Source organism: Hibiscus syriacus, unplaced genomic scaffold, assembly GCF_006381635.1.
Source record: "Hibiscus syriacus cultivar Baekdansim isolate YM2019G1 unplaced genomic scaffold, ASM638163v2 tig00116965_pilon, whole genome shotgun sequence".
Classification (NCBI taxonomy): Eukaryota; Viridiplantae; Streptophyta; class Magnoliopsida; order Malvales; family Malvaceae; genus Hibiscus; species Hibiscus syriacus.
Window position 1 is genome coordinate 3704512 of NW_024063490.1, and position 72089 is coordinate 3776600.

Sequence of the window (72089 nt, forward strand, 5' to 3'; positions counted from 1 at the left end):
GACTCATGCTTCGGCAATATAGAAATATGCTAAAGCTATGTGAAGATACTAACTTAATGCTTCATTAGGAAAAGTGTCACTTTATTATGAGTGAAGGGACTATTTTAGGCCACAAGATCTCACAAAAAGGAATAAAGGTGGATAAAGCAAATGTTGAAGTGATTGAGAAGCTACCTCGACCCACCAAACTAAAGGGCATTTTAAGCTTTTTGGGACATGCATGCTTCTATAGGAGATTCATAAAAGACTTCTCCAAAATCTCCAAGCCTCTATGCACTTTGTTACAAAAAAATCAACCCTTCGTGTTTGAAAAAGATTGCTATAGCACATTCAAGGAGCTAAAGAAGAGACTTATCTCAGCCCTAATTGTTGTTCCCCATATTGGACTACTCTATTTGAGTTAATGTGTGACGTGAGTGACAAAACAGTGGGATCAGTTCTTGGGCAGCGTTGTGGTAAGATCTTTCATGTTGTTTATTATGCTAGTCGAACTTTAAATGAATCATAAATCAAATTACACAACCATTGAGAAATATTTGCTTGTTGTGGTATTTTCTTTTGATAAGTTGAGAGCATACTTGATAGACACTAAGGTTATTTTTCTTATTGATCATTCAACCATTAAATACTTAGTGACTAAAAAAGGCGTCAAACCTAAACTTATTAGGTGTATACTTCTTTTACAAGAATTTTACTTGGAGGTTAACGATAGAAAAGACACCGAAGACCAAGTTGTTGATAATCTTTCAAGGCTAAAGAACAAGGATGAGTGTGAATAAACACTAGTTATCAAGGAGGAATTCCCTAATGAGAAAATTTTATTTTCACGACAATTCTGTGGTATGCTGATATTTTTAACTTTCTTGTTGGTGGTATTTTGCCTTTGATTTTAATAGCTAGGGCAGGAGAAAATTCAACTATGACGTGTGATTTTACTATTGGGATGAGCCTTATTTGTTTAAGCAATTCACCAATCAAATGATTAGAAGGTGTGTCCCCGAAGAGGAGCAAAATGAGATCTTATTCTATTTCCATACAACTCATTACGGAGGCCATTTGGAAGGGTAAGAAATGATGCACAGGTCCTACAGTCTAGATTCTATTGGCCCACACTCTTTAATGATGTGAATGAATTCTGTATGGCTTATGATAGATGCCAAAGAACATGAAATATCTAAGAGACATGAAATGACATTGTCAAATATCATAGAGATGGAACTTTTTGACGTATGGGGAATTGATTTCATATGACCATTTTCTTGTTCATAAAGGTATCTTTACATCCTATTAGCAGTGGAATACATGTCTGAATGGGTCGAGGTAGTATCTACAATGAAGAATGACTCCAAGCTTTCCCTCAAGTTTCTTCAAAAGAATATTTTTAGGATATTTGGAGCCCCACGAGCCATCATCAGTGATGAAGGAACCCACTTTGACAAAAAGCTCATTGCTAATGCATTTTAAAAATATGGGGTAAGGCACAAGTTGCTATGGCATACCTCCTATAGATCAATGGCCAAGCTGAGATCTCTAACTGAGAGATAAAACAAGTATTTGGAAAGGTGGCCAACCACAAAAGAAAAGATTAATCTCCAAAGTTTGATGAAGCTTTATGGGTGTATCAAACATCATTCAAGACACCTCTTAGAATGTCCCCATTCAAGCTTGTGTATGGCAAGACATGTCACATTCCAGTGGATCTAGAGAAAAAGGTTTATTAGGCAATCAAAAAGCTCAATATGGATGCCAAATTGGCTGGAGGAAGAAGACTATTGGAGTTTAATGAAATAGAGGAATTTTGAGCTCAAGCTTACTGATAACTCTCTAAAAAAGTTATAATTCCGAAATATTTTACATAGGATAAGCTTGAACTTGAGAATATTAAGGACATTTTAGTATCATTTTTTACTTATTTTGCATCATTTGCATAAGGGGACTAAGTTAATAAATATTTGCAAAAATTTTATGTTTTATATTGGGATTTGGTACAATGATGTTGGAGGCATTACTTGATGTTTTAGGTAATGTTGTGCTATTATACTATGTTAGACTGCTAAACTATTTTACATCATCCAGTGACTTAATAGGAAGATTGAAGAACCTTTTAGATGGGACAACTAGAAGATGACAGCTGTCAAAGGCTCTAGAATCACCTAAATTGTACCGAAATACCATTGTTTGAGGCTCTATTTCCTCCACCAATAAATAGGAGCGTTCTTCTCATTATTTCATCATATATATAAAATTCATCTCCTATATCAATCTCCATATATTTGAGCCACGATGTCATTGTAGTCTATCTACTAGGAAATGTAACAGTAGTGACTGATTGGGGTTCAACATTATCTTGTTGTTTCGAAATTAAGAGAGTGAAAATTGATATTGTGAATATTGAATGTTTACTACTTTTATTTTGTGTATCGAACATAAAGTGTATTTTATTGAATGCTTATATGATGTTCTTTGGTGATTTTAAATTATGTTTATGATGTTGTGGTTTTAATATGATGTTGATTAGAGATAATAACATCTTATGCATGTGTTTGGTGATTACTTTTAGAGATGAGATTAATTAATGATGCATGCTAGTTTTGCTACAACATAAGTGCTTACGATAGTAGCATATCAATGTAGAGATATAGGATGCCAATGATTATGATTGATTATGAACTTATGAGATTTTTAATGAGAATTAGAAATTTAATATTGTGGATTAATCTTAGCATAACTCATGAACATAGTGTTTCGACATTACTATTGTCTTAGCAGCCAAAAAATAAAAACATCTTAGGTACATTGGGTTTTAATGCTCCCTTGATTGATGTAGCATTCACCTACTCTTTAACATTGATATTTCTACCTTTTAATTTTTTTTGTTAATCATCAACTTCAACTCTTCTTTGCTACACTTGAAATCTACTTTAATCAAATTTCTCCATGTGAATTCGACATCTGTAGCATTATTTTACTACCACTTTATTATTTGTTTGATAGTGTATGCTTGCACTATGCTGTAGCATTTACATAGTACCAAGTTTTTATCGTTTTTATCGGGGAGCATCAGTTTTACTTTAGAGTTTATTTTATTGTTTATTTATTTTTTAATTTATTTCCTTGTAGGTACTTAATTTTTTAGATTCATTGGTGTATGTCCCGGAGTGACAACGAACTAGAGTTCGATCCAGAGATAGAAAGAAACCATTAAAAGACACCGAAGAGAAGCTTCCCGAAATCAAGAACACATGAATCATCAAGGCAACAATATTTTGCCCCTGCTATCATGAAATTGACGATTAATTGTCGGCTTGCAATGGAGTTGGGCTGTATTAATTCTATAATATGGATGATCGCAACCAACCCATCCGAGAGTAGGTAGTGCCAACACTCAATGATCTACACCTTGGCATTATGCAATCAGTAATACATGCTGCAAACTTTGAGTTAAACCCAATTATGTTTCAGATGCTGCAGTCCATGGGGGCAATATGACAGGTCATTTACTAAAGATCCTCGCACACATCTTCGAACATTTATAGAAGTTTGTGATTCTTTTGTATAACAAGGTGTTCTTAAAGAAGCATTAAAGTTGAAACTCTTCCCTTATTCATTAGGAGATAAAGCTAGAGTATGGTTAACGTCGCTACCTTCTGGTGCCATAGCATCCTCGAATAGGCTAGCACAAAAGTTCTTGCTCCAATTCAACCTACCTAACATGAATTAAAATCTCCAAAATGACCTCACTTCATTCAATAGTAGGAAGATGAAAGTTTGTACGAGGCGTGAGAGAGATTTAAAGACTTGCTACGAAAGTCTCCAACACATGATTCCCGTATTAGACGCAAATGGCGATGTTTTACATTGGGATAAATATACACACTTGTATGGTAGTAGATGCTTCAGTAAACGAATCTTTGTTGGACAAAACATACAATGAAGCCTATGAAATTTTAAAGAGAATATTTAACAATGATTGCCAGTATCCAAATACAAGAAACATGTTTGAAAGATACAATATTGAAACAATAGATATAAACACAATCAACTCTATGGTCGCTCAAATTTCAGCATTGACGGATATAGTGAAGAAGTTGCAAAAACGAAGGGGAATTTATGAAGTAAAAGCTACCACTAGCATTTCTTGTGTTTACAGTGGAGTTAGTCACAATTTTGAAGAATGCTCTTAAAACCTTGAGTCAATTTTCTACGTGAGAAATTATAATAAAAATGACAACGCTTATGGAAATACGTACAATGCCAACTTTCAAAACCATCCTAATTTGTCTTAGAGGAGCCAGAATGTTGTAAATCCACAAAAACAACATTACCAACAATCGCAATGGTACAATCAACAAGTGATGCCATAGCCTCAAGGATAACATCTGGGTACACAATTGCTGCAAAGGAAAAATTATCAAGGACAATCCTCAACACAACCTTCTAATATATCATCACTTGAGGATTTAATGAGAGAATACATAACAAGCCAATCAGCCTCATTAAGGGCTTTGGCAATTCAAGTGGGTCAAATAGTGAATTCTCTGAGCAATTTATTGCAAGAAATGCTGCTCATCGGCACCGAAAATACCAAGAAACAAAGAAAATATCAGTTTAAGGCTATTCCCACTTAAAGTGGTATCCATAATGGAAAGCCTGTTGAGGAAACCAAGAAGAATAATAAAAGGGATACTAAGCATGATAAGGTCAAAAACAAAGAAGTTAATCTTGAGACATCCACTATGAGTGCCACAACAAAAGAAGCAGGATAGTGCAGTAATCCTGAACCATTGTCGATAACATTGGCTACAATACCTAATGTTTCTCCATCCCCAATGCTGCAATAATCATGACTAAGGATGCCTCTACCATTTCATCAACTTTTTAAGAAGACAAAAGAGGATCAGTAATATAGAGCATTTATTTATGTTCTTCGACAATTAAAAATCAATATTCCGTTGATTGAGGCCTTGGAGTAAAAACCAAACTACATCAAGTTTATGCGAGAAATCCTTTGCAAGAAAGAAGACTTAGAGAGTTTGAGACTTTTGCTTTTACCGAAGGATGTAGTATTACGGCTACAAGTCAATTGCAACCTAAACTTAAAGATCCAGGGAGTTTCACTATTCCTTGTAACATTGGTGATCAATTTGTAGGTAAATCACTATGTTATTTGGGTGATAGCATTAATCTAACGTCATTGTCAATTTTTAGGAAATATGGGAGTTGCAAAGCAAGGCCTACGACCATTATGCTATAACTTGCTTGTAGATCCATTGTACATCCAAGCGACATTGTCGAGAACATGCTTGTGAGAGTGGATAAATTCATTTTCCCAGCCGATTCATAATTTTGGATTACGAAGCCAACAAAGATGTTCCCATGACACTTGACTGCCCATTCCCTGCCACTAACTATGCTTTAATTGATGTTGAAAAGGGAGAACTTACTATGAGCTTAAATGATAATCGTATTACCTTTAATGTTTTGAATAATGTTCCTTATATAAGTGATAGTATTGAATTGTACTCATTAGATATTATTATTATTATTTTTGTTCAAGAACAATGAAATAAATATCACAACATGGATATTGCTATTAGCAATGTTGTATAAATTGAGGAGTTAACCGAGGATGAGGAAGCAAAATGTTGTGGAAATTACATGCAGTACTTTGAGTCATTAGAACTCCTAGACCGACCTATTCACGTTCCTAAGTCATACATTAAGGAGACTCATATGCTCGATTTGAAGCCTTTATCAGGGCATTTGAAATATTCATTCCTTGGAGAAAATAATATTATGTTAGTCATTGTGGTAGCATAACTTATAGTATCGCTGGAAGATAAGCTGATTTATATTTTGAAGCAGCACAAGAGGGCCATATCTTGGAGCATTGTTGATATTAAGGGCATCAGTCCAACATTTTGTATGGAAAAAATTTTGCTAAAGGACTCCAATAATAGTTTGATTAAGCATGATAAAAGGTTGAATCCAATCATGAAAGAAGTGGTTAGAAAAGAGATTATAAAATGGTTGGATGATGGAATTATATACCCTATTTCGAATCGTACTTGGGTAAGCCCCGTTCAATGTGTTCCATAGAAAGGTAACATTATCGTGGTGACAAATGATAAGAATAAGTAAGTGCTTGCAACGACTACAACTGGTTGAAGGATCTGCATGGACTATAGAAAGCTCAACAAGGAAACAAGGAATGATCACTTTCCATTGCTATTTATCAAACAAATATTGGATAATCTCATCAGTAAAGTTTTCTATTATTTTTTTCGATGGGTATAGTGGATGTAACTAAATTGCCATGGCACATGAAAAATATTAGAAAACTATGTTCACCTATCCTTATAGTACTTTTGATTTCCAAAGAATGTCATTTGGTTTATGCAATGCTCCAGCAACGTTTTAGCGTTGCATGATAGCAATATTGTCCAATATGATTAAAGGTATTTATGGATGATTTTTCTGTGTTTGGGCAATATTTTGAGCAATGCCTCAATCATTTGGTTAATATGTTAACATAATGTGAAGAAAGTAATTTGGTCTTGAAATGGGAGAAATGCCACTTTATGGTGGCTGAAGGTATAGTGCTAGGATATTGCATCTCTAGCCGTGGTATTAAAGTAGACAAAGCCAAAGTAGAGGTTATTGAGAAGTTGTCACCCCCACCAATGTGAAAGCTGTTAGGAATTTCTTAGGACATGCTAGTTTTTATAGAAGATTCGTCAAGGATTTTCTAAAATTTGTATACCTTTATGCTAATTTTTAGAGAAAAATAGGAAATTTGTGGCTAATGATGAAGTGTTGAAGTCCTTTGAAACGATTAAGCTGAAATTAATCACTGCTCATATAGTTTTAGCACCTCATTGGAATTTCCCATTTAAACTTATGTGCGATGCTAGTGACCAAGCTATTTGATCAATGTAAGGGCAAAGACGAGAAAAGATCTTCCATGTCATTCACTATGATATTCTAACTCTGAATGCTACCGAAATGAACTACACAATAACCGAAATGGAATTATTGGATGTGGTATTTTCTTTAGAAAAATTATGCTCTTATTTGGTTGGAACTAAGGTGATTGTGTACACTTCAAGAATTTGAAATTGATGTGAGTAATAATAAAGGATCCGAGAATCAAGTGGCTGATCACTTGTCAAGATTGGAAGTTGGCAATAAATATGGAAAAAGGTTAGATATTTTGGATACTTCCCCGAGGAGCGATTACTTGCTGTAGAAGTTTTACCACAGTAAGTGGATTTTGTCAATTATTTGGTGAATGGATTGCTTCTACTTGATCTTAATTACCAAGGATGAAAGAAGTTCATGAGGGATGTTCGAGCATACCATTGGGAGTAGTGGTACATTTTCAAGTAATGCAAAAATCAAGTTTTGAGAAGATATGTCCCTAAAAATAAGTAACATAGCATTCTTCACCATTACAACGATGCTTTTTATGGAGGTCATTCTGACGACATGAGAACTACAACAAAAGTCCTATAATATGGCTATTTTATTCTTTTATATTAAAGGATGCTAATGAATATGTTAAGAAATGCGATCACTACCAGTGAACAGGCAGCATTTCTCGAAGCAATGGAATGCCAATGCAACCTATTTTGGAAATTGAGTTATTTGATGTCTGGGGGATGGATTTCATGAGACCATATCCTTCATCATGCAAAAACCTCTTTATTCTAGAAGGCATTGAATCAGTATGGGGTAAAACATTAGATTGCTACATCATATCATCTATAGAATAATGGCCAAGATGAGGTTTCAAACCTCAAGATCAAGTAAATTCTCAAGAAAGTTGTTAACTCTTTTTGAAATGATTAGTCTTTGCGTTTTGAGGATGCAATATGGTCTTTTAGGACAACATATAAGACACCACTAGGCAAATCTCCTTATTGTCTATGTATAGCAAATCTTTTCATTACCTGTACAGCTGGAACATAAAGCCATATTGGCGTTGAAGCAATTAAACTTCAATTTGGATGTTGTGAGTGAAAAATGACTGTTGGACATGAATGAGTTAGAGGAGTTTAGGAACAATTCTTATGAGAGCATATGAATTAACAAGGACAATAGTTAAGATGGCATGACAAATATATCATGCCAAAGCAATTCAATGCTAGATAACATGTATTGGTATTTAACTCTCACCTTAAGTTATTTACTAGGAAGCTAAAATCAAGATGGTCTGGATCTTTTAAAGTTATGAAAGTTTTTTCTCATGGTGTTGTGATAATAAAGAACTTGGTTTATAGAATTACATTCAAAGTCAACGGGCAACATTTAAAGCCATATTTCCTTCAACCAAGCTTACATATTTCTTCCACCACACTAAGCGATACTACTACTCTTTAATTTCTATAGAATTTAATTAGTTAATTTGGACATTAGTTATTTTTTATTCATTTTAATTTTTCTTTGTTGTACAGGTCTTCACTGCAGCCTAACATTAAAATTCATAGTTTTTCTTCATCAAATGTTGAACATCATTGAACTCACTTTTGGGGTATCAAATGTTGTGTCCAGTGCTATACACTTGGCTAGGGTAAAAATTTTGGGTGGTAAAATTGTGTGAGTTATACCCCATATTTTCTTCCATTAAATCATAACCGTCTAACATCCGTAATCATAACCCTCCATTCAAATCACTCTTATCCTTATCTTTTTCTCTCATTTAATTTTATTCTTTTCATTTATTACCCCTTTTTTCAGATGCAACTATTCTAAATTTTTATCCTAATACTTTCTTCCTTCCTTGGACAAATTCTTCCATGCAAAGCTCCCATTTTTTATATTCATTCCTCCATTGATTTCTCTATGAAAATTTTCAAGCCTTCTCCGACGGCGCCAAAGGAGAAAATCACTGTTAAAGGGTCTCGCCGACCACCTACACCACCACTAATAGAGTCACAGCTGCCGATGATTACTACCGAAGGACCTATGAAGATTTGAAGCAAGTGAATTACATCACCGTTACTATAACAACTCTCCACTGGGAAAAATTCTCTGAGCATCCTAATGAAACTATTGAAGATCTTGTATGAAAGTTCTATAGTAACTTAATCGATATAGAGAAACCCTTGGTATATGTTCAAGAGAAGATTGTCCACTAGTGGACCAAGCCAATTAATGTATTACTGGGAATAAAGGATACTGCATGTGAGCATTTTGCATTTGCTGAAAATTTGACCCCGAATCGGTTGGCTCAAGTATGTGTTAACGTGTGCATTCCTGGAAAATTATGGGATATATCACCTACAAACATATACACGATGGAAGAGGTTGCACCTCAACAAACTGATAAGGGTGTAGTTTACTTTTCTTTGAACTAGATTAATGCCTACCTTGCATTATTCCTCTATTACTAAAGATATAATTTTGTTGTTGCATTCGATATTGGCTGGAAGACATATTGATGTAGGAAAAATCATTCCGGCTGAGATTTTTGCTTATGCTCAGAAAACCTATGGTTATTTATTCTTCCCTTCTTTAATCACTTCATTGTGCCATCATGCACAAGTGCCCATCTTGTCTTCTGACCAAGTTTTCACTAATCAGACTCCTATTAGACTTGGTTCGATTAGGGGGCCAGAATCTGAACATCATGAGGAGGTAGAATTTAGTGATCATGTTACTGATGTTGCTCAAGGAGGAAAGTTACCAGCGGATCCTATTTTTCTAGAATTATAGTGTACCATGTATGTGATGATAGCAAATCAAGCTATCATCCAGTTGGATAGGATCCTATTTTGCAAAATAAGTCTCAAGCACATAATGAACAAGTGCAATATTGACATTATGCCAAAGTACGTGAAGCGACTTTCTAGCAAATCATAACTAAGCAATTCATGAAGCTAGATGTTTCTTTTATAGCTTTCCCAATGATGGTGTAAAATAATTTAGCTCCACCAATAATGTCAGATGTTGTAGCTAGCTCCACAAGTTTTGGGCAGAAGAATGAAGATCATGCTGATAATAAAGAGGCATCTATGGAGGATGAGGATGAAAAGAGTAATTCTAAGGATAAGAAAGAGGAAGATTAAGTGAGTGTGGCAGATTCAATGGCATCTACTGATGTTATTGATGCCGACTCTGAGGACGTCAATGAAGAAAAAGTTAACGAGGAGGAATTCAGCCACCAAGACAAGCCAAGTGAAGTAGTTGAAGTCGCTAAGGATCTGTTAGACCTAAATGATGAGGTAATGCTGAAGGATACTTTAGCACCAAAGTAACAACACAGTGATGCCACTCAAATGCTCAGCAAAGTGATTATTGAAGTTGAAGCGCTTGTTGAAGCCAGTCTGCCAAAGAACATGTTCGTTGTTTTCTTTAGTGGTGCTAAAGAAAATGAAGAGCCAAAAATTAAAACCATTGCCCCAAAAATGAAAGATGTTACAAGTGTAGCCGCTACGTTGACTCTTGATACTGCCAATGCCACAACACCGACACTGAGTCATAAGAAGAAGAGTTCTTTCAAAGTGAAGATCATTGCTAAGAGAGTCTGCACAAAACAATACTAGCATGAGGAAAAGCCCAAGAAAGCAAACTTATGGGAGTATTGTTCTCCCTGTCCCATCAAACTTTTAAAAATTTCACATGCATTGAGGGTAATGCATCCCTTAGGTTTGGGGGTGTATTTGTTTTATTTTATATTTTGTTTGTGTTATATTTAAGAGTGCATTTTAGTTTCATTTTCATATTTTGTTACATAAGTTGTTACAGCATTTATGAATTGCATTAGTAATGCTTTAGGATTAGTGTTAGGAAACCAATAAAAGATAGTTTCGTTTAAGAAAATTTTAAATATACCCAATGATGAAAACATCATGCTGTGAAATGATAAAAGAATGTTGTAGAGACTTAGTGGAAATAGGATTCATAGTATATTTGAACACTATAGGTGTATTCTCTCAATACTTGGGGAAATTAGAAAATTTTAAGTTATAAATCTCATATCCTTATTTGATGTTGCAGATAATTATGCTAAAAAAATTTAGGAAATAAGTTGGGTATTGCTGGTAATAACTCCGAAATAGTTTTTAGGAAATAAATTGGAATGCTTCAACATAGACAAAGGTATATTGTTGTAGCATTGAAAATTTTGAACCTAGTAGGTGGAATTTTTTTCTAATTTATCCAAGAATTGAGTGGATACACTTAGACATCACAGTACTGCACATTAGGAATTCTAAAACAACTTAGTTAAATTTGTATTCTTCAATTTGAGATTATACATACTGCATATCATGTTGCATCCTTATCTGAGAGTTGAAGAAAATGGAATAGGAGAAAGCTTATGAATGGTTTCCTTATATTTTTCTTATAGCATCACTTATAATTGCATGATTTTAGTTGCTTGATAACAGGCAAACACGTAGGTTTGGGGGTGTGATAACTCTCCAAAAGAGTTATCATTTAGAAATATTTTACCTAGGATAAGTTTGAACTTGATAATTTTTAGGATCATTTTTTATTTTTTGCATCATTTGCATAATGGGACTAAGTTGGTAAATATTTGTTGAAATTTTATGTTTTATACTAGGATTTGGTACACTTATATTGGGTCCATTACTTGATGTTATAGGTAATGATGTGTTGTGTTGCTATGTTAAATTGTTGAACTATTTTGCATCATCCGATGATACACTAGGAAGATTGGAGAACCTTCTAGATAGGACACCTAGAAGAGGGCAACTGTCAAAGGCTCTAGAATCACCTAAATTGTGGCTAAAGACTATTGGTTGAGAGTCCATTTCCTCCACCTATAAATAGGAGCATTATTCTCATCATTTCATCATATATATAAAATTCTTCATCTCCTACATCTTTCTCCATATATTTGAGCCATGATAGCAACCTAGTCCATTTGTCGGGGAGTGTAACAATAGTAAAGGAGCAGTAGTGACTGATTTGGGTTCAACATTGGCTTGTTGTTAGGGCTGAGCAACGAAACCGAGAAAATCGAAAAATCGACACGAACCGAGTAAAACGGTTCGGTTCGGTTCGGTTTAACTTTAAACGGTTCGGTTTTCGGTTCGGTTTAAAGGCTTCATTTTTTTGATTCGGTTCGGTTCAGGTTTTCCATATGGAATTCATTTGTTCTATATTAAACCGAATAGGCAATTTTTGTAAAAAAAAAATTATAGTTTCAAGTGATTTTTTTATTGAAAAACCGATAAACCGAACCGAACCGAACCGAACTGAAAAAACCGGTTTCGGTTTTTTCAGTTTTTTAACTATTCAGTTTCAGTTTCGGTTTCGGTTTAAATATTGAAAACCCGTTTATTTCGGTTCGGTTCAATTTTTGGTAAAAAACCGAACCGAACCGAACCGAATACACCCCTACTTGTTGTGTTGAACTTGAGAGATGGAAAAGAATATTGTGAATATTGAATGTTTATTAATCTTATTTTGGGTATTGAACATAAAGTGTTCGATTGAATGCTTTTATATGATAGTTTTTGGTGATTTAAATTATGTTTATGATGTTGAGTTTTTAATATGATGTTCATTAGAGATAATAGCTTCTTATGCATTTGTAGATATGATATTAATTAATGATGCATACTAGGTTTTTTATAGCATATGTCCTTACTAGATTATCATACCCATACAGAGATATAGGATGCCTATGATTATACTTAATTATGAACTTATGAGATTTTAATTAGAATTAGAAGTTCAATACTATATATTAATCTTAGTATAACTCATGAACATAGTGCTTCAGCTTTACTAATGCATTAGCAGGCCAAAAAATAATAACATCTTAGGTCATTGGTTTTTAATGCTCCCTTGATTGCTTTATCATTCCCCTTCTCTTTAACATTGACATTTCTATCTTTTACTTTTGTTTTTCAATCATCAACTTAAACTCTTCTTCACTACACCTGAACTCTACTATAATCAAATTGATCCCTGTAGGTTCGACATTTGTAGCATTATTTTGCTACCACTTTATTACTTGTTTGACAATGTATGCTTGAACTTTGTTGTGGTATTTACATAGTACCGCTTACAAGAATGCTTGTTTTTACAAGAAAAAAACCAAGAATTGGCATAACAAGAATTGTTTCTCAAGACATTTTTATGAAGGTCAACAAATCCTCCTCTACAACTCTAGGCTCAAAATATTCCCTGGCAAGCTCAAATCAAATTGGTCATGCCCATTCCAAGTGCACAAGGTTTACCCTCACAGAGCTTTTGATGTCAGGAATCTTAATGATGAAACTATTTTTAAGGTTAACGACCAAAGACTGAAAGCCTACACTAATGCTCTTATCTTGTGCAATAAGTCTTCATTCTTCCTTCATGACGCATACGATTTAAACCAACCGTCTTTTTTCTTATTTTTCTATAACATATAAGAGGTTGTACCCACCGTCTTTTTTCTTATTTTACTATAACATTTTCATTTTATGATGTGTTCATAAATAAAATATTTATTTTTCTCGTACCTTTTTTGTCTTTTAATTCTTTATTTTATAACACTTATTTCACATGTCTTTTTAGGGTTATTGTGTTAGTTTTTTGACAGGTGGCAGCATGGGATAAAGAGGCAAGATAATTCCAAATTTGGTTAGGATTTTCCTTACTCTAACAAGAAAAGTTGAACCAAAACCCTTTGTTTTCTTTCCTCAAGCTTTTGGACGGTAGAAATGAAGAATTTTCCTTAAATTTTATTTTTAAATCCCACCAAATCAAATCATTTTTACTTTCTCTCTCCCACCTTTTCTTTTACATTAACTTCTCATTAACCTTTTTTCTCTTCCCAAAACTACCACACGTCACACTCATTCAAATCACCCACCCCATTTTTCAGTTTCTTTTTATCTTTCTCTCCATTATTTTGTTTTTCTCATTCTTCTTCTTCTTTGTGCCCACTGCAAACAACCTAACTAAAACAAAAGAATTTGCTTACTTCATCTTAGCTCCACCATGCCTCACTTCAAACAAGTAACTGATACATCTTCTTCATCACAAATGCCACAAAATATCCAAATCAACAAATTCAAATATGAGGCAACCAAGGAGAGATTTCAACGTAATAAAGGTCATTGGGTTTATCTCAAACAAGGTCCCATCTTCTAAACTCTTGAGGAAGAAGTCTTTAGTAATAAAGTGATGGAAGTTGTGAACACACAAAAGTGGAGAAGAATTGTGCAATACCCTGATGAAGTTGTTGTGACGTTGGTGAAAGAGTTCTATGCTCATCTCACCGACCTTCCTCAATCCTATGTTTTTGTGATAGGAGAAAAGATTCGATTCACCTACTCGGCGATTAATGAATTTTTCAAGTTGAAAAATGCAGTGGATCAACGCTTTTCCTTTTTTCAACATGTGGATAAGAAAACCTATCAAGGGGGTCCTCCATGACTTGTGCTTCCAATGCAGCAAATGAAATGATTTCACTACAAGCAAGTTGGTCATGGAGCGAAGGTGCCTTAAATCAGAAGCAAATTTGGGGAACCACTTCTTAAAAACAAGGTTGAAGCCTACATCCCACCACACGACCGTCTCCCTTCAGCGAATGTTATTTCTCAACTTTATCATTGTTTGGATGTTCTATAGACATCGGAAAAATTATTGTTGATGAAGTCTATTCTTGCCTCAAAATAAAATCAAGTCCACTAATTTTTTCATGTTTGATCACTGCTCTTAGTAGACAGAAGAAAGTCTATGAGGACTTGTTCGATGAGATCATCCTCGTAAAAAGTGGCCTCACCAATGACAAGATCCCTGAGTTGTTGGGCTTCAATGAGGTTGCCCCAAAGGTAAAAAAAGTGGTGCGAAGATAATTGCTACAACAAGATTAGCTACTGTTGTTGAGTCTTTTGAACAAACCAAAGAGCAATTGGAAGGCTTGAGGAGTAATTTACATACTTTTTTCACCTATGTGAAGCAAAGAGGCAGGTCTTATCCTCTCATATTAAGGACATGCTCTCCCAACGTTAGCCAATTTTCCTCCCATCCCTAAATCTTTACTTGCTGCACTGAAGGATGATGCAACATCCTCTAAAGCTATACAAGGTAACGAAGAAGCTCATGCCGAAGAGATGATCACCATGTTAGGACCGTCGGGTCACCCCATGGCACATCAAAAACAAAAATTCAATGCTCTCACCAGCGATCCAGGTATGATAAATCGAAATCGGGAGGAAATGATGCGAATACTTACAGCAAGTTCCTTGAAAAATAACAAGGACAACAACGGCTAATGGTAGTGACGATTGGTTTGAATCGTAAGCCTCCACGAAACCACATCTCGACCTCTACTCAGTTCACCTGGTTGAGAGCAATATTTTCTTTTCCCAAAACTGTTTTGAGAAAAACGGCTGAAGATGATATGAAAACGGCTGCTATACCTTACACCTCTTTTTATATCCAAGTTACCCTAACATATTAGGGATTCTATTATTTTGACTTAAATAAATTTTTATTTAATTAATTCAAAATTAAATATTCAGGATAATTAAAACATATGTATATCAATTATACATATATTAACTCTAGATATATTTTAGTAACATACAACAAATTGTACATTTTTTCTCGTTTCAATCCTAGGGTGTGACCTTATAGATTATTGTAACGTTAGCAGTAATTATTAGAACAATTCAAATGTTACATATAATGAGTGACATCTAGCAATATATCATTGTCACCTAAGATACAAGAAAATATGATTCGACATATCATCTTTGTGATAAACACTTGTATGTATTACATTTTTTGTCCTTTGTATCTAGAATAGGCACAATTCTTGGAATAGTCACACTTGTATAGCCCATCTATTATTTCTTGATATCTAGAGTAGACTTTAATTAACGAATAATTTGTGATATCTCATATCAACTTATTCAAGCATGACCATGCATTTTTAGTCTCACTCAATCAAGTGGCCTATGATATATTTCCTAATATGTAGGAAGGACAAATCTTATCTTAATCATACACACCCACTACATATATCGAGATATATTCAATAACAGTCTTTATAGAGGAACCGGTTATGGAGCATGTTTAACTGCATCAAAACATACAACAATATATGTTGGGATAACATTGATCTCAAGTCTGAGGATCGTACATATAGTCATCACCATGATCAATGTTATGTAATTCAAGGCATATGCTCATGGTGGGTCAATCTAATACATTGTTCTCTTACAATATAATCATGTATCAACTATAACATCTCTATGTCAATGAGAACTCATTGTCATCAATCAATAACATGTTAGTCTTAAGCATATTATTATTTTTCATGTCCATATTAATAATTGACTAGGGATCTTTTAATAATAACAATTATGTTATTATATGGACTTTATTAACTTCCAGTTTATGTTAAACACATATATAACTTAAAATAATAGCGGTAATGCCTTTATTCAATAAAATCGGTAAATAAAATGTATCATTACAATCATCATATGATTGGTCTTTGGGCATACTCTAAAAATCTCCCATTAGCACTAAGACCAATCACTCACATATCTAATACTGAGTGACTTAGTGTGACGATCATGCCTCTGCTGTGTAAGAGGTTTCGTCAAGGGATCAAAAATGTTGTCATTCGTGTGTACTCTACATATTTCCATATCTCTTCGATCTATAATCTCTCGAATGAGATGAAATAGCCTACAAATAAGTTTGGACAGTTGATGAGATTTGGGTTCCTTTGCTTCTACAATGGCTCCATGATAACTCCGTAAAAATGTCACATTTTGGGATATTTTCACTTAAGTTATTGAATGTTTAAGAGCTCATTTAGGACCATATAGATGCATTTAGAAGCATTTAGTTGTATGTGGTGGAATTCAGTTTACCGCAGTATTTTAATTTGTAATCAGTGCTACCTTATGGGGAAGGTGTTTGTCTAATGATGTGCAGGAATTGAGAGCAAGGAAAAGAGAAAAGGAAATGTCGTGACATAAGGAGACTGCTGAGCAGAATGAAAATGACGAGTTTGATTGGCATTTCAAAAGCGAGCCAAGTGCAAGAAGATATTTTTAGCCAGCTGTCTCCCACTTTCCGTGATCTTTGCACGAGAAATCTGCCTCGAAGATCAACCTGGAGGGGTCGGCGCTGCTACAGCTGATCCTGCTGACCACGCCACCTGCTCTGCAGATCCTGTTTGTCCTTGGGCGTCTGCAGCAGGATTATGCTAGGTACTCAGTCGGCAACCCAGACTGGATCATTACTATGCTCTGCCCGATACCCATGTGATTTAAGTATGGTTTGGGGTTTTCTATGAATTTTAACCCAAAGTCCTAGAGTTAATTTTCCCCTATAAATAGAGGATATATCCACAATGTTAGAGACTTTGGTTCCACACTGTTTTGAGCTTAAAAAGTTAGAGAGAGAAGGTCTCACTTGTCTCAGTCAATCCTACTTACCGTGGTATTTCTCTGTGACAAGCTTTAGGGAGTGGCGTTCTAGGCATCAGAGAGGAGCTAGTTCGTTGGGGGCAGTTCGTGGTGGTCGAGGGAAGCTCCAGTAGTGCACGTCGAAGGCTTTTACTCCTTCCATTTATTCTTTGCTTTAATATATTATCACTTGAGAGGAACGTATAAAACTTGTTTTATACTTGTTTATTTCGATCCCCTGCATGAACTAATCCTATTTGGTAGGAGTTCATTTTGGATGTTTAAGTTTTATTTCAATGAATGGTTATTTTTCTATGTTATAATCTGTTTTGTTTATGAAGCTTAGTGCCTTAAGGTTGTAGGAGCTACGAGAGTAGCCATTCCTTAGGAGATTCTTAGGGTTTGAGAGAATACCTAGGTAACACATCCTTAGTGTTCGATATAAACTAGGGAGGAACCATATAAGCAAGGGGTTGTAAATAGTAACTAGGCCTAATCCACCTTAGAGATAAGGCTAGGATTTTATTCGACTAAAAGGAGTTGTGCATGAGCGATAGGTTAGATGTTAATGCTGTCGCAAAAAGGTATTACCGAGACATATCCTGTTATCTGGACTAATACGATCACTGCAGCGGTTTACGCCAATCCGTTTTGCCAGGGCATCTTCAATCTGTCGAGTCCCTTACTAGAGATAGCATAGGGCACCTTAGTATACTCTTTCGGGCATAAGAGGCATAGAGATAAGATTGTTCAGAGAAGTAAACTTAGATTTTCCTTAGTGACTCCTACCACTCATTCCCAAAGTAGCTTGTCGTGTGAGAAAGACAAAGTCCTATTAATCAAATCGTATATTTATATTTTATTTTGCTTTGAGATTTCCATTTGTTTTCATTCAACACAATCCACTTTGCCACGACATATTCATCTACTACCATACTACCACCATTCTATTTCCATATCATCCATTTCATTTTTCCACATCATTATCATTTGTACATACCATCTTTAACTTTACTTAGATGACAAAGTAAAGTGCTTTGACAAACTTGTTCAATTTCCTCCAATACTCACTTATCACTGTATTTATTGTTCGATTGCATATACTTGAACATGTATGTCGGGGATTGGCAACTGGAATTTAATTTGTTTTGTCAAAGCATTTTTATTTTACTTGTTCATTTTTTGTATAGTTTTACTTGTTATTTTCCTTGTTTTTTCAGGTTTTTATTTTACGTACTCAACGTGCTCAAGCATACATGTATCAGATCAGAAAACAAGGAATTGGTCAAGAGGAATATCAGAATATCGAGGCAATTCCAAATGCTGGGAATGCATCTAGGCCTCGTAGTATTCGAGATCATTTAAACCCTATCATGGATGACCTAAATCCTGGAATTGTGGCACCCATGATTCAGGCAGCCGACTTTGAGCTCAAACCGGTTATGTTCGACATATTGGACTTTATTGGACAATTTGGTGGTACTCCTCAAGAGGATGAAAGGCAACATGTTCGGGCATTTTTAGAGGTCTATAACTCCTTTCGAGAACAAGGTGTGCATGAAGATGTGCTAAAATTGAAGTTATTTCCATATTGTTTGAAAGATCACGCCAGGACATGGCTCAATGGATTACCTTCCGGCTCGATAAGGTATTGGGCTGACTTGTGCAAAAAGTTTTTGCTACGGGATAATCAACCCAATATGAACAACCATCTTAGAAATACTATAGCATCTTTTCACCAAGGCGATTAAGAGTCTATGTATGAGTGTTGGGATCGATAAAAAGGTTTTCTTTGCAAGTGCCCCAATCATGGATTCCATGACCGAACTCATGTTATGATATTCTACAATGGAGTCAATACACCCACGAGGATGATGCTAGATGCCTCGGCAAATGGGACATTACTTGACAAATCACCAACAGAGGTATTTGAAATTCTAGATAGGATTGCCACCAACGATTACCAATTTTCATCTACAAGGCTTGGCCTTGGGCGAAAATCATATGGAGCTTTCGAGCTAGATTCTAAGGATTCGGTGTCCACCCAACTTGATGCTATCACAAATATGTTGAAGAATTTGTAAAGGCCAAGTGAGGTGAGAGAAGTAAATGCATCCAATTCAGCATGTTTATTATGCCATGGCAATCACAATGAGAGCAAGTGTCCGACCAATCTGGAATCCATCCACTATGTAGATAACTATAATCGAGGCAACAACAAGACTTCTTCTAACAATCTTGGATGGTGTCATCGTCTAAACATCCCTTGGGGAAATCAAGGAACCAACAATGCTAGTCAGCTCGCTAGGCAGCAGAACTTTAGTGACTCCTGGGGTTTTCAAACGAATATGACATGGCATAATTCTAACGAGGGAGTACCATCTTCATCTAACACAAGTTCCTTGGAAGCCATGAGGCTAGATTTTATAGCAACCACGAAGACCATACTGCATTACTATACGACCTCTATAAAAAACCAAGAAGCTTTGCTTCAAAGCCATAGCTCATCTTTGAGGGCTTTGGAGGGTCAAGTTGGTCAAATTTCCACGACATTACATTTTTGCCCACATGGAAATCTACCTAGTGATACTAAAGTCACTTAGGCTTAAGACATGGAGCATTGTGGTACATTCACCTTAAGTAGTGGCACCAAAATCTATAAAGATGCTAAGTTTGGGGGGTAACACTCGGAGAGCCCGGTCATGAGATTATGCATGAAGATCCGAAGTTTCAAGAAGATTCACATTTGATGGAAAAAATGATGAGGGTTCGAAGAGTGCAGCCAATGAAGACAAAAAAAAAATTTCCACGGAAAAAGAAAAGCCCCCATCAGTAGGAGTTGATGACCAAAGGAAAGCTGCAGAATTTTGCCGCAACAAATTTTTATGTAGTGATAATCACTTGAAGCTTGATGAAGATGATAAAGAGGAGCTCGAGGATATTCCAAAGGAGATGAGTCAAACTATCTTACCCATAGCTAGACAAAGTATGAAACTTGAACCTTTGGATTCTATTGAATTAACTCATCCTAAACCCCAAGTAATTGATCATCTGTCTAGGCTAGAAATTATAAAAGAAATAAGGAATAAAATGGAGATTAAAGAAAAATTCCCTAATGAGAAATTATTATTTGTCGCGGAAATTTTATGGCATGCTAACATTGTCAATTTTCTTGTTAGTGTTGTTTTGCTTCCTTACATCAATAGCCTAGGAAAGAACAAGGTTATACACGATGGTGGCTACTGTCATAAGGATGACCTCGACATCTCCAACGAATTTGCTGCCCAAATGATTTCAAGTTGCCATAGCAAAAATGAGCAAAAAGAGATCTTATTCCACTACCATTCAGCTTCACGCAGAGAATACTTTGAAGAAGAAAGGCCTACAACAAATGTCCTACAATTTAGATGTGAAAGACCCAAAATACCAAGGTAAAATATTTTGAAGGAACAATTATTATATGTGTGGGGCATTTTGGTCTACACTAGTGCTCCAATTGAACGATATAAAAATGCCATAACAATTTGAGATGTTTCGGAAAGAACATACTCTCAAACATGTGGACAAGGGTAAAGGCCCTATAGTAACTTCACCCACTTAGAAAGAAGACTCAATTGGTGTTGGCACAAATGATGACATTGCTGATGATGTCGAACCATATGCATAAATGCCACGGCAAATTGTAATACTTTTGGCCAAGCAGACCCAAGATCAAGTGGTGAATCCGACCAGTAACCTGATTACCTTCTTTGCCTATATCAAGTGAAGGGATGAAGATGTGGCAATAACCTTCATGGAGCTCATTCCGTAGCCCACTGAGCCAACGGAGGAGACATAGTCCGAGATGCCACGGCAAGCTCCTTTGCATAGGAGCCGACGCCGCCTGAAGAAGGCATCTAAGCGCGAGGAGCCCCAGCTCTTAACCATCTCTGAAGGTCCTAGTACTCCTCTAGTTGCACCCGCTTCTGACTCCGAACACTCCAGCCCCACCCAACTGTGTAAGCGCACCCGTGGCACGACCGCCGTACCACCACACACATGAAGTCAAGGTACCTTGCATTGCATTGCATTTCATATCATGTAATTTAATTTTTCTTCGTTTTAGTAAGCATTGAGGAAAATGCTTCTTTCAAGTTTGGGGGAAGTAGGGTTCTCGCATCATTGCATGATAGTATCAGTAAAATAAATATGACATGACATTAGTAAATTTTTTAATAGTTTTCTGGAATTAGTTAAGGATGCCCAATGATGATGAATCTTGATGGCTAGAATAGAATGTACATGACTGGTTGAGGATGATATAACCAACTCTAGGACTTTCTTCTTTGAAATCCTTGAATACACGATTGTATGTTTTCCATGCTTGAGAAACTTAGAAATTTTTTATAAGAGAATTCTTAAAATGATGTGGCGTAGAATTTTGAATAATGAAAAACCCACTTAAAAATGATTAAAAATTGAAAAAAATTGAAATGAAGAGAAGTTATAAATAAATGCCTCAGCATATCTGTAGAGGGACAATCCGCTATGCCATGGCATATGAGTGAATGAAAGTAGTCACGAGATGACTCTACCTGACTAGCTCGGGGGTAAATGGTATGCTCCCTTTCACTTAGAGTGTGGGATGGTAAAGTGATGGGCTGACTCTCGTCGTAGCAGAAATAAAGGAAAGAAAAAAAGGTGGGAGTAAAAATTTGTAAATGTCATGGCAAATTAAGAAAGCTTGCTTAGAAAATTTTTAATTTTTTTAAGCATGGACTGGATACAAACACGCACATACCAACACAAAGAATCTTGCCATATGGGACAATACTAGATTTCTCGACCTAGTCTAGCATGTTGAAGTCATATGTACTGAGGGCTGAAATTTTATCCCATAAATTATTCTGTTTCTAAACTTGTCATGGTATTTTTGTTTTGCTTAATATTATCCATTGCTTGAGGACAAGCAATAGCTTAAGTTTGGGGGTGTGATAACTAGGTAAAAATTTCATATTTTGGGACCTTTTTGCTTAGGTTATTGAATGTTTAAGAGCTCATTTAGGACCATGTAGATGCATTTAGAAGCATTTAGTTGCATATGGTGGAATTCGGTTTACCGCGGCATTTTATTTTGTCATCAGTGCTACCTTATGAGGAAGATGTTTGTCTAATTATGTGCAGGAATTAAGAGCAAGGAAAAAAGAAAAGGAATTGTCTTGACATAAGGAGGCTGCTGAGCAGAATGAAAATATTAAGTTGGATTGGCATTTCAAAAGCGATCCAAGTGCAAGAAGATATTTTTAGCCCGCTGTCTCCTACTTTCCGTGATTTCTGCCTGAGAAATCTACCTCGAAGATCCTCCTGGAGGGGTCGGCACTGCTACAACTGATCCTGCTGACCACGTCGCCTGCTCTGAAGATCCTGTCTGTCATTAGGCATCTACAGTGGGATTATGTCGGGTACTCAGTCGGTAACCTAGACTGGATTACTGCTAGGCTCTACCCGATACCCATGTGATTTAAGCATGGTTTGGGGTTTTCTAGGAATTTCAACACCAAGTCCTAGGGTTATTTTTCCCCTATAAATAGAGGATGAAGCCACAATGTTAGAGACTTTGGTTCCACACCATTTTGAGCTTAAAAAATTAGATAGAGAAGGTCTTACTTGTCTCAGTCAATCCTACTTGCCATGGCATTTCTCTGTGACAAGCTTGAGGGAGTGGCGTTCTAGGCATCCGAGGAGAGCTAGTTCACTAGGGGTAGTTCGTGGTGGTCGAGGGAAGCTCCGGTAGTGCACGTCGAAGGGTTTTTCTCCTTCCCTTTGTTATTTGCTTTAATATGTTATCTCTTGGGTTGTAAAGAACGGATAAAACTTGCTTTGTGCTTGTTTATTTCGAACCCCACCATGAACTAATCCTATTTGGTGGGAGTTTATTTTGGATGTTTAAGTTTTATTTCAATGAATGGTTATTTTTCTATGTTATAATCTGTTTTGTTTATGAAGCTTAGTGCCTTAAGGTTGTAGGAGCTACGACAGTAGCCATTCCTTATGAGATTCTTAGGGTTCGAGAGAATACCTAGGTAACACATCCTTAGTGTTCGATAGAAACTAGGGAGGAACCACATAAGCAAGGGGTTCTAGATAGTAACTAGGCCTAATCCACCTTAGAGTTAAGGTTAGGATTTCATTCGACTAAAAGGAGTTGTGCATGAGCGATAGGTTAGATGTTAATGCTACCGCAAAAAGGTATTGCCGAGATATATCTTGTTATCTGGACCAATAGGATCACTGCAGGAGTTTACGCCAACCGGTTTTGCCAGGGCATCTTCAATCTGTCGAGTCCCTTACTAGAGATAGCATAGGGCGCCTTAGTATACTCTGTCGAGCAGAAGAGACATAGAGATAAGACTGTTTGGAGATGTAAACTTAGATTTTCCTTAGTGACTCTTACCACTCATTCCCAAAGTAGCATGTCGTGTGAGAAAGACAAAGTCCTATTAATCAAATAGTATATTTACATTTTATTTTGCTTTGACATTTCTATTTGTTTGCATTCAACAAAATCCACTTTGCCACGACATATTCATCTGCTACCATACTACCACCATTGCATTTCCACATCATCCATTTCATTTTGCCACAACTTTATCATTTGTACATACCATCACTAACTTTACTTAGGTGACAAAGTAAAGTGCTTTGACAAACATGTTCAATTTCCTCCAATCCCTATGGAGACAATACTCACTTATCACTGTATTACTTGTTCGATTGTGTATACTTGCACATATATCCGCACCCATTTATAGTACTTATACCGAGCGGACACTCCATTATTGTCATAATAGAGTTCTATAAAATCTGATATGCTAGGAACAACCCTCGTTCTGATATGAACTTCTTTATCCAAACAACCTCTTTTGCTACTTCACTGGTTGTAATGTAATCAGCTTTTGTTGTAGAATCAGCTACTATATCTTGTTTTGAACTTTTCCAGCTCACAGCACCTCTATTAAGACAAAACACAAAACCTGATTGCTATAATGAGTTATCCTTGTTAGTTTGGAAGATGGCATCAGTATAATATTTTACACTAAGCTCTTCTTCACCTCCATATACAAGAAATGTATCCTTAGTTCTGCTTAAGTACTTAAGGATATTTTTAACCGTAACCCAGTGATTTTCACCAGGTTTACCTGATACCGACTCGTCATGCTTAAAGCATACGATACATCTAGTCGAGTACATATCATGGTATACATGATAGAACCAATAGTCGAAGCATATGGAATCTTATTCATTCGTTCTCTTTCTTGTGGAGTTGAAGGACACATTTCCTTCAAAAGAGAAATGTCATGTCTCATAGGCAAAAATCATTTCTTGGATTCTTCCATACTGAACCTTTTCAACACTTTGTCTATATATGTGTTTTGACTCAGACCTAGAATTCGTCTTGATCTATCTCTATAGATCTTAAATCCTAAGATATACGCTATCTCACCCATATATTTCATAGAAAAATAACTACATAACCAAGTCTTAACGGACTGTAAAGTAGGTATATCATTTCATATGAAGAGTATGTCATCTACATACAAGATTAGGAAAGAAACAATGCTCCCACTAGCCTTCTTATAAACATAAGGCTCATCTTCATTTATATTAAAACCAAGTTATTTGATTGCATCATTGAAATAAAGATTCAGTTTCGAGAAGCTTGCTTTAGTATATAAATAGACCTCTGTAGCTTACAAACATTTCCAGCATTTCGTGGAGCGACAAAACTTTACGGTTGTGTCATATACACATCCTTTTTGAGTTTTCCATTAAGGAAAGTGGTTTTGACATCCATTTTCCAGATTTCATAATCATGGAATGCAACTATTGTGAGCAAGATCCGGATGGACTTAATTATAGCTACAGGGGAGAATGTTTCGTCATAGTCTACACCATGAACTTATCAAAAACCTTTAGCGACTAATCTCCCCTTGTATGTTTGTACTGTTAGAGTATGCCCAAAGACCAATCATATGATGATTATAATAATACATTTATTTACCGATTTTATTGAATAAAGACATTGCCACTATTATTTTCAATTATATGTTTGTGTTTAACATAAACTGAAAGATAATGAAGTCCATATATAATATTATTAAAAGATACATACTCAAGTATTATTATGGGCATGGACAATAATAATACGCTTAAGACTAACGTGTTATTGATTGATGACAAGGAGTTGTCATTGACATAGAGATATCAGAATTGATATATGATTATATTGTTAGAGAACAATGTATTGGATTGACCCATCATGAGCATATGTCTTGGATTATTATGTAACGGTCATAACATTGCTCATGGTGATGACTATATGTGTGATCTTCATACTTGATATCAATGTCATCCCAACATATATTGTCGTATGTTTTGATACAGTTAAACATGCTTTGTAACTAGTTGCATTATAAAGGTTGTTATTGAATATATCTTGATATATGTAGTGAAATATATATGGTTAAGATAGGATTTGTCCTTGCTACATAATAGGAAATATATCACAGGCCACTTGATTGAGTGAGACTAGAAATGCATGGCCATGCTCAAATAATTTGATGTGTGATATCATAAATTATTCGTGAATTATAATCTACTCTAGATATCAAGAAACAATAGATGAGCTATACAAGTGTGACTATTTTAAGACTTGTGCCTATTCTAGATATAAAGGATAAAAGGATGTAATACATAAAAGAGTTAATCACAAAGATGATATGTCGAGTCATAATTTCTTGTAACTTAGGTGACAATGATATATTGCTAGATGTCAATCATTGTATGTGATATTAGAATTGTTCTAATAATTACTACTAACGTTACAAGAACCTACAGGGTCACACCCTAGGAATGAAATGAGCAAAAATGTACAATTTTTTGTATGTTACTAAAATATATCTAGAGTTAAGATATGTATATTTGATATACATATGATTTTAATTATCCCGAATATATTAAGTAAGCATTAGAAGAATGTAATTTATATTACAACTTTTTTAATTGGTATATATATAATTCGGAATAATTAAATAAGTTTTTTTAAATAAACATTAAAGATTGTAATTCAGATTATAAGTCTTTAATGTATATTTAATTGAATTAATTAAATAATATTTTATTTATTAATTTGAAATAACTTTAAAACCCTAAGATGTTAGGGTAATGGATATAACAGGATGTGTTAGGTCTAGCAAACATTTTAAAAAAAACACACAAACATAATCTTCAACCATTTTTCTCAAAAAACAGTTTTGGAGAAAACAAATATTGCTATCAATCGGGTAAACTGAGTAGAGGTCGAGACGTGATTTCGTGGAGGCTTACAATTCGAATAGATCGACACCACCAGTAATCGCTGATTTCCTTGTTGTTTTTTAAGGAACCCGCTGTAAGTATTCGCATCTCTTCCTCTCGATTTCAGTTTTCCATACTTGGATCGCTGGTGAGACCGTCGAGTTTTGTTTCCACTGCACCGTGGGGTGCGCTGACGGTCCCAACATGTACATTACCATCCATGTCGGTTTTCTTCTTCAAAACCCATTTATATCCTATAGGTTTGACCCCTTCAGGTGGTTCAATCAGAGTCCACAGTTGGTTTACTGACATGGAATCCATCTCAGATCTCACAACTTCAAGCCATTTCTAAGAGTCTGGGCTAGACACTGCCTCTTGATAAGTTCTACGCTCATCTTGATCCATAAGAAGATCATCTACATGTCTGGTAACGAGAAATCCAATTCTCTCATGTGCATGGCGTTCTCTTATGAATCTGCGTAGTGGTTGTGTTTCTAAATCCGTTGATTATTCCTCAACAACTTGTGAAACATGCTCAACTTCAGGTTCATTGATCTATTGCTCTTGAACTTCTCCAAGTTCAATATGTCTACCCTTCCCTTTCTTTGAGAGAAATTATCTTTCGAGAAAAACTCTTGTTCGAGCAACAAATACTTTATTCTCATTGGGGTTGAAGAATAGTATCCCTTATTTCATTTAGGATATCCAAAAAATATACACTTATGAGATTTAGGTTCAAGCTTTGTAGACATCTAGTGTTTTACATAAGCTTCACAACCTTAAATCTTCATTAAAGACATACTATGACGCTTCCCAGTTCATATCTCGTATGGTGTCTTTTGAACCGATTTAGATGGAACACGATTTAGTGTGAAAGCGTCTGTTTCAAGTGCATGTCCCCAAAAAAGAAGTCAGAAGATCACTATGACTCATCATCAATCGAACCATATCTAATAGTGTTCGATTCCATCTTTCAGAAACTTCATTCCACTGTGGTGTACCAAGTGGTGTAAGTTATGAGACAATCCCACATTCTTTAAGGAGTTCATCAAACTTTATGCTTAAGTATTCTCTACCTCGATCTAATCGAAGTGCCTTAGTACTCTTGCCTAGTGGATTTTGTATTTCATTTTTAAATTCCTTAAACTTTTCAAGGGCTTTAGATTTATGGCATATGAGATAAATATACCCATACCGACTAAAGTCATCGGTGAAAATAATGAAGTAATAGAATCCACCTTTTGCTTGTGTATTCATTGGTCCACATACAACACTATGTATTAACCCCAATAAATCACTTGCTCGCTCACCTTTACTACTAAAAGGAGCTTTAGACATTTTTCCCAAAAAGTAAGATTCACATACCTCATATTGTTTGAAATCAAATGAATCTAAGAATCCATATTTATGGAGTTTTGATATGTGTTTCTCACATATATGACCTAAACGACAATGCCAATGATAAGTTTGATTCGAGTCATTTATTTTTGATCTTTTAGTATTTATGTTATAAATGGTGTTTTTTATCCAAAATATAGACAACATTAACCAATTGTGCCGAACCATTAAAAATATTACCGAGATAAAAAGAACAACAATTATTCTTAATAATAATCTTAAAAACAATCATGTCCAAATAAGAGATAGAAATAATATTCTTAGTTAAACTAGGCACAAAATAACAATCCTCTAAATTTAAATAAAGTCCAGTAGGAAAAGATAAAACATATGTCCCTATAGCTAATGCAACAACTCTTGCTCCATTTCCCACTCGTAGGTCTACGTCTCCTTTAGCCAGATTCCTTCTCTTTTGTAGTCCATGTACGTAAGTACAAATATAAGAACCACAACTGGTATCCAATATCGAGGAAGTAGACGTTAACAAATTAACACCAATAACATAAATACCTGAAACAAACGTTTTGTTTTCCTTTACCTTCTTGATCTCTTCAAGGTAAACAGGGCAGTTTCTTTTCCAGTGTCTGGTCTTATCGCAATGGAAACATTTTCCTTCCTTGTTAACTATCCCTTTGGGTTTCAATGCATATTTTCCTTTCAGGTTGGCCTTACCATTTCCCTTAGACTTTGGTTCTACCTTTTTCTTTCCCTTTCTTTTGTCCTTGTGGGCCATCAGAATGGGCTTAGCTCTAACCTTTTTCATGTTACTTTCAACAGTTCGTAACATGCCAAGTAACTATGGAAAAGTCTTGTTAATTTCATTTATGTTGAAATTAAGAAAAATTGGCTAAAGCTATCTGGAAACGATTGCAGGATAACATCGGCAGTCAATTCATCATTGAGAGGAAATCCCAACTTTTTCAACGTTTGGATGTAGCCCATCATCTTGATGACATGAACTCCTACTGTAGATCCCTCTATAATTTTGCATTGAAATATAGCTTTAGAGGTCTCATATCTCTCTTTACGTGCTTTCCCTTCATATATTTGCTTGAGATTTTGAATCATCTCATATGCAACCATGTCCTCATATTGCTTCTGCAGCTCGGGAGTCATAGTGGCAAGCATTAAACATCCAACGTCTAACATATCATCCATATGTTTCTTAAATTTGTCTTTGTTAACTCTAGAAGTATTAGTTATCAGTTCATCAAGAACAAGTTCTTCAATGACATATTTGTTCCTTTCCTGTTTGAGAACAATTCTCAAATTACGAAACAAGTCAAGGAAGTTTATGTCATTAAGCTTCTCCTTCTCAAGGAGTGATTGCAGTGATATAGTGTTGTTTTCCATTAAATCTACAACAATGGAAATATTAAAGTAATTAAATTTACTGAAAAATTTATAAACAGTTCTATATTTACAAATTACACTAACTTTTTATTCAAAATTAAAAATCCTCTCGTTTTAATTTCGAAAAAATTGAACGAAAATTTTTCTAGTGGGTGAGGATCCATAATTCATCAAATTCCTAAATCAGCTTTGGCTTTTCTTTTAGGATAATGATAATTTAGGTAAGCAACACTTTACTAATTACATCTCATGTAACTCCTCCTTTTGGTGAACAACTCTTGTTCAAGTCATCTCATGACTTATCCAAATACTTAACTTCTAGGTTTCTAATCCTATTAGAATAACCTAGTTAAGTTATTACCAATATCTCAACTGGTGAATAGTACTTACATATTCTTCGCGTTTAACAAAGATAGATTTATGTTCCATTGTTTTTGCAAAGCCCACACAATATCGATCGAAGCCTTAACGAAGGTAAATATTTGATAGTTAAGTTAACTTAGATTATAAAGAGGAATTTTTGTAATTATCTCATCATTGTTCATTTTAATATTAGGCCCTTGCTGATCTCATCAATATCTATTCTTATTTTATCATTTGATGCATTGAATACATAACATATATAGCAATACATAAGATGCAATGGTTATAGCCCAAAAACAATAACTATGGTGGCCCATCACAAGCTAATGGGAGAACCAAAAACACTAAAACCTAAGACTACTCTCTAGGTATCTTCTAGCCTTTAGTTTAGTCCGTTCTTCTACTCCTTGTGTATCTTCATAGGATTATAATTTTAAAAGAAACTCGTTTTACATACAAGGGAGTAATATGAGAAGAGAAATATAACTGAGATATAGAAAGGCACGGTTCGCAGGCCATATTTCAAATTCAACCATTGTAAATTGAACAAGGGTTATAATCATGCATGTCAAACACCATGAAAAACAAACATTTCATGTATATACATGTTATTATGCCTTTGTTAAAAATATTAATATGGGCCTACAACCTATACTACAATCTATGCTTGTCAAACGCCGGTGTGCTTTTTTTGAAAAAAAAAAAGCACTTCCATTTCTATAGAAAAACCTCACGATTTGATAACACTTATCAACATAATCGTGTTTTTGGGATTTTCAATCTTGATGGTTTTTTTGCATCAGAACAACCATTGTTCCACTGACAAACATGATATACTATCGCACACCCACCGATCATCATGTCAACAATTGACATATGGATTTTGTAAAAATCCTTTCAACAACACACATATTGTAAAAAAATAGATTAACATATTGATCGTTGCGGTTATCAAATCAAACAATAATATCATACATATTCACCGAAAACTATCAAATTAGAACTTGCGTCTCATACATATCGTATCAACCAAGAATTTAACCTGAATTTGGATTATACAAGTGGCTCTGATTCCACTATTGGGACCGTAGGCTCACCCCATGGTGCAGCTGAAAAAAAATTTGACAAGTCTTACCAGTAATCCAAGTACGATAAACCGAAATCAGGAGGAAATGATGTGAATACTTACAACAGTTTCCTTGAAAAACAAAAAGGACAACAACGGCTAATGGTGGAGACGATCTGTTCAAATCATAAGCCTCCACAAAACCACGTCTCAACATTTAATCAGTTTACCCAATTGGGAGAAATATTTGCTTTTCCCAAAATTATTTTTAAAAAAACAACTGAAGATGATGTGAAAAATGATTGCTAGACCGGACACCTCTTTTTATATCCAAGTTACCCTAACATATTAGGGATTTTATTATTTCAAATTAATTAAATCTTTATTTAATTAATTCAAATTAAATATTTGGGATAATAAAAACATATGTATATCAAATATACATATATTAACTCTAGATATATTTTAGTAACGTAAAACAAAGTGTACATCTTTGCTCATTTCAATCCTAGGGTGTGACTTTTTAGGTTCTTGTAACATTAGTAGTAATTATTATAACAATTATAATATTACATACAATGAGTGGAATCTAGCAATATATCATTATCACCTAAGTTACAAGAAAATATGATTCGACATATCATCTTTGTGATTAACTCTTTTATGTATTACATCCTTTTGTCCTTATATCTAGAATAGGCATAAGTCTTGGAATAGTCACACTTGTATAGCCCATCTATTATTTCTTGATATCTAGAGTAAACTTTAATTAAAAAATAATTTGTGATATCTCATATCAACTTATTCGAGCATGGCCATGCATTCTAGTCTCACTCAATCAAGTGGCCTGTGATATATTTCCTATTATGTGTGAATGAAAAAACCTATCTTAATCATACACACCCACTACATATATCAAGATATATTCAATAACAGTCTTTATAGAGCAACCAATTACAGAGAATGTTTAACTGCATCAAAACATACAACAATATATGTTGGGATAATATTGATCTCAAGTATGAGGATCATACATATAGTCATCACCATGAGTAATGTTGTGACTGTCACATAATAATCCAAGTCATATGCTCATGGTGGGTCAATCCAATACATTTTTCTCTAATAATATAATCATGTATCAATTCTGAAAACTCTATGTCAATGATAACTCGTTTTTATCAATCAATAACATGTTATTCTTAAGCGTATTATTATTGTCCATGCCCATAATAATACTTGACTAGGGATCTTTTAATAATAACAATTATGTTATTATATGGACTTTATTATCTTCCAGTTTATGTTAAACACAAATATATAACTAAAAATAATAGCGGCAATGCCTTTATTCAATAAAATCAGTAAATAAAATATATCATTACAATCATCATATGATTGGTCTTTGGGCATACACTAACAAACCATCACGCCCATCCTAGTTGAGCCCATCACTACCTGCCTTTACTTTATGGTTGATAAGGGAATATAAACAACAAGAGAGTAGCAAAACCAATAGCCCTAACTCAAGCAAGAGCATTCAAAAGATTTCGAGAATAAAATGGATGAGTGAGCTGAGGAGATTCCTCTTACTGAGGTGTCGCTTGAAAAAGTTAGCATGTCACGCTTGAACACTTCTTACTAAGGTGTCTAAAGCCAATACACCACCATCCACTTCCCAAGAACATGAAAAATCTAGCCCTTCACCAAGGAAAAAATGCGCAAAACACACGACGAGCAAGGCAACTACACCACCACTATCATGAGGTACCACTATTTTCATTTCATGTAGCTTAGTTTATTTTAGTTCTTATACATTGAAGGCACTACAACCTTAATTTTTGGGGAGAGGTAGTATTCATAGTTAGGCATTTGCATTTATTATCAACAGATTTTTATTATAATATCCATTTGGCTTTAAGATAGTTTTGTTTGGAATAAATTGATGATGCCAAATGGTAATGAATTCTTTCATGGTTGTGATTAAATGTAACTGTCGATATTGGCAGAATTGACTTTAGGACTTGATTATCTATAATTGAACTTTTACATAATTTCATGTTCTCTATGCTTAAGGGATTTAGAATTTTTTATGAAAGAACCATTGCAAGCCTTAGTGTGGATTGATGTTAATGAATGTAAATGATAAATGATAGCGTAAAAGGCTTAAATTAAACTCCCTTGTGCTGATTAAATGTGTTGAATTATCAATAAATATTTTATCAAAACTATAGAGGGACACTAATCTTTTCTGTAGTAGTGCCCAGTAACCCCTTGAATAAATGACAGTAATAGCACATGAGTGAATAAAGTAGTCATAGGATGACTATGCTCAATACACTAGGAAATGGGGTGTTTGCTCCTCTACATTTTCAAGTATAGGAAAGTAGGTGTGATAGGTCGACTCACCTCGTAGCAGTGAAAAATTTTAAATTAAAATTTAAAGAACTGAGAGTAATTGTTTACTTAAAGGTTAAACAAATACTATGGTAGACTAGATAACTTACTTAGAAAATTTCAAACTTTGTTAAGCAGATTGGATGCAATTACACACACACATGCAAAGAACCTAGTCCTAGGGAAAAGTTCTTAAAATCTCAACTCGTCTAGCATGTTGAAGCCAATTGTTTTTGAAGGCTGAATTTTATGCCTTTAAATTCTTTTGGACTGAACTTTTCCATAGCATTTCTTCTATTGATCATTATTCATATCTTGAGGACAAGCAATAGCTTAAGTTTGGGGGTTTGATAACCCCATAAAAAGGCTATATCTATGTCTTTTTACTTAGGTTATTAATTGTTTAAAAGCCTATTCAATTGCATATAGTTGCATTTATACCTATGTAGCTGTATATGATGGTGTTTGTTTTGCTACAACATTTTATTCATGAAATTGGTGTTCCATAAAGGGAAAGGTGGTGTTCTAGTGATGATGTGCAGGTAAATAAGGTTGAATGAGAATTGGAGAAATGTTACAGTATTCTAGATAACATTCTTTGGTGTAGAAAAAGATGAAAATATTTTGATGATTATTGCCAGTTGTTCAACCCTCACGTGAATCCCTCTTCCAGTCGTGCCTACCCTTACATGAAGGGAATAATCCCTTAGGCTACAAAAATAACAATGGCATAAAACCCTAGGAGTCCCACTATAAATGCATAAGGACACCTCGTTTTGAATGAGTTTTTGGAAAGTGTGAGATAAAAAATATAGGAATAGGAGGATATAGCAAAAACTCCATTTTTCTTCCTTTTCTTCCTCCTTTCTTGGTATCCTCCATCTCCAAGCTCCAAGGGGATATCAAGCTAGGCCTTTGAGAGAAACTAGCTTGCAAAGGCATTCAAGGCTTATGATAACTCACAGTTGGGATTTTTCTTTCTCTTTTAGTTGCTTTTCATTCTTATTTGCTTGTGAGTTTATAATGAAACAAATATTGAAGATGGTTGATTCTAGACCCCCCATGACCTAACTTATTTGGTGTGGGTTTATTATGGATGAATATGTTTTTGTTTGAGTGAATGATTTATTATTTTCCATATTGAATACTTGATTTGTTCATTGTTTAATGCTTAAATTTGTAAGATTTTTTTTAGATGTAGTGTTTATCTATTTTTTATGCTTAATGTCGAGAGAGTTATGCTTTGATCGACGTGAATAATGGGGTTGAGATGGGAAGCAAAATCCTAACTCTCCTTAGATATAATGATATGGTTTCAACGACTAAAAGGAGCAAGACTTATTTGATAGTATTTTGATGTTGTTTGTAGCATTTTCACTATCAGGTTTCTCCCTAGAGATAGCCTCGAAACACTTTAGAAAACTCGTGAACATAGATTTTGAGATCTCCAATCAACAAGGTAGGATTTTCCTTCACATAATGCCTTTAAATTTCATGGGTTTAGTCACATTCCTTTAGATTTTTTCTCAGCTTGATCTCGATTTAACCCTTTGGTTAGTGGATCTACGATGTTAACCTTTGATCTTACAAAATCAACAGAGATAACTCCATTTTAGATCAATTGTCTATGGTATTATGTCAATGAGGTATATGTCTCGACTTACCATTATACTTGAAACTTTATGATATTCATAGTATATACACTTTGTGAGAACATATTTTGGTCATTATAGAAGATCCTCTAAGAAATTCCAAATCCATCCATCTTATTCTCTAAACTTATCTAGAGTTAAAACTCAGATTCTAGTGTGAATTTGGTTATAGCCATTTTCTTAAGGATTTCCTTTACATGACTTGTCCTCCCAATGTGAAACATATTCAATTGTGTCGTTGATATCTTGAATATCAAATTCAAACTAGCATCAGTCTATCCTTTTAAAATATTAGGATTGTCAAAGAAAATACAATCCATCGTTTAGGACCTATTTTCATTTGTTATGCTAATATGACCATTACCTTCTCAAGATACCCCTCACATTTTCAAGTGTTTGTATGACGCGGGTTTTCAACCTTTTCATAACTCATATCGTGTCTTATCATTTTTTTTTTCCTGTGGACCTTATTTAAAAGGTAATTAGTTGACAAAACAACTTCTGCTCTGTCTCACGTGTTCTATGAAAACTCAAAACTTCTTAGCATTATATTAATTGTTCAATTCTTTTGCTTTGCTACTTCATTTATTTGAGGATAATATAGTGATGACACTTCATAAATAATATAATGTTTTGCACAATGGTTTAACATATGCACAACAACTACCACTTCTTACCATGTTATTTTATTTATTAAGTTGGTTTTTAACTTAATGTTTATAGAAAACAAATTTCTATATAACTTCGCTTTTTCTCTTTTAAAAAATACACATGACAATATGTTTTATGTTATCAATTGAGGTAATGAAATATTTATTCTCCCTCATAGTGCCATTATTACGAATTTTAAAAACTTGGTCACTAACAATTCATTAGTACCAACATCTTTTGTTTCGTATCTATGACCGAATTTTATCCATAATTCTTTTATAGATAATGTACACTTTATTTAGTGTATCCAATAATACATTCAGGATGTATTTACAACATAGAATCTCACAATACTTCCAAAATTAGACAATAGTAAGTGCGATAACAACGTTTACTTCATCCTCTCTAATGATAGAAGGATCATCCGATATTTGACCAAATTTAACATGAACAAATGAAACATCTTATGTTGTCATATCTTGAAATTCTATCAATAGAATTTTACAAGTATCTCATTGTGGCTCATGATTACTGACAATCATAATTTCGTTTAATACACAAAATTAGAATGAATAATAATTCCAACAATAAACTAAAATTAAACCTTGATTTATTCTATCAATAAAATTTAGTCATGAACTAAAATTCTTAAACAAATCAGTAATAAAGTTATTACTTTCCAACAATTTCTATTAAAATAAAAATCAAATAATTATGTTACACGAAAGGATTAAAATTCCAATTGATTTCAAACATGAAATAAGATATTCCAATAAAATTAATTAATTCTCATTTATTTCAGATTTTGTTATCTGACAAAATCAAAATTATAAAACAAAATCAGTAACCAAAGTTACTTCAACGACAACTTCTATTAAACAGATTTTCCACCTTGAGATTTTAGCAAATCCGTTAAGATGACAAGATAAATCTCGAAACAAATTTGTTTTCTATCTCGTTTTACCCATGATATCTGAACCGTTTCAGATTAAAGAAATGTAGAAGAAAAAGTTCTGAATCATTTCGAATTAAAGGGAAATATTCAAATTTCACCTACCTAATTGACTTCATCGTTGTCAACCAAAATTTGAACTATCAAGATTCTCTTTCAAGGTGTGCCCCCATAAAGTGCGTAACCACAAAGATATTTCAAATATTTTTGTTGAAAACATTTTGATGTTTCGATATAACAAATTAAGTGTTATTGAATTTTAAGATTTTATAATCATTTTTAAAAGTATATTGGATTAAATTATTCGAATATCAAAATATTACTCCAAGCTTTTCAAAGATCAATTTCAATCCTTACTAAAGTGTAAAATTGTGTTTTAAACTTAAAATATCTTTGAAACAATTTTTACAAAGTATTTCGATCCTTAAACGAGCCAAAAATTAATTTTTTAAAGGGATGTACCGATGCACTATTGAATGCATCGATACGCACCTAATTTGATTGAACATCGAATGTTTTTGATGTACCGATGCACAGACCATGCATCAATGCACTCCATGTTTTATTGAAACAACGAATGCTTTTTATGTACCGATGCACAGTCCATGCATTGATGCACTCCTGGTTCTTTTGAAACATCGAATGTAATTAGTGTACCAATTCACTCCTAGTGTATTGATGCACTAAGTCTTATAACGGTCAAAATATTTGAATTTTACACACATTATACTGATGCACACACGCTCCCAACTATTTTATTTAATGTTTTTCATACTATAACAACTCTATTGACTTCACCAATGATCCCCAATGTTTTTAAGTGATCCAAGGTGATGAGCCATTGATCAAAAACAATAAATAAGAATTGAGAGAGAATCAAAGAGAAAGCATCAAACCTCAAGTTTGAGCACTTTCAAACCTATTTCATTCAATATTCATTTTTGCTTTCAAGAACACTACTTGTACTCAATTTTATTCATTCTTGAGTGTTCTTTCTTTGTTCTAGAATTATGCAAACATCTTGCCTTGTGATGTTTTTCTATAAGTTTGTGAAATTTGTATTTTTCTCTTTAGGAGAGAGTGTTCTCAAGAATTTGGGGTATAATTCTTGAGGGAGTTGTAAGGTTACTCTTTGTACTCAAAAGAAATAAAAAATTAGTGAATTTGTTGAAAAATCCTTAGTGTGGATAGCTAAGGTAGTGGACGTAGACTTTGGTTGAGAAAGTCAAACCACTCTAAATCTTTGTGCAATTATTTTCTATTTTCTGCAAAAGCTTCCACCAAAATTTTTATTGTCAATTCACCCCCTCTTGGCTATTTAGTCAATCGATTAACTTAATAATTGGTATCAAAGCCTTACTCATTTGAAGGTTTAACCACCTCTTGAGTTGAATCAGGAAGAGTTAAATCGATAAAAATGGCATCCACTTCCGGTTTATTCTCCATGGAAGAATCCAGACCAATTGATGTACCTCCTTACTTCAATGGAACAAATTATCGTCGTTGGAAGAGGTTCATGATGATATTTATTCAAGCACATGATATAGAAACTTGGATGATAATCAAGAAATGATATTATTCTCCTACGAAGAAGGAAAAGAAGTGGAGTGATCAAGAACGAAAGAAAACTCAGCAAAACACAAAGGCTATGCACATGTTATGTTGTGCAATTAATCCATAAATCTATAAATGAGTTTCTTCTTGTTCAAACACCAAGGAGCTGTGGGATAAGCTTGAGAAAATCTATAGATATGAGAATGAAGAACAAATTCCGGTGATGTCTCTATTAGCTCTAGAAGAGCCAAATGTATCTTCAAACTCAAATAAATTAAATTTTCATTCTTTTAATGAGTTACAAGATGCCTATGATGAATTATTTTTAGAGTTTGAGACCATGAACTCTAAATATAAAAAATTGATTTATAAATTTATAGCAAAAAATGATCTTCTTTTGAAAGCTAAAACAGACTTGGAAAATCAAAATAAAATTTTGAAAAAAGAGTTAGAGCTTTTATAAATGAAATCAGAAAACTTTGAAAAATAAATTTTCAAATTAAACAAACTTCTTCTAGAAACTAAACTATATTTTGAAAATCAAAATGAAATATTGAAGAAGGAATTAGAGGTTTCAAAAATGAAATTTGAAGGTATTGAAAAAGAAAATTTCGATTTGAAAGTTAAGCTTGAAAGCTTGACAAAAGAAAAATAGATCATTTTAAATAATTCATCTAGTTCCATAATGACAAATTTTTCACATTGTCATTATCATGTTCACAAGGAATATATTTGTCCTATAAAGAAAGAAAAATATTTCAAAATTAGACAAGTATGGATTCCCAATAGAACAAGGGGCATTGAAACTAACGTTCAAGGATCCAAAGCAATTTATATACAAAAATCCACTTAATTGTCTCTTGTAGGTGTGTGGGAGCAATTATGACAAAAGTAATGATATTCAATATGCTCTAGCCACACATGAAAAAAGGAATCGGTAACCCCTAAGCTTAAATGTTTTTGATTTGTGTTATTTGGTTGCTCATTTGATTTTTTTTGCAGGCATGAGTTTTAGATTTAAATGATTATGTATTATGTTTATCTCATGTATGTTGAAAATGTTTTATGATGAACAATTTAAATTTTCAGTGATTTTTCATAACTTTAGTTCATCATAATAATTTTTGGCCAAAATTTTTCTTTAAATATGATTGATATCTCTCTAACAATTGATATCAATTTTTCAAATACTTTGGTTTTACAAATTTTTGACCTTAAACTTTTCTTTAATGTTTATGCGTAGAATTCAAATTTTTAATGATATCAATTTTTAATGCATAACATTTTCAAAAACTTTATGCATATGCACTTAATCTCGATAATCGACTTTGCAACGTTTTATATGTGAATGGATTAAAGAATAATCTTTTGAAAAATGAATTTGATAAAAGATACAATGTCTTATTTTAAATGTTTGCAAAATTGATTGACATTGAATCTATTTTGATTATGCTTATTGCTCATAAAATAGGGACATATACATGGTGCATTTAGATTTTATTGATATGACTAATTTATGCCTAGTTGCTAAAGATGAGCATGATAGTTGGTTATGGCATAGGAGACTATGACATGATAGTATGAGTGTTTTACAACGACTAATTCAAGGAGATTTAGTACAAGGATTGCCAAAACTAAAATTTCATAATGATAAAATATGTGATGCATGTGCTAAAGGAAAACATAGAAGAGTTTCCTTTAAGTCCATTAATGACGTATCCACTAGTAGAGTATTACAAATGATCCATATAGATCTTTTTAGGCCAACTAGGACCACTAGCTTGGGTGGAAAATAATATGCATTTGTCTTGGTAGATGACTATTATAGATATACTTGGGTTCTATTATTAAGTACTAAAGATGAAGCATTAGAAAAATTCATCACATTTTCAAAAGTAATCCAAAATGAAAAAGGTTACTCCATAACTAGTGTTAGGAGTGATCATGGTACTGAATTTGAAAATCTTGGATTTACTGAGTTTTGTAATTCTAATGGTATTAGTCATAATTTTTCAGCACCTATAACCCCTCAACAAAATGGAGTTGTTGAGAGAAAAAAATCAAACTTTAGAAGAAATGGCTAGAACCATGCTTTGTGAAAACATTTTGCCAAAATATTTTTGGACGAAAGTCACAAATACAGCTTGTTATGTTATAAACCAAGTAATGATTAGGGTAATTTTAAAGAAAACTCCATATGAACTTTTCAAAAATAAAAAGCCTAACATTAGTTATTTTTATCCTTTTGGATGTAAATGTTTTGTTTTAAACAACGGTAAAGAAAATCATGGCAAATTTGATGCTAAAAGTGATGAAGGAATTTTTCTGGGTTATTCCTTAAATTCTAAAGCTTATCGGGTATTTAATAAAAGAACTTTAGTGGTAGAAGAGTCTATATATGTTTTTTTAAAGATAATCCCCTTCCGAGGAAGGATTCTTATGTTGATGATGACGTAGGAATTGTAAAAGCAAATGACGTTAGACATGACGTTGGAGAACCATCATCAAAGAAAGAAACGAAAGATGAGGAAACTCACGATGTTCTTGAGAATCCAACCATTGAATAAAGGGAAGTATCTTACCCAAGAGAGTACAACTATGTCAAGGATGGTGAAATAATAGGTGATCCATCCAAAGGGGTAACAACTAGATCTTCTCTTAGAAATATTTGTAATTATGTTGCATTTATCTCATTCATAGAGCCTAAGAACATTAAAGAAGCATTAAATGATGAACATTGGATTATGGCTATGCAAGAAGAGTTAAATCAATTTGAGAGAAGTAAAGTATGGACATTAGTTGAAAGGCCTAGTAATAAATCTACTGTAGGTACTAGATGGGTACTTAGGAACAAGCTCGATGAAAATGGTAATATAGTGAGGAACAAGGCTAGACTTGTTGCTCAAGGCTATACTCAAGAAGAGGGCATAGACTATGATGAAACATACACTCCCGTAGCTAGGATGGAAGCAATTGGAATGTTATTAGCATTTGCATGTTTCAATGAATTTAAATTATTTCAAATGGATGTTAAAAGTGCATTTTTAAATGGTTTTATAAAAGAATAAGTGTATGTGAAACAACCCCTTGGTTTTGAACATTCAAAATTTCCAAATCATGTTTTTAAATTGACAAAAGCGCTTTATGGTTTAAAACAAGCTCCTAGAGCTTAGTATGAAAGATTGTCAAAGTTTTTAATTGAAAAATGTTTTTCAAAAGGGAAGGTTGACACTACATTGCTTTTAAAGCATAAAGGTAAAGATTTATTAATAGTACACATTTATGTTGATGATGTATTATTTGGTTCTACTAATGATGCTCTTTGCCAAGAATGTTCTAAGCTAATACAGAGTGAATTCGAGATGAGCTTGATGGGGGAGCTCTCATATTTCTTGGGACTCCAAATCAAGCAAAGAAAAGATGGCATCTTCATCAATCAAGCAAAATATTCAAGGATATGCTCAGAAAGTTTGGATTGGAAAATGGGAAACATCATGCCACTCCAATGAGCTCATCTTCAAAGCATGACAAAGATGAATGAGGTAAATATGTGGATGTTAAATTATATAAGTCAATGATTGGATCTTTACTTTATCTAACCGCAAGTAGACCAGACATTATGTTTAGTGTTTGCTTATGTGCTAAATTTCAATCATGCCCTAAGGAATCTAATTTACTAGATGTTAAGAGAATCTTTAGATACCTTAAGGACACTCCTAGTTTAGGACTTTGGTATCCTAGAGACTCTAGCTTTAGCTTGCATGCCTTCTCTGATGTGGATTACTGAGGATGCAAAATAGATAGGAAGAGAACTTGTAACAACCTGGAAAAATAAGGAAAAAATAATATTTATATTGGTGTAATTTGGTGACTAAATTAAAAGTTTTCAAAACACTTAGACCATTTTAGAAGTTGAAGGAAATTCAGGGACCAAGTCCTGAATTCCTCCAAGAAGTGTCGACAGGTTTGGTTATAAACGTGTTTTCTGATTGTAAATCAGAAAACACAAATGTTAATTTGCTTAAACTTTCCTCCTCCCGTACCTCTACTTTCAAGCCCGATTCCGATGTCGTCCGAGCTCCGATCGTCAAATTGAAACCACCAACGTGTTCCTCTTCGACCCGTGAACAAAACCCAGTAAACGAATTATGGTGAAACGCTGCCAAACGTCGTGAATTTCGAGTCAATGTTTCGACATTGTTTTTAGCACCACCACCGAGAAAATCTTAAATTCATCTCCAATCGTTGATTCATTTTCGACACCTCCCGCACCATCGTGTTCCTTGTGTCGTTTCGATTCCGACGGTGTCCTCCTTTTCTCCATAGGCGGCAGTACATGAAGGAGGTGAAGCGGTAGAAGTTCCGACCGAGTTGATATCGAGCTCTTTACCGTTCAAAAATTTGAACCGACCATGCTAAGTGACTCAAAATCACTTAAAATAATTTTTGGAAATTTTTTCAGGACTTTTTGGACACAAGAGGAGGCCACACGCGGCCCTACGCGCCGCCCCTGCACGTGGGGGAGTTTAGGAACGGTGATTGTGCATTGTTTGACCGTTTGGCCGGTCTGAACCAGTTTGACCGGCCAGAATCAGTCTGAACCAGTCCGAACCGGTTTGAGCCGACCCGACCTGTTGACCCGACCCTACCCGTTTGCTATTTTCGTTAATATTTTTTAAAAAAAAGTGATATTTTCATAAATATTTTTAAAAAGGTACTATTTTTGTAAATATTTTTAAAAGGGTGCTATTTTCGTAAATATTTTAAAAATGTGTTATGTTCATAAATATTTTTAAAAGGGTGTTAGTTTCGTAATTAATTTCTGTTATGGTGCTATTTTTTGTAAAAGTTGACTGTTATTGTGAGCACCTTTGACCAGAACTTTGACCGACGTTGATCGGCTAGTAAACGACCGTTGACTTTGACTTTGACCAAGAACTTGTATTTTTGAAAAGTCATATTTTATGTTTTTCGACGTTCTCCGTTTGGTCAAATTCAGACTCGAAAGCCTCCAAATTAATAGTCAAACCCGGAAAATGCATATATACTTAAGAGTTTTAGCTTTGAATGATTAAGTAAGCCTTGGGACTGATAAATGATTATTGTTTGAAGGTATAAGAGACTCTCCTGGTCTCTCGACCCAGCTCTTCTAGATTAGTTAAATCGCGTGTGCCAGCATTTACTCATTCAAAAACTATAGCAGGCGAGGGCAGTACTCAGTAGATCTACAATTTAATCCTATTATCGAGGTGTGTTCTCTATGTACTATTTGATGGTTTTAACTGATTTGATAAATATATATATATATATATATATATATATATATATATATATATGTATATATATATCACTGAAATTTTATGATTCAATGGCTGATGGTTCATGAACTATGATGGAACTTTATATATGATATTTGAATAATTGGTTTCAATGGACGGTATTAATTTACCGGATAGAGATCATGGAAATCTTTACTTGTTATTTGAAATATGTTATGGGGATATTTTCTGGGTAGGCTCGAGTATGGAGGTACATCAATGATCAAGTTGGTGAATCCTTATGGACCTAAGGCAGCATTTAGGTAGGCTTTCGGGCCCCAAGATGTTCCCTTAGGTTGGCCCCTTATACTAATGGGTATAAGGTTGCCCCATGGACACAGTTTTGAGAACTGCATATGGTGTACGAGAGGAGGGTATATTATATGATTTAATATTTTATACTTTAACAGGATTTCCATGATACTTGACATGACTATAATTAATGGTTTTTCATATGATGTTTTTACTGAAATAATGGGACACACTGAGCCTAGCTCACTTTTCAAAATGTTTTCCCGTTTCATATATTGTTGCTTAGATACTCGGATCAAGAACTTGGAGGATCAACATATCTCTTGAAGTATATCTTATTGTAATGTTTTATCTTTCAAGTTGACTTTATTTTGATAACATGGGCCTTATTTTAAAGTATTAGATTTTATAATGATTACTCTTTTGCTATCTATGTTTTGTTTATCGTAATTGGGATTTTTTAAGACATGCTTTAAATTAATTTATTACTTTTTAATATTATATTTATGAATTGGGTTTTTATAGTATAATCTATTATAATTTCATAAATGTCATTTGTAATATGATTTTTCATTGATTAAACGACATTTTTAGAAAATGTCTTTAAGAATCATGAATGTGATCCATTAGACTTAGTTGACACGCATAGGCCGGGTCTAGGGGGTTACAGCACCACCGGTACTTGCCAATTCCTAGGAAATATGTTGATTTCATGGTTTTCAAAAAAACAAAATTGTGTTGCATTATCAAACACTGAAGCATAATATATTTAAGCCGGTAGTTGTTGTGCACAAGTTTTATGGATGAAACAACAACTTTTAGATTATGGAATTGAAGTTATCATTCCTATCAAGTGTGACAATACTAGTGCTATTTGTCTCACTAAAAATCTCATCCAACACTCTAGAACTAAGCACATTGAAATTAGACATCATTTCATTAGAGATCATGTCACTAAAGGAGATATAGTTCTAGATTATGTTGATACTTTGCATCAATTAGCGGATATTTTTACAAAACCTTTAGACAAAGAAAGATTTTAGACACTTAGGAGAGAATTAGGTTTAACTGACCTATCTTCACTTAATGTTTAAAATAATTTTAGCACTTTTAAATTAGAATTGAAAAATTCTTATAAAAATTATATTTTTGAGTGCATTCTTTGCTATTAGTTAGGGGAGTTTATGATCTTTAGTGAAAATTAATATTATGTTCAAATAAAATTTAAGGATAGATTTGATTGATTGAACAATGTTAATTTTCGTTCTATGAGTTGCCAATACAACTAGAGCTAATTAATTTAACATTCTAAGTGTTTAAAATGGATTTTTGACATTTTCGTGCAACGTGCATCGATAAACTAAAAAATGTACCGATGCTTCCCTTGAATATGTATCGATACACTATGAAGGTGAACCAATGCATTCCTTGAATGTGCATCGATACACTATGTAGTACATTGATACACTCGTTGGGTTTTGGGTATTAAATCCCTAAAATCTTCATATTTTTAAAACCCCAAATTCCCAAACACTCTCGTCATTTGCCTTCTCTCAACCCCTACTATCTCTTTTGCTCAAAATCAATGAATACTAGTTGGAATCCAACTGTTCTTCAACTTCTAAACTTGTTGAAATCATTAATTTCATGCAATCAACAACAAAACCCACTCAAATCCGAAATTTTCAAGGTAATATTTCAAAAACCCTTGTTTTGTTGATTTTTGAACTTAGAACTAGTTTTGATTAGTTCTAGGTTGAACTAAGTATTGGGCATTGATTATATGATGTTTCCAAACTAGATTTTATAACTAGTTTCATAAAAAACACACAATTTTTCAAAAAAATTTGGAATTTTTGAAATAAAAAATTTCAAAAATTATTGTTTTCATTTAATCATGGTTTTTGATTTAATTATGTTGTTTTCATGAAAACTATATGTATCATAATTTTTCAAACATTGTTTTCAAAATTATTTTCAAACATTGTCAATCAGGTTTCAGTTTAGAGAACCTTGAATATTGATGACTCTTATTGAGTTTTGGGATTGATTATATTGCATACATATGTTTCAAATTTGCAGGTAACTTTACCCATTCCGATTCCAATCATTTATAAATGCCCTAGAACATCCTCTAGTCGTTCGAGTCAAAACCGTCCTCCTATTCCTCCACCTTAAAATACAAATCCAAACGAACCCGAAATGACCATTCTTAATTCATGTTTTAACTAACCCGGTCGTAGAGAAAACCTCTACCATAGGTATCATAATTGTTTTGAGTCATACAAAATCCGGGAAGAGTGTATTCTCTCACTTTAATCTATGGTTGATATGGATTTTCAATATCTTGCTATCCTTAAATCCTGGAAATTTGATAAACTTTTTCATAAACCGATTGTCTATCATCAACTAGTCCGCATTTTCTACTCTAACGCGGTCTTTGCACAAAACGAGCGTCGAACTGAAACTATAGGAATTCAATCCTATCTCTTAGGTGAATTCATTTATATTGACTCTAACACAATCGCTAATGCCTTTTGATTAGATAACAGGAGTCTAGATAATGAAAAACATATTGTGGCTACACCCTATATATCTAAGGATAGTGTAAATACCTTAGGAACTCATAACGAGTGATTCCTTCACTTGATCATCTCTTGGTGGTTTAGGCCATCCGGAGGTAGGTATTCATCTCTTAGAGTTATAGATTTATGGTTGATACATTGTATCCAACATAACAAGAAGATCAATTTGTCACAGATTATTTTCGGTGAATTAGTAGATACCGTAAACACTGTCTCATCCAAAAATGTAGAAACTTTAGTTTACGGTTGTCTCCTTAGAAATTTGTTTATCAAACTCGGGCTTAAGGTTTCGCTTGATATTCCGATCCCTCTCCAGAACCAAATAAATCTCACATCTTTAAAGAAATCGGGATGAAAGAAGGAAAATAATCAATGGGTTCGAACCTCTGAGAAAACACTAGGAGCAAGCTCTTCACAAGCTCCACCAACACCGACACCGGAAGCGGACGATGATCCAGAACTTTAAGAACTATTTCAAAATATTGACGATATCGACGATGAGCCGGCACAGTAAGAAAGCCAAATGCCTCCATACTTCCAATCGTTTATGGAGATATTGGATACAAGGTTTGCATATTTAGAGTCACACTTGACTGCTTTGGGGACTCAACAATTGGAGAATCAACAAGAGATTGAAGCTAACCAGGAAGCAATGGAAAATTGAATCAATGATGTGGATGATAGACTCGATGCCCTTACATGAGATGTGGCTAATATATGGACACATATATCTTCTACGGATGCTTGACCTTTCTTGCTTTAGTTTTCTTGGAATTAACTTAAAACCTATTGTTTTATCATTTTCATGTTTTTGGATTGATATATTTTGGATGTTTGAACTTGACTACTTACATTTATATATTTGGTTTGGTTAAATTTTTAATTTGAGCTTCATGTTTATTAGTTTTTGCATCATTTACATATTAGTTGAATTATGACTAATTTACCATTACACATTATTTATGAATATTGATTTATGAAACTAATTTCTAACCTTTCTCTTGATTGTGATCTTAGCAGTTTAAGATATATCGCTAAATATCAATTGGCTAATGTTTTCAAAAACCTTGTTTAACAATGTTTTAGAGTCTTTTTGATTTAACAAAAGTGGGAAGAATATAGTAAGGGGGAGTAACTTTGAAAATTGATTTCAAAAATGATTTTCAAAGAAAATGTTAAAATTATTTAAATGTTTTGTTATATAAAAAATGGGGAGATTGTTGAAAATATTTTGATGTTTCGATATAACAAATTAAGTGTTATCAAATTTTAAGAGTTTATAATCATTTTTAAAAGTATATTCGATTAAATTATTCGAATATCAAAATATTACTCCAACCTTTTCAAATATCAATTTCAATCCTTACTAAAGTGTAAAATTGTGTTTTAAACTTAAAATATCTTTGAAATAATTTTTACAAAGAATTTCGATCCTTAAATGAGCCAAAAATTAATTTTTCAATGGGTTATACCGATGCACTATTGAATGCATCGATACACACCTAATTTTATTGAACATCAAATGCTTTTGATGTACCGATGAACAGGCCATGCATCGATGCACTCCATGTTTTATTGAAACATCGAATGCTTTTGATGTTCCTATGCATAGACAATGCATCAATGTACTCCTTCCTCTTTTGAAACATCAAATGTAATTAGTGTACCGATACACTCCTAGTGTACCGATGCACTAAGTCTTATAACGGTCAAAATAATTGAATTTTACACACAGTGTACCGATGTACCTTGATGGTGTACCAATGCACACACGCTCCCAACTGTTTTATTTAATGTTTTTCGCACTATAATGGCTCTATTGACTTCACCAATGATCCCTAACACTCTGAAGTTATCCAAGTTGTATTTAAACAAGCTTAGGAGTCATTGATCAAAAACAAGAAACAATAATTGAGAAAGAATAAAAGAGAAAGCATCAAACCTCAAGTTTGAGCACTTTCAAGCCTATTTCATTCAATTATTCATTTTTACTTTCAAGAACACTACTTGTACTCAATTGTATTCATTCTTGATTGTTCTTTATTTGTTCTAGAATTGTGCAAACATCTTGCCTTGTGAATTTTTTCTATAAGTTTGCGAAATTTTTAATTTTCTCTTTGGGAGAGAGTGTTCTCAACAATTTGGGGTATAATTCTTTAGGGAGTTGTAAGGTTACTCTTTGTCCTCAAAAGAAAGAACAAATTAGTGAATTTGTTGGAAAATCCTAAGTGTGGATAGCTAAGGTAGTGGACATAGACTTTGGTTGAGAAAGTCGAACCACTCTAAATCGCTGTGCAATTATTTTCTATTTTCTGCAAAAGCTTCCACCAAAATTTTTATTACCAATTCACCCCCTCTTGGCTATTTAGTCAATCGATTAACTCAACAATTTTATAATCTAATTATTTCAATTCCTACACATAAATAGGCAGAACTATGTGTCATATTAAAAATTAAATCAAAACTATTTCTCAAAAAATTTGAAATTCATAAATTCAAAATTGAAGGAAACTTATATTTAGCGTAAATTCCTCTTGATTTCCGCTCAATATTTAATTTTCAAAATTTTTGGTACTTCCCTTGTACACAATAAGGATTAAACTCAAACAAATTCTATATTATCTCGGAAATAAGAAAACAAAATTTTTCTTAAGATTGTTTGAAAAATCGCACATTAATCCAACAATAATATAGAAAAACTAATAATGAAGTATTTAAAAAATCATTATAAAATTAAAGGGATAGAACGAGTTTACTTTGTTTTGATATTGTTATTCAAAATAACAATCTGAGACGAAATCAATTCTAAGAAAAATAAAACAAAGAACTTAAACTTCTTAAAAGATGAGATAAAAATAAATGGCAGTAAAAATACTCCTTTTTATTTTGATCTATCGATCAGAAACAGTTAAGGGCTGTTGCTATACAGCTTCCTGAAGACATATTTTCAGCCACTCCTTTGGTGCTCGAGTTCGTTGGTGTACTGTCTCCAAAGATACAACAACTACATGATCATCTACAGTAACATAACATTAAAAGATCATGAACTCAACTTACCTTCGTCTATGTCGACACCATTTTTCGTCCGGGCAGGGAAAGACCGATACTGACTCGGGGGTTTTCTCTTTGAAAAATCATTTTGAAATGTGAGGAGTCGCCACCAATCATTTAAGGTGAGATTGGAACACCGTAAAAATCAGGTGATTTTAATAAAATATTTTATTTTAATAAAATATCAAGTTTTAGGGTCTATGAAAAATCAAAAATCAGGTTCGGGAGTCAGTTACTTGTGGGGAAGGATTAGCACCCCCACAAGCGCTCAAAACTAGGTACCTAGTTGATTAACCTATATTTAAAATAAGAAATTTTGAGTTCGATATTTATTTAATTTAAAAATCATTAAGGGTGGAAAGTTGGAAAGGATATTCGTTTATCGAGACCGATATCATTCGCCCCCGAGCGTAAATGCAAAAGATCAGCTATTGTGTCTAATAACCGAATATTACCTCATTTTTAGAAAACATGATACGGTTTTGAAAATGATGTCGACTTATTTAGGGAATTACCAGTAGTCACCCCCTGAGCACAATTACGGAGGATATACTATTAACTCCTTAATAAGTGAACAGTGCCTTAAGTTTTAAAAACAATGCAATCAAGCAAACTTTTATTTAATCCTAATTATACTAAAAAATTAAAGCTTTTTCTAACCTACGGTGTCAAATTATGAAAATTAAAGAACCTATGAGCTCAAGCCTAATAATGTATGCTCTAATATTAATCCTATTTGATTTTAATTAATTATTGAATCGAATAACGGAAATGGTCCCTCGAGCTTTTAAGCGAGAGCTACTTCGAATTATCCCCTAAATTAAGAGACTAATATAAAGTCTAAATTAAAATGGAGGCTCTAATTAAATTATATCAATATAAAGTTCTGATCGAAGTTCGGGGACTAAAATGTCAAAGAATTAAAATACCGAGCTCTAAAATATTTAAAAGTCAAAAGACCTAAATAGGCATTTCTAAAGTTAAGGGGCTAACCTAATTATTAAACTAAAATTTTTAGAAAATATTAATCATTAATTAATTTTAATCAAACAATTGATTCGAGTATTCGGGCGTATAATGAGAAAACTCGACTCGAATTGCCCCTAATTAAACTACAGAGTCATCCTAATTTCTAATTTTGATTCTAATATTAATTCGAATTAAAAATAAAATTACAAAATAAATTAAATAAATACTAAAATTGAATAAAATAAAATAAAAATTACAAATAATAAAGGAAATTAAATATTCAAGGATCTAAATATAATAAACTTTAAATGTAGGGATTAAATTGCAAGAAATCAAAAGAAAGTAACTCAATAAAATATAAACAAGGACCAAAATGCAAGAAATTAAAATTCATAACCTAAATTAAGACTAGTAAGAACTAAATTAAAAAAAATAAAACTACGTGCCAAAATAAAAAAAATAAAAAAATGTCAAGTGACCAAAATGTAAAAACACGCTAAAGTTAGAGGGTTTAAAATAGTAAATTTACCAAAAAAATTAAAGCATGCATAGTAAATTGGTGAAATATCAAAATCGATCCCTATAGTAACTAAAACGTAAAAATACGCTAAAATTAGAGGGATTTATGTCGTAATTTACCCCTAAATCTAGCCTATATATATCACTATTTTGGTTTTTTGTTTCATTTTCTCCTTCAACCAGAAAAAAGGGAGAGAGCTCTATAACTCTCTCAACCCTTCCCCGCCCGGCAATAAGTTGGCCACCTCTAGCCAATGTCGGCTGCCGGCCGGCCACCATACCGATCGCCGCATGTGGCGGGTTGAAAACCCAAATTGTCCTAAAATGCTATCTAGGCCTAGATCTATCCCTTTGAACCCTTATTTGAGGCTAAAAACCCTGAAAACACTCAATAACAACCACAAAAACCTTTCAATGTTTGGGTTCCCTCTCCTTCCGGCCACCGTGAAGACTCCTACGACTCAGGTAATTTATCTATATAACTGTTTTCTCTATTTGTTAAAATACATCCAAGTATATATATATATATATATATATATATATATATATATATATATATAATTTTTTGTTTCAAAATTAAAATCAAAAAAATAAAACACTATATGCCAATATGTTTTTTTTATTTTTTTACTTCAAAAAATAATAAAACTAAAAATAGATTAAAAAACCTTAAAACTTACTTTGTATTTCGTTTGAAAACGAGAGAAAAAACCCCTATAATTGTTTCACTTTCCTTTTGTTGTTCGAATCCCCCTCCTTTGTTCATAAATTTTTGTTTGGTTTTATAGCCAAACTTTTACATAACTTTAACATAAAATATTACAAAGTGGGGTGGTTATGCATTTGTTATTGCATGAAACAAGGGATTGTGGGGGTATTTGGTGTTGAAAAATGGGATGGTGGGTGTTGGTGTTGAAATATGGGATAGTGGGGTTTGAATAATAAAAAATGGTGTTTACAGCTGCCCTATTTGCTCATTGCTTTGAAACAAGAATGAAGTAAAGATAATAAAGCACCATTTTTTATCTTGGTCTCTTCTTGTCACTTTGCGAAATCTTCACTGGGAATGTCAATTCTTCTCTTTCTGTGATAGAAGTCGAACAAAGTTGAACAAGTTCTTCTCATTATGAACTTCATCTTCCTCGTTGGATGAGTTATTCTCATTATGAACTCTCCACTGAAAACGTCAAGGCAAGGTCGAACAAACTATTCTAATTATGAACTTCTTCTTCCTTGTTGGATGAGTTCTTCTTATTATGAACTCTATACTGGTAACTTCAAGACAGGGTCGAACAAGTTAATATCATTATGAACTTCTTCTTCCTTGTTGGATGAGTTCTTCTCATTATGAACTCTCCACTGGTAACGTCAAGGTAGGGTTAACAAGTTCTTCTTATTATGAACTTCTTCTTCCTCTGTCAGATGAGTTCTTCTCGTTATGAACTCTCCATTTGAAGTGTTAATCCCTCAAGCGAGGCATCGTTGATTCGAAATGTTATGAATCGAGCAATAGGTCGAACAAGCACTTCTCATTATGAACTTCTTCTCCCTCTGTCGGATGAGTTCTTCTCATTATGAACTCTACATTGGAAATGTTGATCGGTTTATCTTCTCTTTGAAGATTTTCAAACCTTCAAAAATAAAGACGTGAATCGATTCTTTACTGAAATCTTCTTCATCAACATGGAATTATGTAATGAAAACTCTGCTAACTTTGGAATTCCTGTCAAATATTCAACATATGGATGAAAATGAATAAGAAATATGTTTTAAGAAAAACTCTCTCGAGTGAGATAAAATTTCCGGTTTCATGAGAAAAATTTCTCATGCGAGACGAAATTTCTTTCAACGAAAACAATCTCAAAGGTTGGTGTTTCAAGAGAAAATGTCTCAAGAGAGACAAAACATGTTTCAACAGAAACAATCTCAAATGTGGATGTTTCAAGGGAAACTGTCTCAAAAGAGACAAAACTCATTTCAAGGGGAAATGATTCAAAGATTTTGTGTTTCAAGGGAAACGTTTTCAAAGTTTATGTTTTAAGAGAAACTGTCTCAAGGGAGACAAAATTTGTTTCAAGGGAAACTATCTCAAGAGAGACAAAATTCATTTTAAGGGAAACGTTTTCAAAGTTTATGTTTCAAGAGAAACTGTCTCAAGAGAGACAAAATGTTGTTTCAAGGGAGACTGTCTCAATGGAGACTATCTCAAGGGAGACAAAACTTTATGTTTTGAGGGGAACTATCTCAAGCGAGATAAAATCTTCTATTTCAAGGGAAACTATCTCAAGCGAGACAAAATCTTCTGTTTCGAGGGAAACTATCTCAAGGGAAACAAAATCTTCTGTTTCAAGGGAAACTATCTCAAGCGAGATAAAATCTTCTGTTTCGAGGGAAACTCTCTCAAGTGAGACAAAATCTTATGTTTCGAGGGAAACTATCTCAAGCGAGACAAAATCTTCAGTTTCGAGGGAAACTATCTCAAGCGAGATAAAATCTTCTTTAAAAAAATCTTGAGTGAAATGAAATGTCTTCTTTTAAGTAAAAACTTTCTCAAGCGAGACAAATCTAGTTTTAAGAAAAATAATCTTGAGTGAAATAAATCTTCTTGTTTCGAGTAAAAATTGTCTCAAGCGAGACAAAATATTCTGTTTCAAGGAAAACTATCTCAAGCGAGACAAAATCTTCTAGTTCAAGCAAAACAACTCTTGTTTTAAGTGAAACTATCTCAAGCGAGAAAAAATCTTTTGTTTCGAGATAAACCATATCAAGTGAGATAAAATATTCTTTAAAAACAATCTTGAATGAAATTGAAGGTCTTGTAAAAATATATCTCAAGCGAGACAAATCTTGAGTCAAATGAACTATCTTCTTTCAAGCGAGACAAAGTTTATTTTAAGAAAAACAATCTCAAGTGAAATAAATCCTTCGTATTCAATGAGACTATCTCAAGCGAGATAAAATTTGTTTGGAAATATTTAATCTGAAGATGATTACTCCCTCTTGTAGAGGGTTTCTTGTTGTCTTTTACTCTCATTTTTTCCTGAAAGATCTGTAAAATGTAGCTGAATGCAACTATCCTGATGATGGATGTTTGATGCAAAAATGCAAATTCATGTGTGTGTAATACCTATTTTCCTTGATTAATAGCACTGAAAATGTGCTCAAGCAATCTTGGTTCTCTTCTTGATATGTTCGTCTTCATTATTCTCTCACAACAATATGTACCATCATATTTATTTACAAACATATGCTTTCCTGGCTCCCTAATATTCAAATTTTTTGCCCCAATTTCTGATTCTGAGCTTCTAGGTTTGAGGGACCTCTGTCAATTTGCAGGCTAAACTCTCTAGAGAGATTATCCTATTTGAAAATATTTTTCTTTCTTTTTATTTTCAAAATATGGAAAGTACGTTTAAGAAAAATGTCATTCTTTTAAGCTCACAATTGAAGCAAATCATAGAACATGAGTTCGGTAAATATCAAGAGAATCAACAGCTCTTTTAATCTTTCAAATTTATACCTCTTTAACAATTGTCAAAATTAATGGGTTGGTTTCAGGTTAGCTCCTTAAAGTTTCAATGGTTTCAGTCATCAAAATGTCATCTCTTCTTCGGTCCTTGTGAACTTTACAACATGGCCCTCTTCTTTTGCTTGACCTTTTAATCAAATGTGGACAAAATGGCGTTACTAGTATAATCAATCACTAGACTTTCTAGAACACTTCTGTTTTGGTTATCTGAAATCTTTCATTTGTTCAAGCTTCAGACTTCCTTTAACAAAGGTAGTGCAGGGACATCAGTCTAAACATAAGATTCTTGCGTCCTTGTGTGAGGTTGACAATAACAACTGTTCCCCGATTCCCTTAGTTCATTTTCATCGAAACTCATTATTAGATCAATTTGATTTAATTTTCCATTGTCGGCTAGCTGAATTCAATTTTATTGTATATACCTTATAATCGCCCTCATTGGGCTAGCTGAAGGGTTCGTCTCATCACAAGATCTTTGACTTGACAATTACAGTGCAGCAAACACGAACTATCGAGTATCTGAATAACGTCATGGTTCGAATGCAATCTATTAATAAACCCAAGGCTTTTGAGTTCTTGTATAACCAATTGCTTTAGCGGAATAGCTCAACTTTATTGTATAATCTATAGTAATAATTTATTAGCTTTTTTAGCATTCAGATTTAAAACTTCTTAAGTTCATCGAGAAGAACCTATTATAGTCTAGGTGTCCTTGATTATTAGGAAATCTCACATTTAGTGTTCAGTTCCCAAACAACTGACCCAAACTAAATTCATCAATTCTGCTATTCTATTTGTGAAGATTAGGATCATCACTGAACGTCTTCAATAGAAGTGTAGTATAGACAGTTTTGTAATGTCATACACAAGAGATACCCCATGTTGTCCGCTCCTATTCATACTTGAATGCCAAGCCTTTAGTCGTTTCCTCGTGAAAGGAGAAGGCTATAGTGGTCCCTATAAGAGAAGGATATGGGGTTTAAATGTATCATCTTTGGTAAGGTCAAGGGTCCTGGTTTTATCAGTTTTCAATCTTGTCATTTTGTCAAAGATCTATAACTCTGATTCTTAAAAGAGCTTTTAATCCAGTGTATATTTAAATAATTTTGAGTCTGAAAATTATCATTGCTCATAACCTCAGAATGTAGCATTTTACTTAAAATGTACGATTGTCAAGTGATTTACAAACTTTTTAACAAAAAGAGAAAGAAAAGAAATTCAAACAAGACAATATGTGAGTGCATCAAATGTTTCTAGTGGCTGCAATGATTTTTCTCAGTTTGCATCAGAATGTCCCATCATTCATCGAATATACATGCCCCTGAATTGATTAAATTATGAACCTTGCGCTTCAATGCCCCACAATTCTCAGTGAGTTGCCTTGATCTTTAGATGGTGATAACATCATGTCCATAGCTTTCAATTCTTTCTTGATACGAGTATGGCAACTTCATCTCACTGCAAAACTTTTATCACAAGATTCTCCACGAGTTACCTTTGGGATCCGTGATTGAGACGTAGTTTATACCATGTAATGTACAATGTGTATATACTAATGCAAAGATGCACATGAAAATGCAAAATGGGTGTGCAAAATGTTAGATACAAATGCAGCAAGGGATTGATCCTAGAAATAATTGTTCCTAGAACAATTCTTGAAAAATTGGCAATGTCTCGGTACACTGGGAAGTGCAAATTTGGTTCATCTATAAGTCGCTTGTCTCCTGCGAGCATCTGGATATTGCGTCAACTTCAAAGCTTCCACTTCATATCCTAATTTCAGAGATCTTTCGAGCTGGTTCATGATCTTCAATTGTTGACTTCAGTGTCGAATTATCTTGAGTCCAACTTGTTACCTCAGCAGGAAAGTGTATGTCTCGTCTTCTTGGTAAGGAGGCAGAGTAGTAGCTACTCGATCTACATGGAGCATCTTCGAAATCCTACCGATCCCAGATAAAGGCATTGATATGGCATTATTTTAAAAGAACCTTGTAAATGATAAGTTATTTAAGGATCAATACCTTTGAATGATATGTCATGTTCATGCAAAAATGCAATAAGAGCAAACAAGAAGACATCGATGTTAGTAGAAACAAGACAAAAAGAATATAATTAGTTGAAATGATTAGTCAAAAAATGTAATCTTAGAAGAAATAATTAAATTCAACTCAAAACTGAGACTGAAAAATAAATCATACAAAAAAATTAATAGTCCTAAACGCATGTGTTCTAGTTCTCCTAGGCTATCCACATGGCTCTAGCGCGGTAGGATTACTAAATTCTCTATATGAGGATGGGTTCCAGCAAAGGTTCTTGAGCCATCTTTACAACATGCTAAGGTTGCCCCCGATTCTAGCCCATTACACACTTGTGAATCGGGTTCATCTCAGGGGATCACACCAGTAAAAGCGTACCTCATATCTGATATCTGGATAGGCAACTTAGGGTGTTTTCCAGAGATATTTTGTCAGACCCACACAAGAAAGCCCAATTCTCCTCATGATGTTTGACATTTCTCTCTACTTAGGTAAACCAGGATTGAGCTCGGGTTTAGAGCTATTATATGCAACAATCCTAAATATTTCACAGAATTGTAAGCATTAATCAGAGAATTTTTTTTCTTTTTGAAATAACATAATGAATCGTAAATTAAACAAGATCGAACTCATAATTTCCAAATAATAAATATAGAGTAACCAACTCGTTGCTCGACTCTCAATTTGTTTTTAAAAACAAAAGTCCCCAGCGGAGTCGCCAAGTCGTCGACACCGATTTTCGCACGAGCGAGGACAAACTGATACCGACTCGGGGGTTTTCTTTTTGAAAAATCATTTTGAAATGTGAGGAGTCACCACCAATCATTTAAGGTGAGATTGAAAAAGCGTAAAAACCAGGTAATTTTAATAAAATATTTTATTTTAAAAAAATATCGAGTTTTAGGGTCTACGAAAAATCCAAAAATCAGGTTCGGGAGTCAGTTACGCGTGGGGAAGGATTAGCACCCCCACAAGCACCCAAAAATAGGTACCTAGTTGATTACCCTATATTTAAAATAATAAATTTTGAGTTCGATCTTTATTTAATTTAAAAAACATTAAGGATGCAAAATTGAAAAGAATATTCATTTATCGAGACTGATATCATTCACCCCCGAGCGTAAATGTGGAAGATCAGTTATTGTGTCTAATAACAGAATATTGCCTCATTTTTAGAAAACATGATGTGATTTTGAAAAGGATGTTGACTTATTTAGGGAATTACCAGTAGTCACCCCCTGAGCACAATTGCGGAGGATATACTATTAACTCCTTAATAAGTGAACAGTGCCTTATGTTTTAAAAACAATGCAATCAAGCAAAATTTTATTTAATCTTGATTATACTAAAAATAAATTAAAGCTTTTTTTAACCTACGGTGTCAAATTATGAAAATTAAAGAACCTATGGGCTCAAGCTTAAGAACGTAGGCTCTAATATTAATCCGATTTGATTTTAATTAATTATTGAATCGAATAACCGAAATGGTCCCTCGAGCTTTTAAGCGAGAGACACTTCGAATTATCCCCTAAACTAAGAGACTAATTTAAAGTCTAAATTAAAATGGAGGCTCTATTTAAATTATATCAATATAAAGTTCTGATCGAAGTTCGAGGACTAAAATGTCAAAGAATTAAAATATCAGGCTCTAAAATATTTAAAAGTCAAAGGACCTAAATACAAATTTCTAAAGTTAAGGGGCTAATCTAATTATTAAACTAAAATTTTTAGAAATTATTAATCATTAATTAATTTTAATCAAAGAATAGATTTTAGTATTCGGGCGTATAATGCGAAAACTCGACTCGAATTGCCCCCTAATTAAATTACAGAGTCATCCTAATTTCTAATTTTGATTCGAATATTAATCCAAATTAAAAAATAAAATTACAAAATAAATTAAATAAACACTAAAATTGAATAAAATAAAATAAAAATTATAAATAATAATAGAAATTAAATTTTCAAGGATCTAAATATAATAAACTTTAAATGTAAGGATTAAATTGCAAGAAATCAAAAGAAAGTAACTCAATAAAATATAAACAAGGACCAATACGCAATAAATTAAAATTCAAAAACTAAATTAAGACTAATAAGGACTAAATTAAAATAAAATAAAACTGCGTGCCAAAATAAATAAATAAAGGTCCAGTGACCAAAATGTAAAAACACACTAAAGTTAGAGGGACTGAAATATTAAATTTACCAAAAAAATTAAAGTATTCATAATAAATTGGTGAAATATCAAAATCGATCCCTATAGTAACTAAAACGTAAAAACGCTCTAAAATTAGAGGAATTTATGTTGTAATTTACCCCTAAATCTAGCCTATATATACCATTATTTGTTTTTATTTTCATCTTCTCCTTCAATCAGAAAAAAGGGAGAGAGCTCTATAGCTCTCTCAACCCTTCCCCGACAGGCAATAAGTCGGCCACCTCTAGCCAACGTCAGTTATCGCATGTGGCGGCGTGAAAACCCAAATTGTCTCAAAATGCTCTCTACGCCTATATATATCCCTTTGAATCCTTGTTTGAGGATAAAACCCTAAAAATACTCAAAAACAACCCCAAAAACCTTTCGACATTTAGGTTTCCTCTCCCTTCGGCCACCGTGAAGACTCCTACGAATCAGGTAATTTATCTATCTAACCCCTCTCTCTATTTTTTAAAATACATGAATACATACAAGTATATATATATTACTTTTTGTTTCGAAATTCAAATCAAAAAATAAAACACTATATGCCAATACGTTTTTTTACTTCGAAAGATAATAAAACTAAAAAGAGATTAAAAAACCTTAAAGCAAGCTTTGTATTTCGCCTGAAAACGAGAGAAAAACCCCCTACAATTGTTTCACTTTCCTTTTGTTTTTCAAATCCCCCTTCTTTGTTCATAAAGTTTTGTTTGGTTTTATAGCCAAACTTTTACATAACTTTAACATAAAATATTACAAAGTGGGGTGGTTATGCTTTTGTTATTGCATGAAGCAATGGATGGTGGGGGTATTTAGTGTTGAAAAATGGGATGGTGGGCGTTGGTGTTGAAATATGGGATGGTGGGGTTTGCATAATAAAAAAAGGTGTTTACAGTCTGTCACAGTAAAACTAATGGAAGAGAAAACTATTTCAAGAAAAGAGAAGTTCTTAAAATCTGAGATGAAAACTTGTTCATAATTCAAGTTGCGAAACTTGTGTAAATAGAGATTTTAAAGAGAGATTTAATCTAACCATATACCTTTTAATATCTAACTTTAAATAGATAATAAATCTTTTTATTTGAAATATTCAAAAGATAAACTTCTTTTACCATTCAAAATTAAATAGATATTTGTAGACACAATATTTCGTCTGATTATACATTCATAATATTTTTATATAGTATATTTTACATATAAATATATATTTATTATTTTATTTATTTACAAATTACAGGTCCAGTAACAAGCTACAAGCCTATCACCAAAACTGTTGGCCCATACCAGACCCAGCAGCCATAGCCCACTTGGAGCACCCAACAGTAGACCGAAACTGGACTTCAACCCGAATCGGTCCAGCTAGGGTTGAGAAACCCTAGCTCCTCACTTTGCTTCTAGTCACGCGCCGTAATCTCTTCCCTCGTTCGAAGTCCCCTCACGCCGCACGTTTCTTCACCGAATCCTCCGGCGCAAGCACACCAACGAACATGCAACCATAACAAGAAAAGCATCCTAGATCGATTAGGACTCTATTTGCACTAAAAATAGTAAATGTTTTACTATAAATACTGTATGTAACACACAATAGAGGGGGATTTATGCTACAAGATACACATATGATTACACTCACAAAAATACGCACAGAAAAATCACGGCAAAAGCAATATCATTTCGAAGCATTTTTGTACCGATTTTTAAAAGCAATAAAAGGTAATAATCTCACCTTTCGTCTGTCGATGCTTGCATATAGGAGAGGTATTTGTTGTTCATTGTTTTGGTTCGAAAATAAAAAAAAAATTCAAGATTTCTTTGTTAGATCTACACTTCCCCGAAGATTTTTTGAAATAACATATTTGATATTTGAAGAGAGGGAAAGAAAATCTTTGAGAAAAATACAAATTTTTTACTTTTGCTGTCGATAACCAACAGTTGGCGCCGATCAACGGCGGACGTCGAGGTGGCGTGGCAGCCGATTTATGGGTTCCCATGAACCCCGCGGTGTTGTGTTCATCCTTTTGGATGAAAAAAATGAGAGAAAAGCTTTGAGTTAGGGGGTTATGTTTTAAAATGAGAAATGAAATTTTTTAGGCCATAGTTTGGCCTTTATATCGACCCACAACTCGAGCCATTGGTCTACACGACCAGCGTGTTTTTAAAAGGGGAAGGGGAAATCACGTTTTAGTCCCTTGTTTTCTTTTGGGATTTCATTTCACCCCTTAATTCGTAATTTCAACGCTAATTGTCTTCCAAATTTGGCCCCCAAGATTTGATTTTTCTTTTAATTTAACCCTTTTACTATTATTTTCTTTATTTTCTTTATTTATTATTTTTTTGTTCATTTTATTTTTATTTTTATATTTTTTATCTAATATGTTATTTATATGTTAATATATATATGTTACCCTTTTATATTGTTTTATATTATATACATATCTGTATTTTATTCTTTTTATTGTTTTTTATTAAATACTATATCTTATTATTATATATATGTATATATTTTACTTTATTATTTATTATTATTATTATTTGTTTTCTTTTTATCTAATATTTTATATGTATATATTTTTTTATTGTTTTCTTTTACTTACTTTATTAAATATTATATATACATATATATTACCAACCTTTGACATTATCACCTCCTTAGGCCCCCCACTTTTTGGCTGACCAAACTCTTACCTATTTTTCTTTTCCGGTGAATTAATGTTTGTTTTTTTAATTTTATTACTTTTTTATCTTTACCTTTTTTTATCTCATTTTAGTTATTTATTTTTTTATTTTATTTACTTTCCTTACCTTTTTCCTCTAACGCGTTTCTCGACTTTTTAAGGGTACACTTTCAAATCGATCGGCGGTAATTAATTTGGGATAATATTTTTACCTTTTAATTTAAAATTTCGATTTTCTTAATTAAAGACAACTGGAAATTACGTAGTACCGAAAGAGTAGTTCAAGGGTGATAATCCTTCCTTGACTGTAACTTACTCCCGAATCCGACACATCTTTGGAAAGACGTGGATCATGTAAGAAATAAGGTATCTGATCAACCAATTTGTTCTTAAAATAAATGATCGGTGGTGGCTCCAATTCGTTTAATCCAAGTTGAAGCCAATTTTGGGCCCACCCAAAAGACGGTTCTGACAGTATGGCGACTCCACTGGGGAAAGGTAAATGAGTCAGGCTAAGGTAATTTCGAGTTGTCTTTTTAATGAAAAGGGTAAGTTTAAATTTTAAGGTAATTTTTCGATCCCTATTACTTACTTTTGATTACGTTTTTCAAATAAATAGTTATACTGACGGTTTTTCTTAATGATTTCAGCTTGTCAAATTTGTGTTCCATCTAAGGCTCTATACCCGAGTTCTGAACCCTATTTTTAAGTAGAGGTAAAAGCAACGCCTTCGTGAGAATTTATTCTCCGCACAGGCCTAGCAAGTAGCCTTTGGGATTCATATACCTTTTGTCTTCGTGTGAATTTATTCACCGCACAGACATAAGGGAATGTTTCCTCTCGAGTTAAACTTAGTCCGCACAAGCTTGTACTGGGCTTAGGACTAAGGGTCTGGCAAGCCCAAGGGGGCACCAGTAAGGAGAACTCGAGTACCTTATTAGAACTTAAACTGGGAGACTACAAGAAATTAGATTCCACCCCAAAATCTCATTTCAAACCCTAGGCTGGTTTTAGATTATTTATTGCCTTATTTTCTGTTCAAAGCATGTGAACTAGAAATTTATGCGGTTAGGACTGATTCAAAATTAACATGTGGGATAGAGATCATGTCTGGGTAAGAATAATAAGCATGTGGGGTAGGTATCATGTGGGGTAGGACTTTTATTTTCATGACTGTTTTGATTATTTTTACCTCACTAACTCTTTTCATTTTTGTTCTCTTTTATTTTATCTTCATCTTTTGCATCATTCAAAAGAGGTGTTAATCCACCAAAAATGTGTTCGTTAAACTTGAATTATTTGTATTAAATGGACAAAGGGGTTATAATACAAGAGATGAAAAGCTCAGAAGTCCGACTATGTTCAGAAAAGACTCAGAATGGATCGAGCCTACACCAAGCACATCAAAAGTCAACTTTTTCAAAACGGGTTGGAAAAGGTTGCAAGGGCAAGACGAGGAAAGGTTACTGACCTAGATAGTCTCTTCAAAAACAACAAGAACAAGATAGCGGAACCCTAGCTAAGCTGGAGACCATTGTTGATGAATTCAAGAAACAAGCAGATAAACTTCGGGTGGAGGGCTTCAATGGCGCTTCCGTTAGGAACAAGCTCAGTAGAGAGTGAAAGCTAGAGATGGAGTTATTCGAGACTTTTTGGAGCAAGTAGCTCGTCACTTTCACAGTTTAGCTAGAGAGGTCAGAACGGTTCGATAGGGTATTCAACCGGTGACAGAAAATGGATCAACCTGTCAGAAGCTCTTCGGGGTCTATACCATTAAAATGTTTTTTGTCTCCTAAGACGTAACACTTTTGTCCCCAATAACGATTATTTATAGTAACATGCACATTTTTTGATCAATGCCTCAAACATTGCACGCATTATGCATTTAAACATGTTTTGCATTTTGTTATTTTCATTTCTTTACATTCGCATTAACTAACAGAAGAATGTCTCCTTAAAAAAGGGAACAAATACGGGATATACCACCTCAAGCATTTGGCACGCCCCATCTGTATAACACCCGCTCAAAAAAGAAGAAGATGGAAACCAAAATTGCTCAAATCGAGGAGAACATGTTGAAGCTCCAGAGAGAGTTAGAGGACAAAATAAACCAGAGCATTCGAAGTACTCTGGATACAATCACAAAGAGCCAAGAGTCCTTGGTCGATCAAATTGTGGCCAAGTTATCTGGTCTACATCAAACAAGTGCACTTGGGGTAGGTTCATCGGAAGGGGTAACTATACCACCTACCCCACAAGTGGTTGTCTCACCTAGAATCTTAATGGAACTTTAAGGGGACCCATCTACTGCAAAAGCGAAGGCCTCGTCTGCTACAAAGATACATACCAAATAACGGCAAATTAAATCAAATTTATCTAAACAAGAAATTTTCGATAATGATGGACTAAGGGAGTTAAGGAACACATGTTATAGTTAATTTCACATGAGCACTCAAGAATTTCATTTTTAGACCAATATTTTTTCTCTTCCTTTATTAGAGGAGCCTACAAAGCTTTAACAAATGGAAAATTTCAGAAGACCAAAATAGAAGGGCTAGTAATTGATCATGCTAGTTGCGTCATTTTGTCTGCATCCAATTAAAATGCCAAGCCAAGATAAAGGCATGTTGCAATGACATTTTTTTATGGCTGAAACCTTAGAAAATAGGAGGCCATCCTAAAGCTAACTCATCTATTTGAACATTTTTCAAAGAGCTATAACTCTGAAAGCATTAAAAGAGTTATTTATTCCTTTGATATTTTTTGAACTCATGTTTATGATTTCATTCGATTGTGAGACTGAATTAAGGAGCAATGTTTTACAGAATTCCCTCCTAAAATAAAAGAAAGGAGAAAAACATTTTCAAACATGACAATCTCAAATATGAAAGGTCCTTGAAGCTGAAACCCGAGAAGAAAATGGGGCCTGATCGATTCCCAGGACCAGAGCAACAGAAAAAGCACGAGACTCCATCCAGTAGATAAAACTAATTCATGTTGCATGAATCTTAGAAATACTTAAGATCATCACATTCATCATTTTTTGCATACATAATTTTTATAGCTTTTAGAGTCAGGTTTTAACTTCAAGAAGAAAGATACTCGATTAAAAAAGAACTTTCAGAAATTTATGGTGGTTGCTTAACTAAGCAGCGACGAACTATACCTCAACCAATTTGGCCTATTTCATAATCAACTATAGACAGGTTCGAAAGACAATTCAAAACAAATCCAGTACAACATAACTCAAGGCAAAAAGGGTTATCTGTCAACAAATACCTTCGAGTTTGATTACACTCAGCTCAAAGGCACATCATTTGTAGCATAGCTCAAAATGAGAAGGGTTATCTACCAACAAAAGACATTGGAGTTCAATTACACTCAGCTCAAAGGCGCATCATTTACAGCATAACTCAAGTCTAAAAGGGTTATATGTCAACAAAGACCTTCGAGTTCGATTACAGTCAGCTCAAAGGCACATCATTTGTAGCATAACTCAAGGTAAGAAGGGTTATCTTCCAACAAAAGTCCTTCGAGTTCGATTCCATTCAGCTCAAAGGCATATCATTTGCAGCATAGCTCAAGGTAAGAAGGGCTATCTGCCAAAGACCTTCGAGTTCGATTACAATCAGCTCAATGGCATATCATTTACAGCATAGATCAAGGAAATAAGTGTTATCTGCCAATAAAGACCTTCGAGTTCGATTACACTCAGCTCAAAGACACATCATTTGCAGCATAGCTCAATGCGAGAAGGGCTATCTGCCAACAAAAGACCTTCAAGTTCGAATACACTCAGCTCAAAGGCACATCATTTGCAACATAGCTCAAGGCAAGAAGGGCTATCTGCCAAAGTCCTTCGAGTTCAATTACACTCATCTCAAAGGCATATCATTTGCAGCATAGCTCAAGGCAAGAAGGGTTATCTGCCAAAAAAATACCTTCAAGTTCGATTCCATTCAGCTCAAAGACACATCATTTGCAGCATGGCTCAAGGCAAGAAGGGTTATCTACCAATAAAAGACCTTCGAGTTTGATTACACTCAGCTCAAATGCACATCATTTGCAGTATAGCTCAAGGAAAGAAGGGCTATCTGTCGACAAATACCTTCAAGTTCAATTTCATTCAGCTCAAGGGCATGTTAAAGTCACATCATAGTTTAAGTTGAGAAAAGCTATCTATCAATAAAATTTTTGAGTTCGATTCCATTCAGCTCGATGATACATAAACCAATAAAAGACCTTCAAGTTTGATTACACTCAGCTCAAAAGCACATCATTTGCAGCATAGCTCAAGGAAAGAAGGGCTATCTGTCGACAAATACCTTCAAGTTCAATTTCATTCAGCTCAAGGGCATGTTAAAGTCACATCATAGTTTAAGTCGAGAAAAACTATCTATCAATAAAATTTTCGAGTTCGATTTCATTCATCTCGATGACACATAAACCACACTACTTCCTGGTTGCAGCTGAGGTTTTCAAGTTAAGAAGAAGATTTGGGGCAATCTCTCAACATAGTACAACAAAACTCAAGGCGAGAAGGGTTATTTGTCAATAAAAACTATGGAGTTCAATTCCATTCAGCTTGATGACACATCAAGGAACTATTTTCCAGTCGAATTTTCAAACCAAGGACTTTAAACCGAGAAGAAGACATAAGTAGATCACAATTTGGCAACGAGAAGCCACATTCTGATTCAAATCCTGAACAGCGGCTTCAATTCTATATCATTTCAAGATGGACTCGACTTCACTACAAATGAGCCATCCAAATCGACAGGGAGTTATTCTTAATTGAAATAGCATAGTCAATTTTTAACTCCACCGAACGAAATTTGTGTCCTTTTATCTTTTTCCTATTTTTCGTTCTATGAAAAAGAACAAAGAGGGGCAGCTATAGACACAATAATTCGTCCGATTATACATTTATAATATTTTTATATAGTATATTTAACATATAAAAATATATTTATTATTTTATTTATTTATACATTACATGTACAGTGACAACCTACAAGCCTATCACCCAAACTGTTGGCCCACACCAGACCCAAACCCAGCAGCCATAGCCCACTTGGAGCACCCAACAGTGGACTTGAACAGACTTTAACCCGAACCGATCCAGCTAGGGTTGAAAACCCTAGCTCCTCACTTTTTCTCCAGTCGTTCGGCGCAATCTCTTTCCCCGTTCAAAGTCCCCTCACGTGGCACTTTTCTCCACCAAATCGTCTGGCGCAAGCACACAAACGGACATGCAACCACAACATACAAAGTATCCTAGATCGATTAGGACTCTATTTGCACAAAATAGTAAATTATTTTACTATAAATATTGTATGTAACACACAATAGAGGGGGATTTATTCTACAAGATACACATATGATTACACTCACAAAAATACGCATAGAAAATCATGGCAAAAGCAAGATCATTTCGAAGCATTTTTGTAGCGATTTTGAAAAGGAATAAAAGGTAAAAATCTCACCTTTTGTCTGTCGATGCTTGCATGTAAGAGTGGTATTTATTGTTCATTGTTTTGGTTCGAAAATAACAAAAATTTTGATATTTCTTTATTAGATCTACACTTCCCCGAAGAGTTTTTGAAAAAATAGATTTTGATATTTGAAGAGAGGGAAGGAAAATCTTTGAGAAAAATAGAAAAAAAATTACTTTCGTCGCCAATGACTGGCGGCCGGCGAGGCGGCGTAGTGGCCGATTTTTGGGTTCCCATGAACCCCATGGCGGCTTATTCATCCTTTTGGATGAACAAAGGAGTTATGTTTTAAAATGAGAAATGAAATTTTTTAGGCCATATTTTGGCCTTTATATCGACCCGCAACCCAACCCATGGGTTTACACGACCTGCGTGTTTCTAAAAGGGGAATGAGAAATCATGTTGTAGTCCCTTGTTTTCTTTTGGGATTTCATTTCACCCCCTAATTCGCAATTTCAACGCTAATTGTCTTCCAAATTTGGCCCCCAAGATTTGATTTTTCTTTTAATTTAACCATTTTACTATTATTTTCTTTATTTTTTTATTTATTAATTTTTCGTTTCTTTAATTTTATTTCAATATTTTTTTCTAATATGTTATTTATATGTTAATATATATATGTTACCCTTTTTTATTATTTTATATTATATACATATATGTATTTTTTTATTATTGTTTTATTGTTTTTTATTAAATAATATATCTTATTATTATATATATGTATATATTTTACTTTATTATTATTTTTTGGTTTCTTTTTACCTAATATTTTATATGTATATATATTTTTATTGTTTTCTTTTACTTACTTTATTAAATATTATATTATATATACATATATATTACCAACCTTTGACTTTATCACCTCCTTAGGACCCCTCTTTTTGGCCGACCAAACTATTACCTACTTTTCTTTTTCGATGAATTGATGTTTGCTTTTTTTGTTTTTCTTTTTTCGTTTTTCTTTTTCTTTTTTTACCTAATAGTTATATATTTTTAGTTTTAGTTTTTTCATTATTATTTTTTTTAATTTTTTCTTTCTTTTATTTTCTTTGTAACCCCCTAGATCCAGCCTATGCATTTCGATTAAGTCTAGCAGATTACATTAATGATTCTTAAAGTCATTTTCCTAAAAACGTTATTCGATAATTAAAATCATGATACAAATAGCATTTATAAAAGTATAATAATTTAACAATAAAAAAACCAACTCAAGAAAATAAAAATAAAAGTAATAAATTAATTTAAAACATTTCGTAAAATCTAGATCATTGTAAACCGAATATCCATAGCAAAAGCAGTAGTAGTTATAAAATCAAATACATCGAAATAAAGGCCCATGTTACCAAAATAAAGTCAACTTGAAAGATGAAAACATTACAATCAAATGTACTTCAAGAGATGTGATGATCCTCCAAGAGCTTGATCCTGGGTGTCCAACCAAAAGTATTTGAATGGGGAAAACATTTTTAAAAAGTGAGCTAGAGCTCAGTGTGTCCCAATAGTATGATAAAATCATAGTAGGTACAATAGATCATCATAAAATCATAATGAAGTTTAGCTTTTGAAACTCGTAGTTTAAACCCTTCTCCTGTACACCATTCGCAGTTCCCCAGAACTGCGTCCGTAGGGCTTACCTTTAGCACACAAAAAAAAGGAAGCCAACCTAAGGATAAGCTTTGGGGCATGTATCCGTAGCTCTGTAGGGCTTACCCTAAGCACACAGCAAAGGCAGCCAACCTAATGGAGCATCTTGGGGCAACAAATATTCATATATCAGTCATAGTACATAAGCTATCACCAGTAAGTCGGTGCATCAATAAAACAGTAAACCATAGTTTCGATGCACCATATTTCAAACAGATAAAACAACTAAGTAGTACATAGGGAACACACCTCGATAATAGGTTCAAACAGTATATCTATTGAGTACTGGCCTCGCCACGCTCTGCTACAGTTTTCGAACCTAATTCATAACAACATTATATTCATAGCGAGTAACATAATTAATTTATGAAATCATCATATTTATGGGTCACACGAGAGCTGGGTCGAGCTGTCGAGCGATCAGGAGAGTCTCTTGTACCTTTAAACAATAATAATTTATTAGTCCCAAGTCTTACTTTAATCATTCAAAGCTTAAACTCTTAATCACATATGAATTTTTTGGGTTTGACTGATAATGTAGAGGCTTTTGGCTTCGAATTTGGAAAAACGGATTGCAATATCGAACTCAGGACATCGAAAATATAAAATGTCTTTTCAAAAATTTTGACTTTTTGGTCAAATTCAAAGTCAATGGGTTTGACTGACAATTTCAAGGCTTTCGGGTTCTAATTTGGAAAAACGGACTTCGGATTCGGACTCAGGACGTCAAAAACATAAAATATGGCATTTCAAAAAATTTAACTTTTTGGTCAAAGTCAACGATCGGTCAACAGTCAACGAGTCGGGTCAATAGGTTAGGTCGGGTCAACAGGTCGGGCCGGGTCAAACGGGTCGGGTCAAAACTGGGTCAAACTGCCCTAACAGTTTTCGAAGCTCCCCCACGCACAGTGGCGGCACGTGAGCAGTCCAATCGAGTCTGAAAAATTCCTAAAATTATTTTAAGCGATTTTGAGACACGTACCAAGCTTGGTTCAAAATTTTGAATGGTGGAGAGCTCGATTTCAACACGTCAGAAACTTCGACTTCCTCACCTCCCTCAAACGCCAGCGACGACGAGGACGCGACGGTCACCGGTGGACTCGAAATGACGCAAGGAACACGATGGTGCAGGAGGTGTCGAAAACGAAGCAACAATCGGTGATGAATTGACGATTTTCACGGCAATGGTGTTAAAAATGCCAAAACTTTGAATCGAATTTTACGTCGTTTGGCAGTGTTTCGCTACGATCAATTTATGGGGTTTTGTTCACTAGTCGACAACAAACACAATGGTGGTTTTAGATTGACGATCGGTGGCCGGATGGCATCGGGATCAGGTTTGAATTTAGGGTGTGGGAGGAGGAAAATTTTAGCAATTGGTTTCTGATTTGAAATAAGAAACGCGTTGCACTTATTTAAGAACCAGTTCTGCCGACACTCAAAGGTGTAATTCAGGGCTTGGTCCCTAAATTTCCTTCAACTTCTAAAATATTCTACAAGCTTTGGAAACTTTTAATTTAATCCCCCAATTTCACCCAATTGCTTAAATATAAATATTTTTTCCGGGTTATTACAATTCTCCCCTTCTACAAGAAATTCCGTCCTCGAAATTTACCTTATGAAAATAGATGAGGAAATTGACCCTCCATTGACTCCAATGTCTCCCAAGTAGCTTCTGAAGGGCCACGATTACTCCATTGAACTTTTACCATTAGGATACGCCTATTCCAAAGAACTCGCTCATCCATTTCTAAGATCTAAATGTGCTCCTCCTCATATGACAAATCAGGTCTCAACTCTATCTCCTCAACCTGAATGATATGACTTGGATCTGGACAGTATCGCCTTAACATAGATACATGAAATACATCATGAATACGACTGAGCTGGGGAGGCAACTCAAGCTGATACGCCACATGTCCTACCCTCTTCAAGATACGAAATGGCCCAATAAATCTTGGACTCAATTTACCCTTACGCCCGAATCTCAGTACTTTCTTCCAAGGGGATACTTTTAAAAATACCTAATCTCCAACCTCAAACTGGATAGCTTTCCTCCTCTGATCTGCATAAGACTTCTGCCTATCAAATGCCTCTTTCAGACGATCACGGATCAATCTAACTCTGTCCTCCGTCTCGTGCACTAACTCAAGTCCCAAAGTCTTCCGATCACACAACTCAATCCAACAGATCGGAGTGTGACATCTACGCCCATAAAGTGCTTTGTAGGGTGTCATACGAATGCTGACCTGGTAACTTTTATTGTAAGAAAACTCATCTAAAGGTAAAAAGTTCTCCCAGCAACCACGAAAATCAATTACGTAGCCCCACAATATATCCTCCAGAATCTGAATCACTCTCTCAGATTGACCATCAGTTTGTGGGTGGAATGATGTACTATAATCTAATCTCATACCCAAAGCCGTATGTAGCACCTTCCAAAATCTCGAAGTAAATCTCGATCTCGATCAAAAATGATATATAATGGAACACCATGCAATCTGACAATCTCTGACATATACAACCTTGCTAGCTTGTCCAACGTATAATTTACCCGTACAAGAATGAAGTAAGTTGACTTTGTATGTCTGCCAACAATCACCCAGATTGAATCTTTTTTCGAAGGAGTCATAGGTAGGCCAGTAACAAAATCCATAGTAATACGCTCCAATTTCTATTCATGAATCTTGATAGGCTGTAACAAACCTGACAGGTGTAGATGTTCTACCTTAACTTGCTGACAAGTCAAACACCTAGCCACAAAATCTGAGATATCTTTCTTCTTGTCGATCCAATGATACCTCTCTCTCAAATTCTGGTACATCTTATCTCCATCGGGGTGCATAGTATATGGACTACTGTGAGCCTCATTAAGGATAGTCTGCCTCAACTCAGCATCATCAGGCACACACTATCGACCCTTAAAGTATAAAAAATCATCCTGATCAAAGGCGTAATCTAAGCTCGTCCCCTGCTCTACTTGCTTAAAGATGGAAAGCAATGAGCTATCAAGGGGCTGCTTAGCTTTGATTTCATCAACCAAATTCGGTTTAACTTGCAGTTCTGCTAATATAGTGTCATCATCATATAAATTCATCCTGGCCATTAAATACTTCAACTTCGTTATCGCTTTTCGACTCAAAGCATCTTCTACAATGTTAGATTTACTAGGGTGATAATCAATCACGCAATCATAATACTTCAGAAGCTCTAACTAATGACGTTGTCTCAAATTAAGCTCCTTCTGGGTCAGAAGATACTTTAAGCTCTTATGATCCATAAAAATGTAACATTTCTCTCTATAAAGATAGTGTCTCCAAATCTTTAAGGCAAATACCACTGTTGTTAACTCCAAATCATGGGTCAGATAATTACCCGCATGAGGTCGCAGCTGGCAGGACGCATAAGCCACTACCTTACCATCTTGCATTATAAAATAACCAAGTCTTGAGTGTGAAGCATCACTTTACACTATATAATCTTTCCCAGACTCAGGTTGAATCAACACTAGTGCTTGAGTTAAAACCGCCTTTAATTTCTCAAAGCTCTATTATTGTGCCTCGCCCTACTCAAATGATACGTTCTTCCTTAATAGCTTCGTCAAAGGAGCAGCAATGATCGAGAAGCCCTTGACAAAACATCGATAATATATGGCTAAACCCAAGAAACTGTGGATCTCAAAGACGTTCTTG